At 37.2% G+C, this 72,089-nt stretch overlaps 3 protein-coding genes and 1 non-coding gene across 6 annotated transcripts in view; 1 reads left to right on the top strand and 3 right to left on the bottom strand.

The window, feature by feature from the left end:
- Positions 1-925, bottom strand: part of LOC104891352 (protection of telomeres protein 1b) — a 14,761-nt gene extending 13,836 nt beyond the window's left edge. For 2 of the 3 annotated variants that reach the window (XM_010677034.4, XM_057394205.1), the window contains exon 1: positions 674-923. In XM_010677034.4, coding sequence (XP_010675336.2) covers positions 674-797 — 124 coding nt within the window. In that variant the 5' untranslated portion in view covers positions 798-923. Of the gene's footprint in view, positions 1-673 lie in introns of all 3 variants that reach the window. The other variant, XM_010677035.3, reaches the window with a different exon arrangement.
- Positions 427-525, bottom strand: LOC125497228 (small nucleolar RNA snoR113). The gene has a single exon (XR_007273860.1). It is a non-coding gene; the product is annotated as a small nucleolar RNA snoR113 (small nucleolar RNA).
- A 34,513-nt stretch (positions 926-35,438) lies between the features above and the next one.
- Positions 35,439-49,859, bottom strand: LOC104891353 (pathogen-related protein). The gene is made up of 4 exons (XM_010677037.4): positions 49,576-49,859; positions 49,010-49,142; positions 39,509-39,807; positions 35,439-35,802 (listed from the first exon to the last, which is right to left on the bottom strand). Exons 1-4 carry the CDS (start codon positions 49,723-49,725, stop codon positions 35,647-35,649), a joined length of 738 nt encoding a protein of 245 aa, XP_010675339.2. The 5' UTR covers positions 49,726-49,859; the 3' UTR covers positions 35,439-35,646.
- Positions 49,860-61,538: 11,679 nt separating this feature from the next.
- LOC125496510 (uncharacterized) lies at positions 61,539-62,505 on the top strand. The gene is made up of 2 exons (XM_048641991.1): positions 61,539-61,969; positions 62,364-62,505. The coding sequence occupies exons 1-2, from the start codon at positions 61,539-61,541 to the stop codon at positions 62,503-62,505; spliced, it is 573 nt and encodes a 190-aa protein (XP_048497948.1).
- Positions 62,506-72,089: the final 9,584 nt, after the last annotated feature.

Below are 72,089 nucleotides of genomic sequence, written 5' to 3'. Positions count from 1 at the left end.
GATGCTAATTCTGCAAGACTAACCAAGTAACTCATGCTCAATAGCAATGACCAACCAAAGAACATCTCAATTTTAAGGGCAGCAATAAGCAGGACCTTATTTAGCATTGCCAACACTGTTGAAAACATGCAAAGCACCAAAAGTAATAAAATGTTAAAAAAAAAAAAACCCCAAGTTTGAGAACAGCTACCCAGGAAGAATAAGAATGTATAGTGTTTTAGTAAATTTCAAATTAAGCCAGCATCAATAATAATTGATATTACATAATAGGGCCTCTAGCAACAGAACCATTCCATGTATATTGTGCATGAAAATGAAGTGCATGTTAAAAGTAAATATAATAATAATCTTATTAAGAAATTTAAATAATTTTTGAAAAAATATGAAAGTAAAAAAAAAGAAAATGCCTGGCATAAATTGGAAAATTTGGCTCAGGGAAACCTGTACTCAGACGTATTCATCAATCTACTACCAAACCCATTTCAGGGGGCAGCCGTAAGTCCGGCCTTTTATTCATCATAGCCAAGTAATTTGGGTAATTTCAAACAAAAAATTTGAGCAACTAAAAAAAATGAAGTGACAACTAAAAACTAAGTAAGAACATTATATGGTTTCTTCAACTTGGAGATTCAAGTATATGATAAAGTAAGTGTGAAATATGGGATACTTATACCTGTGCCTTTGCTTCGTGTAGGAGCACCATACTCGACAATGATGCCGATAAGGTTAACTCTTTGATTTAAAGCAGTCATGGCATCAGCTAGTCTAAGAAATTTATAGTCATCTCTCTTCATCATTTTTGTGATTCTGATATCTGGGTTGTGTAAATTTTGGAGTTTTGTAGAGGGGAAGTTGACAAGTGAATTAGGGTTTATGTCACCAATGGCTAATGAGAAGGCCCAAGGGTTTTGCTACGCCTTTGGAGGAAACTCGGAACGGGCAAATTTTAGGGGTGAGCAACGGTTGAAAATCTTCAGTCGTATATAGGACAACTCAAACGGTTTTTTCACGATTTGGGTTGGTTTATGGTTTTAAAATTGCGGTTTGGATTATGATTTCAAACAATCGCGGTTTACGATATGGGCTGGGTTTTATTTTTGTAAACCAAAATCGTACTACGAACCGCAATTTTATATGTTTTTCTAAAAAAAATTAAACACTTAACAAGGTGGCATACAAGTATAAAACTGAAAAAAAGAAGTTTGAGGTAAAGAACTTTAACACTTCTAATAAATCATTATTTATGTTTAATTATGAAGTCAACTTCATATTTTTTGGACTCTTATTAACAATTTTTTTCTACTCTTAGATTACAAAATTAATGTCGCGGAGGAAAAAATGATTAAACCACACAAAACCGTTTCGTGCGGTTCGGTTTGGGTTCGTATGGCAAAAGTGCGATGCGGTTTCGGTTGGAAAAACGTCAAATCGTATATTGTGGTTTGGGTTGGGTTACATCTCAAATCGCACCAACCCAAACCGCGAATACCTTTGGTCGTATATTTTCACAGTATTTCCATTTTTTAAAATGCATACACTTTTTTAAGTTTTTTTTACACAAATTTTTATATGCGGCAAGTACATATAAAATCCCACACAAATTTCCACATCATTTTCATAGTCCTCCTTCGTTCGCTCCATATAACCCTACTTCTATTTTATCTCTCCTCTTCACCTTCCTTCTAGGGGACGTAGCCAACTGAGAGGACATGGGGACAGATTTCCCCTTTGTTTGGAAAAAGTAATTTTAAGTAATTTGGTAAAGATGCAAAGTGTTGTTTTTCTTTCTTTTTGATAGTTTTCAATTTCTCATTGATGAATGTAGAAATCAGTCATATAAGAGAAATAATTGATATGAGAGGGGCCTCCCTTTTTATGCAAAAATATCAGACATGGAGGAGATACACTAAGAAGAAATTCTAGCTAGAACTAGTTAAAGCCATGCAACGAAATCTGAGCCTCGGTGGAGACCTTGCTTTGCTAAACCATCAGCAACGAAATTTACGCTTCGCCCCATATGATGAATGGAAAAATTTAAACCTCTAGCAGGCGTTGAGCGGATGAAATTTAGGATAAAATTAAGGTTCCAAGGTCCACCATTAGGATTCGAACACCATGAGACTGCATTTTTTGAGTCTGATTCAATTACTATAGGGAGTGCTTTGAAGGTTGAGTTGTTGAGAGAGATCTGCACAGCCCTATGAATCGCTAAGACTTCAGCCGAATTAATCTCCATATGGGACGTTGGGCATGATACATAGAAATTTCCCATTCGAGTCCCTTAAAACTCCCCCAATTGCAGTTCTTCCCAAGATAGGATCAAATGAGGCATCAACATTCCATTTTATGGCTGGGATGATGGAGGAGACCAGGATAAATTTTGTTTTAAAGCACGATGAGGGGGGTTAAGAACTTGTTGGAGGCATTTTGGCCATCTTCTTACTTCATCTGGGCTGTACGGGAAGGAGTCATCCCAACATTTGATCCACTATGAGAGGCGGAGGAGGATCAATTCTTTGATATCTTCGACGGAGCTTGCGGAGTTATTGAAAGTTTGCTGATTTTCGTTCCTTCCATAGTGACCAGATTATTACAAAGAAACTTGCTTGCCACACTTTTTTAACAAAAGATGAATTCCCTAGGAAGTGTCATTGTGCAAAGGTTGATTCCATTGAAGAGGCTAGAATCCATGGGATCGACCAAAGGGCAGACCACCACTCCCATACTTGTTGCGAATATCGACAATGAAGGAGTAGATGAGAGCATGTTTCTGGATATTCCTTACAAAGGGGGAAAGGTTTTCATGATTTGGAATGATATGGAGTCTTGCCAGTTTATCTTTGGTATTGATTTTTTCTAGACATGAGAGCCATACAAACACCTCAATTCTGAACGGGACAAGGCCTCTCCAAATCTTGTGGGGGATCTTTTGCACAAACAAAGGGAAGTTTTTTGAAAGCTCCAAGTAGAAGGCCTTAACTGAAAATTGTCCGATTTTTTCTAGGCACCAAATCAATCTATCTTCAGAGAGAGGATCCATAACCACTTTCTTTAATAGAATATCCAATTCTTGCCATTCCAGAATATCGCGAGATCTTAGTTGTCGCTTCCAAACCACAACCCATTTCCAACTAGCGCCATCCCAGAAGCCCATATCTTCCACCGTTGCTGTTCAGCTGCTTGTAATTGAGAATAACCTGGGAAGACATATTTTCATAGCATTGTTAGTCAGCCAAGTATCAAACCAAAAAAGTGTTCTTTTGCCGTTACCAATGGACATTCTAGTGCACGATTTTATGAGCGACTTTGCTTCATGATGAGATAGAATGAAATTGCAAATTTCTTTCCATGGACCACCCTTTGAGATTTTAGAGAGATCACCAAGGCGATAGTGGACGGGTAGTTGTATTTGGTTTGAATGATTTGTCTCCAGAGGAAGTTTGGCTCCTCGAAAAAGCGCCAAAGCCACTTGAAGAGGAGCCCAAGGTTATGGAGGAGGAGGTTGCTAACATTTAGCCCCCCCCCCCTTTTTCTTTTAGCAGTTGGATGATGTCCCATCTTACTAGAGGGAGGGCTTTTTTTCAAGAGAACCGACCCATAAAAAGCGTCTTTGTAGTTTGACGATTTTTTCTACTATTCCCTTTGGAATTGGGAATAGGGACATGTAGTAGATTGGCAAACTGGCTAGAGAGGCTTTGATCAGTATTAACCTCCCACCTATTGAGAGCAATTTCTGTTTCCAGGAAGCCAGCTTTTTCTCCATTTTTTCAAGAATAGGATCCCAAACTTTGATCCTTGAAATATTGGCTCCAATTGGTAGACCCAAATAGATGAGAGGAAAGTTTCAAACTTTGCAAAACAAAGTTCTTGTAGCCTCCTGAATCCATCCTTCTGAAGTGTTAACTCCAAGAATTTTGGATTTGTGGAAGTTAATTTGGAGTCCCAATATGAGTTGAAAAAGAATTAGGGTTTTTTTTTTATTTCTACGAGATGCTGTAGGTTGGGTTGGCAAAAGAGAATGGTATCACCAGCATATTGGAGGTGTGTGAGATGAGGCCCATTCTTACAACCGGAACACCATTCCACATATGCAGATTTGTGGCTATTTTTATTAGTAGGTTGAGAGCTTCGACAACAAGCACAAACAAGAAAAGAGAAAGAGGGTCTCCTTGTCGAAGACCCCGATGAAGTTTAATGGAGATAGTGGGAGATCTGTTCACAAGGATGGAAGTTGCAGCGGAGGTTACACAGGATGAAATCCATAGTCTCCATTTCGGGGGGAAACACATTTGGTCTAGGATCCAGTCCAGAAAGGACCAAAGAGACACAATCGAAGGCCTTATGGAAATCCAGTTTAAGGATCACAACCTTGAAATTTACTTCTTTTACATGATTCAAGTAACTCTCTTGCAATAAGGGCGCCGTCAAGGATTTGCCTTCCTTCAATGAAGGCTGATTGTAAAGGCCCCATAATGTCATCCATGACTGATTTGAGCCTAAAGGCACTAGGGGAAAAAAAGGAAGGGCTGCGCTGGAAGGGCTGTGTATTCCTTATTACGCAGCCCTTCTTTATTGTAGGGCTGCGGTTTTAAATAAAACACAACCCTTCTTTACAGTATGGCTGCATTTTTAAAGAAAAGCGCAACCCTTTAGATAAAGGGTTGCACTTGTCTAAAAAACGCAGCCCTTCTAGCTGTAAGAAGGGCTTTGTTTTTTTAGACAAGCGCAGCCCTTTATGGGCTTTTTTTTTATTTTATTTGAAAAGAAGTGCGCATTGGGCTTAAAATGTTAAGCGGGCTAGGGTTTATTTCTCACTCCCTCCCTCCCTTCCTCATTCTCTCACGCACAATCTCATTCTCTCTCTCCTCTCTCACATTAGAACTGATTCTCTCTCTCCTCCCTCCTCCCTTCACTCATTCTATCTCTCTCACCAAAGCCACAACTTCAGATTCTTCAGAAGCTAAGGTAATAAACAATTGTGAAATGGATCCTTAGGAGGAAAGCTGAAAAGACGGTTCATAGACTACAAGGTGCTTTAGAATAAACAATTTGTTGGATCCTTCAACAAATTTTTGACTTACCCACAGCCTTCTTCCTCCTAGTCGCAACACTCGCTCGACGCAACAAATCCACCGACAGCTTCCTCCCTTGTTCGTTCGTTCAGATCTGTTTTTCGTTTTTTTAGTTTCTGTTTTTCGTTTTTTTGTTTTTGAGTTTCTGTTCGTTCTCGGTTCTTCGTTGTCGATTTTTGTTTTTTAGTTTCTGTTCTTCCTTTTTTTTTAGTTTCTGTTTTTCATTTTTTTAGTTTCTGTTTTTCGTTTTTTTGTTTTTTAGTTTCTGTTTTTACTAATTATTTGTTACTTATAATATTTACTGTTTACAATATATTCATCTGTTTTTGCGATAATATATATCTGATTGGATATCTGTCGTAGTTTTTGTTATTATATATAAATGTCAGTTTGTGATTTTGTTATAATTTTATTTGTTTGGAATTGATTTTAATTTGTGTCAATTTGACATAAAAAATGCAAAAAAATAATTTATTTTTTTGGGGTCCAAAAGGGTTGCGGTTTTGAGCTAAAACCACAGCCCTTCTAAGTTAAAAGGGCTGCGCTTTTTACAAAAAGGCAGCCCTTCACTTGAAGAAGGGCTGTGTTTTTAGTTCAAAAACGCAGCCCTTCATTACAGTAGGGTTGCGTTTTTTGTTTAAAATGCAGCCCTTCAAGGGCTGCTATGGAAAGGGCTGTTGTCAGAATACGCAGCCCTAAGGGCCTTTTTTAGCGCAGCCCTTCCTTATTTTTCCAATAGTTAGGAGAGAGTCTTAGTAATGATTTTATATGTTGCACCCACCATGCATGCTTATAGGTCTGTACTCATGAAAACCAGATGGGGAGTCTACTTTAGCAATGAGGGCAATGAAGGCCACATTGCTGCCTTTCGACAGATGTCCGGTTCTCCAAAATTCATTCATCATGACATAGAAGTTTTCCTTGATGATATCTGTTGTATTCACTATTTTGATGATGACAAATATTTATCTTTTTAGTTTCTTTTATTTCGTTTGTTACTAGATTTATTTATTTTATTTCTTGTTAGATTTATTTATTTTCTTTTATCGTATAATTTAGGTTTGTTATTTTATCTTAGGTTTATTTTATATCACAAATATCATGTTTAATAACTTATGGAGAATTGGTTAGGAGTTTAATCAAAAATTAAGTTATTAACTTTATTTGTGTTTTTGACCACTAATTAATATTATGGACTTTAATTTGTGAAAATATAAGAAACCACAATGTTATTGGAAGTTAGTATATGCGCAGAATTGGAACAGTTAATTGATCGAGAAACTTTGTGAGGCACTAACTTCCAGCACCTAAAAAGGAGGGCTGTTGAAGTAGTTCCTAGATTTTAGGAACTACAACAACCCACAACTGCCCACCTATTTCAAAGGCGTGTGATCGTGGCTAAAGATTTGGAACCGAAAACAACATAACTCCCAACGGATCTATAACGCCTACAAAGTGGATGAGTGAGACTAAATTTTAGCTTTCACTATGTACGTGGAGAAGATCATGGAGCAGTCAAATTGTCTACTTATAATTGTGTTGTAACGAACAAAAGATTTAAGCTTTCAGAATTTTATTGTAATATTTTCTGTGAAAGTATATTCGGTTTCATCTCCTCTTTCATTATTATTCACTGTATTAGAGATCGGGTTGTGTGAAATAAAATCTGTAATCATTTTGAGAAAAAAAGAGAAAGAAAAGAGAGAAAGAGAAAAGACTTCGAGTGAAGTCAAGAGAGAAAGTCACTTGTTCAGGGGGAACAAGGTGACAGGGAACAAGTTCCTAGAGGAATAGAGAAGGTCCAATATTAGGTTGTACAAAAGAGAGTCTTTTGGCCTAAGTATATTAAAGAGAATTGAGTCAAAATCCCTCTTGGTCAAGATTTTTCTTCCAATTGGGCCTAGGAAGTTTTCCTTGTAAAAAATTTCGTGTTCTTATTTCTTTTAAGTTTATGTACTTATCTCTTTCTTAGTTAAAGTTTGTTTTATTTCCGCAAAAAGTTAGAAAATCTCCCCAACTACAATTCACCCCCTCCCTCTTGTTGTACTCGACTAACAATATGTCATGAAGATTTGATAAATCTAAAATTGAACCCATCCGGGCCCGGTGATTTGGAGGGATTACAAGAGTTAACTGCTAGATCAATTTCTTCATGGGTGAAAGGTGCAATGAGGTTTGAGGCTTGCAGTGAAGAGATTTTTTGAAGTCAAGATTACTCATGGTGGGTCTTCGTTTGAAATCTTTTGTGAAGAGTTTTTTGTAGAAACGAACTGCCTCATTTTTTATTGTGTCTAGATCAGAAGATGGGATTCCGTTATGCAAAACAGTCATGATGCTATATTTTCTCTTCCTTATTGACGCAACAATGTGGAAAAATTTTGAGTTTTTGTCACCAAGTTTCAACCATTGGGCTCTAGAGTTTTGGGCCCAATAGTTCTCCTTTCTTCTTAACCATTCCCAGAGATCAACTTGGGCTATATTTCTAAGTTTGAGCTCGTCTTTTGTGAGGTTGCGTTCATCCGCCACTACATCCCAGTGTTGAATTTCCTTTTCAATTCTTGCAATGTTTGTATCTATGGAGCCAAAATCCCTCAAGTTCCATTTTTTTAATTCACCTTTCACAGCTTGAAGTTTGCTCATTAATGGGAGATCATAGGCTGCAAGCCAGGTGTTACTGATCGTTTCTAAGCAGCATTTATGAGATAGCCAACAGTCCAAGAATCGGAATGGTTTTGGACCCCAATCATTATAATTATTATTAGGTGAGATAAGAAGGGGTCGGTGGTCCGAGATAAGTCTGTTGAGGAGGGAGACTCTGAGGTCTGGAAGAAGTGAGATCCACTCTGATTGAACCAAAAGAGGATCCAGTTTGCTCTTTGAACCGTTGCTGAACCATGTGAAGAAACCATTACTTGCAGGGATTTCAAGTAGGCTAAGCTCCTGGATTAAGGCGTTAAAATACGAGGAATCCAGGGGATCAAAATGATGACTTCCTCGGTCTTGAGGAGCTAGGACTTCATTGAAGTCCCCTACCAATAAACAAGGGACCATGGAAGCTGTATAGAACGACAGAAGTTCTTGCCATATGAGTGCCCTATGAGCCACGGTACAAGGGTTATACACATTGATGAGAAGGCAGTTGAATTTTTTTGAAGTGAGGGTTCCTTTTAAGGCAATCCAGTGTCTCTCAACCCTAGATGAACCCAAAGAGAAACTTCTTTTCTTCCACATTGCTAGGAGTCCTCCTGAGTTCCAGGAGATGATTATCATTGGATTAGTGATGGTGATGAGAGGGGGGGAGAGGCTATTGGGTTTTGTCCCATTTCGCCTTTTGCAAAGAGAGAATGTTTGAAATTCTGTCTTCTAATCCAGAGATAGGGCCATCATAGTGAAGACCCAATTGAAGGCCCAAATTAATAATGTCTGATGCTTTTAGTGTGTTAGGATGAAAAGAATGATTGCTTGGTGAATTTGGGGGAAGTGGGAGGTTTTTGGGCTCCTGGTTTTGGGCTGCATTTTTCCCTCGCTGGCCTTTTTGGATTTTTTTGATCCTTCTCATGACGTGGTTGGCTTTAATAGGTGTTGGGATGTTAGCCTCAAACCCAGGGGGGGAAGGGGATCTCAGATAAAGATGAGGAGGGAGAGACTAAAGATGGGGGCTTAAATAATGGGCTAAAATGGTTGGAGGTTGGGATGGGCTGAGAGGGTTCATTTAAAGGGGAGGGATTTATGACTAGGGCAATAGTGGTCTTCATCCTGTACTGGAGAGAGTGGGAGGGGTTTGGGCTTTTGGTTTTGGGGTTTTTCCTTTTGGATTTTTGTGGGATTGGAAAGTTGTTTTCATTATTTGGTGGAGAGTAATGATTAGGAGTTCTCGATACATCATTGGGAGGCGGCTGAAGATTGGGGGATTCATTATTGGTGTCAGAGATGACATCATCATTAAAAGTGATATTGGGAGTGTGCGAGATTTTTCGGTGGCCGGTGGTTAATGAGTTGGAATGTGGAGGGTCACTTTTTGGTGAAGGAGCCAACTCGTCAGAGTTGATAGGATGTTCACGTACCTCAGTTGCAGTGACTAATTGTAATGGTGGATTATCCAAATCAAGAGGGGATTCATCATGGTGTTCTGATTGGGGGTTATGAATAAGATCATTACTTTTGTCAGACTCATCATCTACAAGGTTGAAACGGGATTGGTTAAGGAGTTTGGGATTTTTGGTGGATGGCATGTGATGATTGTTTGAATCTTCAAAAACAAAGACTGGGAATCTCTTTTCCCCAACATCTAAAAGAATCTGGTTATTAATCTTAAAGAAACAATCAGTAAAAATTTTCACCCTTGCATGATCAGACCTTGAATAGTCAACTGACAGGACTTGCCCATAAACACATCCTATTTTGTAAAAATTCTCATGACTCCAGGCTGATCGTGGAACTCCATAAATTGAAAGGATTGTTTCTCTCCATAAGGGTGCACTTGTCTCATCAATGTTTGTCAGTTTCATGAACCAAGTTTGGAGCCATTTGCATTCAATCATGGCAACTTTATCTTCTATCATGTCAAAAGAGATGAGATGTAACATACCTCTCATGGATTGGATCGTTAGGCAATTGACGCCCTCTTTGAGAATACAACTATGGATGTCTTCGGAGGAGCGAGAAGAGTATTCTACTCCCATAACACTTCTTGCTAGTAGTTCACTTTTTGTGTTATCCATGACTCCTTTTAGAACTGCAATTTGTTCTCCGTCTAACTCACCAAACTCGATTTGCTCTCGGGTAGACAAGGTGTCTTTTCCAAGAGCACTAGAGCTCCTTTTACGCTGATCACTCATGTTTTTTGATACGAATTTCTGTTGTGGCTCGATTGACAAAAAAGGCATTATTAGATCGGGTATAGAGTCTGGCTGAGGGTGGAGTACCTGGGGGGGATTATGGTTTTTGAAATTGTGATTAGTTGTGGGTACCTCCCTGTAGAAGCTAGCGAGAGTCTCGGAAGGCAGGTTTCAGTCTTGGCTTTGGTGGTTGATGGGGATGGGAGATAGGTTTCGAGTGGGTCTTGTGAGTTGAATGGGATTGGTAAGGTTGAGGTTTGTCATATTTTGTTGGAAATACTCTTAAAGTAAACTGGCCAAATCTCCTTCCATTTTCCGTTTTAATGGCAACCTGAAGGGATTGAGAGGAGGAGAATTTCACAAAGGCGAAATGGTGCTTGCTTTCTAGGTTTGGGTTATGTGGGATATGGATGTTAGAAATTTTTCCATAGGGGCGGAAGATGTTTGAGATTTCATGGGGTGAAATGGTTGATGGTAGGAAATTGATGAAGATGGTTCTGGAGGCTGAGGTTGAGGGTTGAAGGTTTGGGGGTTTCTTCCGGTTGACTATCGTCCATTGATCACCTTGGTTTCTCTCTCTAAAACCCTTTTCTCCCTCTCTCACTCTAGACACCATTTGTATTTAAAAATAAAATAAGGTTGATTTGATGCAGAGTGTTGTTTAATGTTCGATGATGAAATGGATGAAAGAAGATGATTTTCATCTCATGTGGAGAAACTCAAACTGGCAAGCAGAATTTACCACAAAATCGATAAATGGACATAAAAAAAATCGAACAAAATCGATTGCAAACAATTTCAGATTTCTAAAAGCAAATTTGCAAAGAACAACGGCAACAAACTCGCGAATTCAGACTGGAGATTGAGATAATCGACCACAAATTCAGCAAGAAAAACTTTAACCAAACTTCAATCAAACTCAGATTGAGTTGAAGAACGAATTTAGGACAAAAATTTTCAAATATTCGACTTACAAAGACAAAATTGCAGATTTCCAACTTTGATTTTTCTAGAATATTCGAATGACTGGACAACTACTACATGGAATCTAAAAGAATTAAACTAGAAAACACAAGATCGAGTGAATATGCTCTGTTTCCATGAAAGTGATGATGAAAAAAGAAAATGATTTTCATTTCATGTGGAGAGAGAAAGAGAGCTTTTACCTCTGTTACAAAATAAGGGTATTATTAGCTCACATGATTACAATTAAAGAATTACTAATTATATCTCTTAGAGCATGAGCAATGGGTGGGTTCACAACAAGAATCCGCCATTTTACCGTCCGCATTTACCATCCGTCTAAATTTACAGACGGTAAAGTTAAAATTACCGTCCGAATTAAACCAGACGCTAAATACCGTCCGATTACCAAAATTTACAGTCCGTTATGCTGCCCGATACTATTTACTGTCGGTTTTTACGTCCGCTCAAATATAAAAAAATAAAATAAAACAATTTACCGTCCGCCTAAGACCATTTACCGTCCAGAGGATGGACGATAATTTTGAGGGTAATGAAAAAGGACGGCGACCAACTTGTTTAACCAAAAAATAAAGACATTCTTCCATTCTATTTACCCTACAGTTTTATAATCCAAACCCCACTTCCCACTTATGTTTCATCCACACAATAACAAAATCATTCACTCTCTCTCTCTCGCTCTCTCATCTCCGATTCTCTCAGTCTCGTTCTCTCATCTCCCAATTCTCTCAGTCTCGCTCTCTCTCATCCCAATTCTCTCACTCTCTCTCTGTATGTTTCTCTCACTCTCTCTCTCATCGTCTTTTTGTCGTCGCCATCCATCCCCAACATCATAGGCTCCACGAAAACAGATGAAATAACGCCTTCGCCATAATTTAAGGTTAGATCTAGTATTTTTTTTTCATAATTTCTGTTTTTTGGGGGTAGTTTCTGTTTCGATGGTGGTTTTCTTCAAATTCGTTTTTTTAAATTGGTTTTTTTTTTCAAACTTTTTAAAATTCATTTTTTTTTAAATTTGATTTCTTAAAATTGGGTTTTTTTAGTTGGATTTACGTTGTTTTTAGGGTTTTGTGTCGGCGGCGGTTAGGATTTTTTGGTCGGCGGTGGTCAGGGTTTCTGGGTGGCGGCGGTTAGGGTTTTTGTTGGGGTTGTTCTGGGCTGGGTTTTTATTTCAAATGTTCTTTTTTATATTTTTCGATATTTTTTTGTTTTTATGGGGTTAGTATTGTGGTAGATCTGAGTTTTTTTTCCAGAACATCTTTGTCCTTTTTTAAAAAACATTTCGGTCTTCCGCTATAAAGTATCTGCATAGATTTCAGTTTGATTTTTTTTTTTTAAAAAAATTTGGTTTTGTGGTTTTTTAATTTCGTTTTTTTATTTGAATTTCGTTTTCTGACTTTTTTTTATTTTTTTTTCTATTTTGATTTTTCGTACTTATTTTTTGTCATTTTGATTTTTGATTATGAGTTTTGGGTTTGTGGGTTATGGGGTTCGGAATTGATTAATTTTTTGGTTAATCTTTAGTTAAGTTTCTGGTTAATCTAATTTAAATTTGGTTAATATTTGGTTAATTTTCTTGTTAATTTCATTTAATTTTGGTTAATCTCATTTAATTATGCTTGGGTTAGATTTTTGTGTTAATGTTTTGTGGTTTTAATTCTATGGTTAAATGTTTATTTTAATGTTGGGGTTAAATTAATTGTTGTTCAATCTTGGTGGTTGAAGATCAGATGTGTTCAAGGATTATTTGAAGAGATTGATTCCAGATATTAGTTGAATAGATGTATTTTTTTTGACAGGTGAATAGAACTATTTTTGAAATACTGTCTTCCATATGATCAAGAGATTGGTTTTGTTCCAGATTGTAGTTGATGTAATTTTTTTATTTAACATTTTAGTTCAAGTAATTTTGTTCTAGATATTATTGAGATTTCAATTGGGATGTAAAATATGTTGTATTTACCATTATAATTAATACGAAGTACTTCTATAAAGATTCATTTTTATGTTTCAATTCCAATGTTTCTTTTCATTTTTGTGTTCACTAAAATATTTACCAAAACCTTACAGCATTAAGAGAAAAAAATAATAAAGTAATATTTGAATTTTTATTTGATTTTACTGTGCAATTTCTGTCTGACTGTTTCCATTTAGCCTCTGAAATTTTCAGACGGCAATTTAGCGTCCGAAAGTTCAGACGCTAATTACCGTCCGAATTTTTAGACGCTAATTACCGTCTGAATTTTCGGACACTAATTACCGTCCGAAATTTTAGACGTTAAATTAAAAAATCGGACGCTAAATATTTACCGCCCGCCAAACGGACGGTAATTGGAGAATTAGCAACCAGGGGTTTTGCATCAGCCTTTTAGCGTCCGTCGTTGGCGGACGCTAACCTCTTTAATGTCTGATCCTGCATTTTTAGCGTCCGATTTTGGCGGACGGAAAAGAGTGATATTCTTGTTGTGGTTGGTCTTTGTTGGTCTTTGAGTTTTTTTTTTTCTTTCTCTCTCCTTTCCTCCTTCTTACACCTCACATCCCACTAAAACTCCCACCAACTCATCTTTTTTTTTCTCACAATGGTTTGGTTGGTCTTATTTGGTTTTTCTATTTCTCTCTCATACTTTTACCATACCTCATCATATAATCTCTCTCCTACCCAATGTTTATTATGAAATAGATGATTTGAATTATTAAAAACTAATTAGATTACGTTAAATTAGATTACGTCTAATCAAATTACATTATTAGCTTAGTATAAGTAATTGTAGATAGGAGAAAGTAATTAAAAAAATAAGTTGGGAAGAAGTGTGGTAAAATATATGAAATTTGGGCTCATTTATAGATAAAATTATTTTATCGTCGTTACCATAATTATTTTTAAATAATTATTAGCTGATTTTTTTATATTAACATTACAATTTTATTACATTGAAATGTTGTTAACAAAATAGGCACAAGAAGCCCATAAATCTGCACAAGTAATGTACGTGGCAGCCCCCTACTTGCTGTTCAGTGGGCCTTTGACGCGCGTCAGGGCCACTGACAGCAAGCGCTAGCCTTGGGCCCATCAATTTGTTGAGTTGTGTGTTTCACATCTCTCATCCGTCTCTCTTTCTCCTTTTTTCTTCCAAGCGTTGCGTTTAACCTGGGCCCACCAATATTTTCTCGCCAGTTGCTTTGCCACGTGGCTGTTTGTCATTCATCTTGTGCACGCCATTAGAGGTGCTATTGGTCTGGAATTCTAGACCAACCAGCTCCAAGGACCAAGTGCCCCAATGGTTAAACCAATTAAGACTAGTTTTACTATTTGCTAGACCAATTAAAACTAGAACATTGTAGATGCCCTTAAGTCCTAACAAGCTTAGCTTATACATGTAACATCTATAAGAGTATGTACAATGGGGCCCTCCAACTAGTTCTCCAACTAGCTCTCCAAGGAGAGAGAAAATGGAGAGCCACCTCTTACCCAGTAACGGGACTCTTGGTAGTGTCTTGGGTGTCTCTCCGTGGAGACACTTTGCAAAGTGGCTCTTGGGGGAGATACCTTTGGGGTTGAAGGAGAGATAGCTCTCCGTTGTTTAAGGCACAAATGCTATTGCAATTACTTAAGTTTTCTTTTCTTCTTACAACCATTTAATGATCTTTTATATAAAAATAAAAAAAACATGGTAATAATTACTATCCCAACAACTATAAATTTTCTTTATTTATAAAATGAGCCTAATATTGGATATATTTCATGCACAAAATCTAATATTTTTATTTAATTTATGAAATAAAATATTAGCATTCAAAATTAATATTTTTTTTAAAAAAATTCCACATTACATAAATTATGAAAAAGATATTTTTTTGTAATTATATTTAATTTACATGAATAACTTTATTTATATAACTTTAATCGTAGTATAAAATGAGGTTCATTTATTGATAAGGGGACCATAAAATAATGAAAATTTGAATAGAGAGCTCTTTAAAGAGTTCTATTGTTGTTGGGTGTTTTTAGACATGGTTCATGAGAGTAGCTTGAAGAAAGAGAGTGAAGAGCTAGTTGGAGAGCCATATACCATTGTACATGCTAACCTTGATTACAAACGTGGCAATTATTGACAATATAATATAATAATCTCATAGTGACTAACCTTGATCCTTTATCAACATTTTTTTTGATTTCTCTTTGGATTTTAAGTTTATAAACATTTTGGAATTTCGGGTGTAATACATTAAGTATTAACAATTTGTGTTGTAGTGTTTTTTTAAAAAATTTTATCCGAATGTCCAATGTCTGTACTTTGTCCCCCACTTTGAGAATCCTAGCTCCGCCACTGCAGTTCCTTCCACCTACTTTCTCTTCTACTGCAATTGCTTTTACATTCTTTTTTGCTTTCTCCTACCAAATTTTATTTGTAATTGTAATTCCAAGTTGATGGAGATGGGATCTTGCGGTAGCTTTAGGTTTTCGGAACGACATAAGGCTATTGGGAGGCTGAAGTTTCGAATTAACAGTTATATGTGTGCGCTTTCCCAGAAGCCTTTGCTAAATGATGGAGAAGATGATGTTGATGATGTGAATAACGTGGATGTTGTGGATGATGGTTTGTATAACGGGGAAACTACAAGGGTATGATGAACTCATGAAAGTAAGGTGTGTACCAGGAATCTAATGAAATTAACAGTTACAAAGAAAGAAGGGTTTGGGTTGTAAATTAGAATCTTATAGGAGTAATGTATTTGTTAGTAAAGAAGAGGAATTAGAGTTATGGTCAAGGCCCAAGGGTATTTGTTGGCTTTGTTTTTCGAGAACTACCGAAGCTATGGTGGATGATAGTTTTTTTTTTAAATTTTTTTTAAGGTGACTTTAATGGGATAAGTAAAGATAGTGAAGTAACAAAATTACCAACTTAAGATCTGGTGGTAACAAGATGTTTGTATTTGATTTTGCATTTCAAAATTGTTCTGTAATTTTCAAAATCTGTACGAGGTTCACGTTTTGAACAATTGTTGAATATTGATTAATTACTAATGGAGACGAGTTGGGAATACAAGAAGTAACCCTATTTATTTATACCAATAACTCCATTTAATCATATAAATAACCCCAATTTATTTATATATAAGTAACCCCAATTTGTTTATATAAGTAACCCCAATTTATTAATAAGAGCGACACCTTTTATTGTTACGCATAACCTTAAAATATTAGGAAAAATGGAAACTAATAAATTCACCTTTACCACTTCTGTCCAAAACAATCCCATCTTTTGAAAATCTGGAAACAATCCCACCTTTGACTCTCATCTTCTCAAAATAAGTGTTTTTACCTCTAACCTGTTTAACAAGCTATTTTTTTATTTTTTTATTTTTTGTCCTTTGATCTCTCTCTTACCACTCTCTCTTTCTAACTTACATCCTTCTTTCATGGCAGCCCCTCCATATCAATACCATAGGCACCACCATCACCCTCTTCCGCCTGAACCACCCTCTACCCCACCCCTGTCTATGAATTTGTTTGATTCAATGTTGTGTTCTTCATACTACTACATTGCAACAAGTATGAATACTTGGAGTAACCTCAACCCCAAAAACCGCCTCCACCCCACCATAACACCCACACCAAAAAACCACATCCAATCCTCCACCTTGAAACGCCTACCCCTAGCCCGAAATCCCTCTCCCACCCGCTTCCCGCTTAAAGGGTACTAACCACCCACCCTAACCACCTTTTCTCACTTCCATCTCACATCGACGAATCCACGCCCACCTTCTCTTAATCCCATCCCTGAACATCGTTGCTCTAGCAAATCACCAACCTGGAAACGAACCCAAGACGATGGAGGAAACAATTTTTAGGGTTTCGACTAGTGATGTGTTTTGGGTCGATGGTGTTTTTTTGGGTGGGGCTATTTTGCGGGTTTCCAGTGAGTTTTAGTGAGATTGGGCTTTGACAGAAAAGGGGTGGAGGTTGCTCCGGCTGGGAGGGGTTGCTCCGGCAAGGAGGGGGTGCTGTTGCTTTGGTATGGGATCGGGGAAGGGGCTAAGTTCAATGGGTTATTTTTTTGAATAACCAATTACAAATTGACATGTGGCAAGTAACCTTCATAAACAGGTTATCAACTTAATCATCTGGTTAAAAGCTTGTTTTGAGAAAATGGAGGGGTAAAAGGTGGGATTGTTTTGGGCAGAAGTGACAAAGGTCAGATTATTAGTTTCCATTTTTCCAAAATATTATGTAAGTAACCCCATTTACTTTTTGCAATGACCTCGTTTAGTTTTCGGAGTAACCTTGTTTAATCCTATGAGTAGCGTTTGTAATCATATGAGTGACCTTTTGTAATCGTATGAGTGACCTTTTGTAATCATATGAGTAACTTAGTTTAATATTACGAGTAACCTATTTTAATCATATGGGTAACCTAGTTTAACCTAATGAGTAGCCTCATTCATTTATACCAGTAACCTTATTTTTTCGTTCCAATATCCCCAATTGTTCACACAAGTATAGACAAATAATCGTGTCTCGCTATTTAAAGATCCAATAATAAAACATATATATCGTGCTCTTAATTGGTCCGACCCGAGGGGAGAGCTGTCTGAAAAGCCATCCCAAAACTATTTCGAAAAAGTGTTAAAGTCCTATTTTAAAGCTCAATTAATTATTCATGATAATTAATTGTATTTTGAGCCCAATCCTTTGAAAAACTCAATTAATTATTTAATAATAATTATTTTTTATTTAAATAAATAAATCTTTTAAAAGATATTTTAATAATCGGATTTTATCTCGTAAAATCAGATTTCCGAACTTAAGATAAAAGAACAATCTTTAAAACGCGTTATATAATCAAAATGTGTCAAAAGCAAGGCGGTGTGCCGAGCGCACCATTTTGCCAGATACTTTGCCACGTAACCACGTGCCTAGCGCACAAGATTACCACATAGACTTTTGTGTCATATAGAGTTATGGGCCAAGCGCACGTCTCTGTGCGAGACACATCTTTTTCTTTCTTATCTTTTTTAAAGCGTGTACCACGTGCACGCTTTCTATTGCGCATGTTGCGTCAGGCGCGCCAATCTGCACCCGACATGTGGATTTGTGCGTCACACGTTAGACTGGGCCTGGTGTAGCTGGCTCGTGAAGCACAATTCCATTTTTCCTATAAATACACCTGATTTTCGTACAGATTTCAGGATAAATTTTCACACTTAAACACTTCGAACTCTACGAATATATTTAGGGAACTCTCTACAAAACATCCTTACAAAAACTCATACTTTCAAACATATCTAACTTCCATTTTGTTCCTCTTCCCTTTGCCAAATGGCGTATGGATATTTTGGGACCTCTCCCTGTGGTCGCAAGACAGAAGAAGTTTGTATTGTGGTTGTTCACTACTTTACTAAATGGTTGGGTTGAAGCTGAGGCAGTGGAAGGCATAACTACGAACGACGTCAAGAGCTTTATTTGGAAAAATATCATAACCTGGTTCGGCATGCCGCAATCAATCGTCTTTGACAATGGTCCACAATTTGAAACGCCAAAGCTGAAAGATTAGTTAGTAGAAAGAGAGATCAAAGCTCACTTTGCTGCAATAGCCCACTCACAAGCCAATAGGCAAGTGGAATCCTTCAACAAGATCCGGTTAAATGGCATAAAAAGGAAGCTGGATAATGCCAAGGGACTGTGGGCTGAAGAACTACAACTGGTGTTATGGTTAATCAGAACCACGACCACAGGCAAGACACCTTTCATATTAGTCTATGGAACTGAAGTTGGCTTGCCCATTGAGATTGAAGAACTCACCCTGAGAGTCATGTTGTACACAGAAGAGGTCAATTGGGTCGCCTTCCGCATGGCCTTGGATCAAGTACTAAAGGTTAGGGGCAATGCACTATTGAGAATGCAATTGTACAAGCTGCGAATGGCTCGAGATTTTAACAAGAGAATCGCTAGCGACCACTGAAAGTAGGGGATTTGGTTCTAAGGAAGATGGAAGCCGTTGAACGGGCTAAGGAACTGGGAAAGTTGATACCAAATTGAGAGGGCCCTTAGCTGATTGTCCAAGAAGTAAGAAGTGGAACTTTTGGTCTCCAAGATATGGATGGACGACCAATACAACGCACTTGGAATTCAGACACTCTGAAGAAGTACCACGTCTAACCACAACATTTAGCAACAATACTAGTAGTCTGTATTCTCAACAATTGTCAAATCACAAAAAAAAAGAGAATTAGAAAAGTATACATTTATCTTGGAAGTTGGCTAAGTAAAATTCATATAATACAATTTCTACTTTCTCCTTATTCAGTATTGTTTCTTTATTTTACTAAAGTCATTCACTTTGGGGTATTTTTAACCACTAGTTAGCCTAGTGGTCTAAAAGTTAAATTAATTTAGATAAAATAGGAGAAAACAATAAACGACTAAAACCAAACTAAAAGAATGCTGACTCACCCTAATGATATGCCATGTTTATATGGCATTCTTGACACTTTTTCACTACTTACTAATGGGATTTGACACAAGTTTTGTAATGTTATTGATCTTTTTCTCTATTATGTTGTAATTTGCTCTTTTTAATCATTTGAGCTCATTTGTTGGAGAAAGTTCAAGTTAGAAAGTTAGCATGTCGAAGAAACTCTTTGAAGAGTTATCATAGTGAAGCAAGGAAGTAAGATGTGTGCTTCTTGAGTATTTTTGGTATGAGAAAGTCATTTTCAAGAAGAAAGAAGGAAGTTGTGTGGGCAGGCTCCGCGGTCGCGGAGCTAATGACCGCGGGAGCGACAGAATTTGGAGAAAAATTTAGGAAAACTGCCGTGAGCATCTCCGCGACCTCACCGCGGGCGCGGACCCCCCTCCGCGGTCGCGGAGCCCTGCAACGAGAAATTAGGCTTTTCGTCTTCCCCTATTTTTCTGATAAAAAGAACACTTTGTCTTGTGGGTTGGAAATGGTTTTTCATCTGTTTTAGAGAAGATTTTCAAATAAAAATTGTAATCCTTTATATTATGGAGAGCTAATCTTCCATCTTGGTGTATCAATCGAATCAACCATTTTAATCAACTTGTGAGTTCAATTCTTCCTTTTAAATTGCTTGAATGTTGATGATTCTTCATGTTCTTCATGTTTGATTGTTTTTGTGCTTAAGTTAACTTGATCAATTAACTTTTGCTTATTACAATCTCTACTATCTAGATAATTGTCTGCTTTGAGATTATCTAGGGTTTGTAGTTTATGCCCAATTATCGCACGCTCGTGGATGATTGAGTATAAGAAGAATCATCATATAATTTTGCATTCGACCGCTTGTGTGAATGCTAGATTACCCTATTGAAATCTCCCTAGTTGTTATCTAATTGCTTAATTAAACATAGAACGCTCGGGCTAGGTTGTTACGCCATTAAGGGTCAGATTAGAGCGCTCGCTTAGTCTTACCACTACGTTAGGGGAGATTGAATCTTATGATTCACAATAGGGCGTTCAAGTAACTTAGGTGTTGAATTGTTCAATGATCAAGGGTTGAATTGGTTGTGAAGATTGATTGCCAAGATCTCGTTTATTATTTGATTTTCCTTGTTTTTTGCTTTGTTTGTTTCATTTTCATTCCTCAAAACCCCCCATTGTTACCATAGCACACGTCTAGTCAAACCAGACCTACCTTCTCCGTGGATTCGAACCTTACTTCCTTATACTATGTTTGTGTAGGGTAGTATTGATTTATTTGCGCGTTAGCCGATATGACTTAGGCCTCGCCACCTAACAAGGGATAATCATTATTCGGACGCACATTGCTTTCTCAAGGAGACCGACCAAAATGTAATAAACCTAAAGAACGGTAGATTACATATCTGGTTAGCTAATTAGTGATAATCTGTAGTAGGGAAACATCATGGTCTCCTAAAGGAAGCCGACCAGAAATAAGGTGGTAAATGTATATTACTTCCAAAGGTAAGATCAACCAACTAGTAATGATCTTAGTAAAGGAACATTTTACTACAAGACGAACACTACTTCCTAAAGGAAGCTGATCAGGAAATGGTAACCTCATAAAACAACAACCATATAACACAAGGTTGGCAGGTGTATATATATCCAAGCTCGTTCAGAATGAGAGTCATACAGAGGTTCGACCTATATATGGTTGTCGTTATCCTTCTTGAAACACAACTCGTCCATAATGACAAGACGAGCTCATCTCCAAAGGGGGGGGGATAGCCAAGCCATAAAACTTCTCTAAAACACTCATTTAGGATGAGTCCCATTTGACTTGGACATTTGTTCAAAAAAATTAGATGGTCGTCTGGTAATCAAGATGAGTTCCATTTGTATTTGGGGTATCTGTACAAAATTACATATCAAGAATCTTAGAATGAGCCCATCATAACTTGGGCAAAATAGTTTGAAGTTCGATTATCGTCGAGATTCTTGGACGAGTCTTAATTGAATTTATGCTTATTTGTTTAAAGTTCAAAGATAGTTCAGATTCTTGGATGTGTCTCCATTAAACTTGTGCTTATTTGTTTAAAGTTCAAAGATAGTCCAGATTCTTGGACAAGTCTCAATTAAATAAACTTGGCCTTATTTAAAGTCCAGATTCTTGGACGAATCCAAAAACAAACATAGTTAGATAAACTAAGTTATATCAACGCAGTTGTGAAACAAGAAATTGATCATTAGTACTCGTCCAAAGCTTACAAACTAATCTAGGTAGAAGAAGATTGAATTACAGAGATGGCAATCAGCCAAGATACATTAAAAACTAAGCCTAAAACTAGGCACTCTATTCAGCAGGAGGTGTATCTTGGCTGACGGGATGGTCCTCGGGGATTTCCTGTCTGTTCTTGGGAGACTCTTGTTCATTCTCCACCTCTTCATCGTTTGAATCCGTGAAGGTAAGGGGGGATCCTCATCTCCCACTTTCGCCTTGTGAAGATTCTCCTAAAAGAGTAAGCAACGTTCAAAGCGAGGAAAGTCCTCAAGCTCAGCCAACATCTCAAAGGGGATTAGAGCCCAGCCCTTGCACGGTTCAATAACCTCGGCCAGGACCTCCTAGGCATCGTTTAAGGACTAAGCCACCTCTGCCTTCAGATGACCATTCTTCTCACTTCGCGTGAAGTTATTCCTTCTGAGATGAGCGGCGTCCAAGAGAACAATGTTCCTCTGCTCCTTCATCTCGGCCAAAACTGTGTCCATAGCCAGTTGCCATTTAGCCTTCTCATCAAGCAACTGGTTAATCTTGATGAGAAACTGCTTGTTTTTGGACTCCATTTTGGCCTTACGTTTTCCCCTGGCTTCCCGAGATTGACGATGAAGGGTCTCCAACATTTGACAGTCATGCATGGCCCTGTCCGCAACCGTTGTAGCTTGGTGGACGAGGTGCTTATTTTCTTTTCTAATCTCCCTCGCCCAATCTTCAATGATCATGTAGCGAGCAAGAAGCTCTAACCATGACAAACAAACACCGGTTAGTAAACGAGTGGAAAAATTTGAAAATACAACAAAACTAAATTGAAAACAGCCAACAACTTACCCCAGCTGCAAGTTGAGACATGTAGCCAACAGAGGGGTGTTCATAAGAAATCGAAACCGAAAAATCGTACCGAAATATCGAAAAAACGATCTAAATGGGTGGTTACCATGACGATGAAAAAAAGTTTCAACGGTACGGTTACCTAACCGATAAAATTCACGATTAAATGGTATGGTTACAGTTATGATTTTTGAGTGAACGGTTAATCGAAATATTATTTTTCTATATTGAATTGTTGTGAAACACTTTCAAATAATTACATTAATTCTAATATTTGTTCCAAATTTACAACAATTAGGTAAAGTATGTAATTACTTGGAAACTCTAATGCTAATATAAACACTATAATTAGGAAATAAAGTGAATTATTAGTATTAGTTTATATTTTTCAATAGATTTATTATTAATTCCGATTGGATTGGATTTCGGTTTTTATCCGAATAACTTTTAGGCCTGCATATATCAATTGTTGAAAGTTTTAAGGTGGTCATATTTGAAAGGAAATTTTTACATGATGGCCCTTAACTTTGGGAAATTCTACATGGTGGATAGAAAAGAATTGGGTTTTCTTAATTATGTGACAACAATGGAACTTTTTTTCGTTAATTCCCCGTTAATTAGGTTATTTGATTGATGTTTTTACTTATTTTCTCCTAAAGTCTCTTCAAATGAATATATTTCACCAGATATTTTTCCCACCAAACAGTAAACCTCCATACCTTCTAATGGTTTCCCATGTTGATCTTTGTCCATTTCTCCCTTCTTTTTTCTTTATATCATCTTCTTCATTGCTCAATGGAAGGAGGCTTCAACATTGCAATGATGGAGCATTCCAGCTGCCACTCACCAAAACTTACTGAGGTGAGTTTTTTAGATACAATTGTGAACCTTAGGAGGCCCTATTTTAAATAGGAAAAATTATCAGAAACTACCTTTTAATGACACTTTTTTTTAATAAAAAAACTACCTTATATCACGTTTATTTTACATAACTACCTTATAAGTGGAAAAACTTTAAAAAGCACTACCAAATGTACAATTTACTAACCATGGTTAACTATACTCTCCAATTGTCCCTCTAATATAAGATTATGAAAATACCCCTTAAATGACCCCAACCACCCTCTTTGTTTATTCCCTCACAGCAGCATTTTTTCATCCCTTCCACAATCCCTTCTAGACTCATTGAAATTTTTTTCACTTCGTCACTGCCAATTTTTTTTCCCACTTTCTTTCAATTACCCAACTAGGTACACGTGCATCAAATCGCATCTAAGTCATTGAGAGAAAGATCCATATATTGCAAGTTGGGTTAGAAATGGAATTGCAGAGTAGCAATTAGTGATTTTATCAAGCGAATTCCCAATATCACTTGTCTCCCCTCTGTTTTATGATGAACTAGAGATATCTATGTCTCCACTTGATCCAGATAATTAGGGTCTATCATTAATATCTAGACGATAAGGCACAGTTGTGCACAGGGTTAGCCATCTATGTTTACATTATAAGTAGGGGCTTAGGGTAATAACTATGGCGTTCATAGTCATGAATGCCATTGCTTTTTTCCGTCTGTTGAGATTGCTGAGGATGATGCTGAAATTCGTAGTATAAATTTACGGGAAGATTTCACTGAGGTGGCTAGAGAATTACCCTTACTACGTTGAGAGTCTCACCTTCAATAATTATAGTGAGGTAGCTTCGCAAAAGCTTTTGACTTGTTTTTTTCATACTATATATAGTAGGTTACTTAACCCCTATTGTAAGAACCAAAAGTTTCACTTCTTTGAATGTTTAAATGTGGGCAAAGGATGCTAGTGTTAGTTACCATTGAAATGATGGGTTGGGAGATTTTTTGCTAGGAAATATTATATAGGATATGTTTCCTTATGTATAGGTTTCTTTGTTGATATAGTTTCCTACTTTTTTGTACTATATATACATATTTGAGATGAATAGAAAGGCAAGCAATTAAACCTTAATCACTTCTTTACATGGTATCAGAGCCATAATTTTTTTTCTCTCCATTTTTTTTCTCATGGCCGGCGATAATCATGACAAACCGCAGGAAACTTCTATCTCCCGCATTGACAAACCCTTTCTTTCTCGGCACTGGTGATCGACCCGACGATTTCATCACTATGACTCGCCTCTAATCTAACAATTATGATGACTGGGCGTGCGACGTCCAACTTGCCTTCGAGGCTCGCCGGAAGTTCTGTTTCGTCGACGGCTCTTTGCGTGGTCCGCTTGCTCCCTTCACCAATGCCGCTGGATTACCGTTAATGCTATGGTTATTTCTTGGCTCCTCAACACGATTGACGTTGAGGTTAAAGGTACATTAAGCAAGTTTCGTGAGGCACATCCATTACAGAGTCATTTAAAAACTAGATTTGCTACCATTAACGGACCTAGGATCCATCAATTAAAATCCGCTATTACTAAGTGTGAACAAACCAAAAACATGAGTGTCTCTACTTATTATGAAAAATTGAATGTTTTGTGGCATGAACTTTTCAAGCATGAGCCTTTAATTTCATGCACATGTGCCTCTCCTTGCCCGATCAGTTCTCTACACGCTGAACGGCGTGAAAATCAACGTCTTCATGATTTTTTGATGGGTCTTTACTCTGAATTTTTTGGTCGTCTTCATACTCAACTTTTGTTCACTGATCCTTTGCCTTCCCTTGACCGTGCGTATCAACTCGTGGCTCAAGAAGAATGAGTGCGCACGGCCAGATCCACCACCGACGACAAACCCGTTGAGGTTCTCAAGCTCGTTGTGCGCGGCCTGCTTAGCTCTGCCGGTTCAACTGCCCTAACCGAGGCTCCACTAACCGCTCCACGTGCACCCACTGTCATAAGGTGGGGCACGATATTGCTCGCTGTTGGTCCCTCCATATCTGTGCTCACTGTAAAAAGCCTGGCCATGAAATATCGAAGTGTTATGAATTAGTTGGGTATCCCGAGGGCTTGGACGCCAAGCCTCGCTCATCAAAGGCCCCAGCTGGCCGTTGCCGCGAGTCTGTGGCAGCTCACGTCACTGCCGTGGTCGGGGCTGCTGCCTCACTGACTCCATCTGCTTTACCATCCTCTAGTGCTCTCTTTACTCCCAAACAATCGAAGGCAATTGCCGGTATTTTAATTTGGTTCCACCAAGGTTTTGGATGACAGGTTAAGTGGTGAATTTTCTTCTTCTTCCTGGATCATTGATAGTGGTGCTACTCATCATGTTACGGGTGAGAGTTCTTTCATGTTTGATATGGTTTCTATTCCTCTATGTTCGGTTGGTCTTCCTAATGGAAGTAAAGCAGTGGCCACGCAAAAGGGTTCGGTTAGGTTGTCTCCTTCTATTACTCTTAATAACGTTATTTTAGTTCCTCAGTTTAGTTGTAGTTTACTTTCTGTTGCACAACTGTCTACTGTTTTGAAGTGTTTTGTTCAATTTAACTCTTCTATGTGTGCTATACAAAACCCTATGAGGGTGCTGATTGGAACGGGTCGTAGAGAGGATGGACGTTACTACTTCAATGGTGGTGTTGATGTTCCTTTGGTTTCAGTTAATGGCGTATCTACTGACTTTGAGTTGTGGCATCGTCGTATGGGCCATCCCTTCCTTTGTGCGGTCATAAGGGCAGTTTGAATAATGCATTTGAAATTTGTTTTATGCTAAACATTCTAGAGATAGGTTTCCTTTGAGTGACAATAAAGCTAGTAGGATCTTTGAGAAGGTTCATTATATTTTGTGGGGTCCCTACAAACATGTTTCTTCTTATGGGGCCCGTTATTTCTTGACTATTGTTGATGACTTTTCTAGGGTTGTTTGGGTTTATTTAATGGTAGATAAGACTGAGGTTTTTCCCATGTTTATGAACTTTGTTGCTATGGTTGATAGGCAATTTTCTCAAACGATTAAGGTCATTCAAAGTGACAATGGCACTGAATTTAATTATTTGCTTGATTTCTTTTCTTCATCTGGCATCATTTTTCAAACTTCTTGTGTTGCTACTCCACAACAAAATGGGCGGGTAGCACGGAAACACCAACATATTCTTAATGTTGGGCGTGCTTTACGGTTTCAAGCTCATCTTCCTATTTATTTTTGAGGGGAAAGTATACTTGTTGCAGCTCACTTAATCAACCGTACTTCTTCTCCTATTCTTCACAATAAATCTCCCTTTGACATTCTTTTTGGTTTCTCTCCTTCTTATGATGCTATTCGCACATTTGGTTGTCTTTGTTTTGCCATAATCATAAAACTAAAGGGGATAAATTTGCTAGTAGAAGTCGGAAGTGTGTATTTGTTGGTTACCCTTTTGGTAAGAAAGGTTGGCGGTTGTTTGATCTTGACACCAAGGAATTTTTTATTTCCCGGGATGTCAAATTTTTTGAGGATATGTACCCTTTCTTATCTCCTGATGATGTCAATATTGATCCTTCTAGTTTGGTCCCTTGTGGCGTTCCCATTCATCTGGATTTTGATGATGATTATATGCTATCTCCTGCTCCCACAAATTCGCCCTCCACAAAATTGCCCAATCCGCCTAATTCCCTCTCTTAGCCTGCCTCTTTTTTACCCACTCAAACAGTTCCTGACTTGACCTCTCAGCCCCAACCAACTTCTACATCTCATCCTACTTCAATCTCTTCCTCCTAGCCCACAGATCATGAACTCCCCCAGCCCAATCTGCTCTCCTCTTCTCCCCCCCGGACTCCCCACTCTCCTAACCCATTACTCACTCTCCTATTTCCCCAATTCTTAGGCCCTGTGTCTCCCAGCTTGGCCTAGTGGACCTGCCCAGTCCCTCTCCTGGCGCGCGCTCCACTACTCTTGCCTCCAGCCCATCTTCTTTGGGCCTCCTCTCTTCCTCTCCTCTTTCTTCTTCTGATGTGTTTGACCCTTCCCATGATTCTACTGTTTTGGGACGTGGTCTGCGGACCAAGATTCCCTTTGTCATTTTAAAGGATTATGTCAATGATGTTGTTTAGGATTGTCCATCTTCCTCTACTCCTGCTCCGTTTTCTTCCTCAGGTACTCCTTACCCTCTAGCTCACTATATAAATTGTTCAAATTTTTCTGCATATTATTTGAAGTTTGTTGCAGCTCTTGTTTCTACTACTGAGCTTCTGTCCTTTAAGGAAGCTATGCGGAGTGAAAACAGTCTATGGAGGCTGAAATTCAGGCGTTGGAGGATAATGGTACTTGGTCTTTGGAAGCATTGCCTCCCGGGAAACGGGCTCTAGGTAGTCTATGGGTGTATCGCACCAAGTATTTGACAAATGGTGATGTTGAGCCGCTTAAGTCTCGCTTGGTTGTTTTAGGCAATCATCAGGAAGCTGGTATTGATTACACGGAAACATTCGCTCCTGTTGCTAAAATGACCACCATGTGCACTTTTCTTGCTATAACTACTTCTAAAAATTGGGAGCTTCATTAGATGGATGTTTATAATGCCTTTCTTCATGGTGATATAGGTGAAGAAGTTTATATGAAACTCCCTCCGGGTTTTGCATGCTCTAACCCTAATCTTGTCTGTCGTCTCCGCAAATCTTTATATGGTTTGAAGCAAGCTCCTCAATGTTGGTTTGCCAAATTGGTTACTGCCTTGAAGGATTATGGTTTTCTTCAATCTTACTTGGACTACTCTCTCTTCACTTATAACTCATCACTCTGTTCAAATTAATGTCTTGGTGTATGTTGATGATCTTATTATTTCAGGTAATGATCCGTTGCGCTTTCTACATTCAAGGCTTATTTGAGTGATTGTTTTAAAATGAAAGATTTGGGGGTCTTGAAGTACTTTCTTGGCATTGAGGTGGCTGTGAGTTCCTCTGGTATTTTTCTCTATCAAAGAAAATACACTCTTGATATTATTTTCGAGGGTTGTTTGTTGGGTTCTAAGCCTTCTGGCTTTCCTATAGAGCAGAATCATCGTCTTGCTCTAGCTTCTGGTCCTTTATTATCTGATGCTGCTGCTTATCGTCGTCTTGTGGGTCGTTTGATTTATTTGGCTGTTACTCGTCCTGATTTGGCCTATTCGGTACATGTGCTTTCTCAATTCATGCAGGAACCTCAGCAAGAGCACTGAGAGGCTGCCTTGCGTGTTTTTCGATATTTGAAAGGTACTCTTGAGAAGGGTATTCTTTAGTTCCGACAGTGACCTTTCCCTTGAGGGCTGGTGTGATTCTAATTGGGCAACATGCCCTATTACTCGGCATTCCTTATCCGGCTGACTCATTTTTCTGGGTCAATCCCCCATCTCTTGGAAGACCAAAAAGCAGCATACCGTTTCTCGATCTTCTGCTGAGGCGGAATATCGATCCAAGGCCTCTATTACTTGTGAGTTAAAATGGTGAAGGCTTTGTTGTTAAGCTTAGGTGTCCATCATCCTAAGGCTATTCCTCTCTTTTGTGATAGCTAGTCTGCTCTTCATATTGCCAAAAATTCGGTTTTCCATGAATGTACGAAGCACATTGAGGTTGATTGTCACTTTGTTTGTGACGCTATTCGCGATGGTCTCATTCATCCCTCTTATGTCTCTACCAGGACACAACTTGTTGATATTTTCACCAAGGCTCTTGGGCGCTCTCAGTTTGATTTGTTATTGTCCAAGTTGGGGATTTTCGATCTCTCCCATGTCCAACTTGAAGGGGGGTGTTAGGAAATATTGTATAGGATATGTTTCCTTATGTATAGGGTTCTTTGTTGATATAGTTTCCTACTTTGCTACACTATATATACATGTTTGAGATGAATAGAAAGGCAAAAAATTAAACCATAATAACTTCTTTATATTTTTGTTTAGGGGTTATAGGTCTATATGAACTACTAATGTAATCAGAAGACAAAAGGATGATGACGAGAGATATGCTGTTGCAGTGAGAATTTGACAGTGAGGAAGTGAAAAAAATTTCATCGATAGAGTCTAGAAGGCAACGGGATATGGTATAATGGTAATGTCACTACTCTGCAGTTCAATGGTTGAAGGGATGAAAAATTGCTACGGTGAGAATAAACAAAGATGGTGGTTAGAGTCATTTAATGGGGTATTTTTGTAATCTTAAATTAGAGGGATAAGTGGAGGAAATAGTTAACCATTGTTAGTAAATTCTACATTTGGTAGTGCTTTTTAAAAAATTTCCACTTATAAGGTAATTTTGTAAAATAAACGTGATATAAGATAGTTTTTTTTTTTTAAAAAAAAGTATCTTTAAAAGATAGTTTCTAAAACAACTTTTAAATATTTTTAGAGGATGAACTTTTCTCTCTCCCGCGTATTCTAGCGCCAAGCTGGTAGCCATGGGCAGACCTCGAGGGTCGAAAAATTCAAAGGTTACGAACAATGGAAAAGGAAAGAGGAGTGGTCCTTCAACGATGGATGCACGGAAAACAAGATCGATGGATGAACTTACTGGAGTTCCAATGCTGGAGGTTCGTACGGTGGAATCTTCCGAGGAAGAAGGTGAGATTTTAACTCCTAAATCATCTTTGAATGCTCTTAAAAAACAATCGGCAGAAAAACAATTATTCTCGGAATGGTTGAATGTTCTTAATAGTGATGTAAAATCGAATGGAAAGAATGGTGATACTGGAGTAACTGGAGGAAATGGAGGGATTAATAATGGTGAAATGGCGGGAAATCTTGAAACAAGAACTGATAAAGAAAATCTTGAAAACATACCTGTGATTGAATTAGATGATATACATGATGAAATTTAATTTTGGCAATTCTCTATTGTGTGTTATGTTTTGGGAGCCAATCCACCCAAAAATGTTATGGAAGGTTTTCTGCGACGCATTTGGGGGAGATTGAATATTGATAGAATTGCTAGTATGGGGAATGGGATATATTTGATTCGCATGCTTAATCAAGAAGATCAGGAGAAAATAATGGCGGATGAGTGTAAGTTTTTTGATGGCAAACCTTTAATTGTTCAATATTGGAAACCTGAAGGTGATTGGAGTAGGAAGACTGTGGATAAGGTGCCAATATGGATTGAATTGGGGGGTCTTGACATGAAGTACTGGGGTGAGAAGAGCCTAAGTAAGATAGTGGGTGTGATTGGTAGATATATGAGAATGGATCAGATGACTAAGGAGAAGGAAGATTTGAGGTTTGCAAGGGTATTAGTGGAAGTTATGATAGATTAAGCGTTTCCTGAATGCATTCAATTCAAGAATGAACATGGATGTGTTATAACACAGATGGTGTATTATCAATGGAAACCTATAAGGTGTTTGAATTGTAAGGGCTATGGGCATGGTGTGGAGGCCTGTGTCAAGAATAAAAAAGGCAAGCAGCAATGGGTGGTGAAGAAACATGGGAATAATGAGGGTGGTGCTAAGGGAAAAGAGCAACATGTTGAGGTTTCTGATAAGGGAAACTAAAGAAGTAGCACACAAGCCATCTCTGGTAACTAGTCCCAAGGCTGGAGGGATAGTGAGCAGGGGATCCAAACAACAACATGTTGAGGTTTCAGATACTCCAGTAATGAACAGGTATGATGTCTTAAATAAGGCCACAACAGAAGAGTGGTTTTATGAATTGGGGCAGCAACAAAGTAAGGAGGTGCAGGGGTTAAAGTCCCCTGAAGGTCATGGATAATATTCTAGTGTGGAATACTAGGGGCCTAAATAGAGGCAGTAAACAACATGAAATGCAGAGATTTATTCAGAAGAATCATGTTGCTCTATTTGGGCTCTTAGAGACAAAGGTTAGGATTCCTAAAATGGGGATACTTTATCAAAACCTTTGTCCTGGGTGGTGTTTTAGTACTAATAGTAGTATAGTGGATAGAGGCAGAATTGTGATTGGTTGGCTTCCTAGTGAATGCAATGTGGATATAGTTTTGATGACAGCTCAACTTATACATTGCAAGGTGGAACCAGTTGGGAAGGGAGTGGTCTTCTATTGTAGTTTTGTATATGGATACAATGATAAAAGTGAAAGACAGGTATTATGGAGGGATTTAGAGGCAGTTAAAACTTCTCAACCTTGGGTGGTGATGGGAGACTTTAATGTTGTCTTGAACCTTGATGAGCGAGTTGGATCTCTTGTTAGGATGAGTGAAGTCCAAGAGTTTAGAACTTGCACTTTGAAGTGTGGACTAAGTGATATTAAATAAGCAGGCAGATTCTTCACTTGGAATAATAAGCAGGAGGGTTGCCAGAGGATTTATTCCAAAATTGATAGAGTTATGTCTAATATTGAGTGGGTGGATCAATATGAGAATGTTATGGTGACTTATTTACCTGAAGGTGAATATGATCACTGTCCTGGTTTGGTGTGTATGCATAAGGAGATGAAGGGTAGGAAGCCTTTCAGATTCTTCAATATGTGGGTTGAAGGACCTGGGTATATGGAGATGGTGAAGGATGTTTGGCAAAGGAATGTTAGTGGCTGCGAAATGTTTCAAGTTATTCAGAAACTTAAAATGTTGAAAACAAGGTTGAAGAAGTTCAATCAAGAGGGATATTCTGATGTTCAGGTACAGGCTCACAAAGCTTACACTCATATGTTGACAATGCAAGACAAAGCTCATGAGTGTATTAGAGATAGCACTCATATAGCTGCTGAGAGGCAGGCTGTTGCAGAGTATAAAAAGGCACAGGAGATCTACTTGTGTTTTTTGAGACAGAAAGTTAAGGAGAGATGGATAGACAAGGGTGATGAGAACACTAAAGTCTTTCATCAATCTATTAGAGCAAGAAGAACATGTAACAAAATTTATGCCATTCAAAAGAATACAGGAGAATGGGTTCATGAAGAAGAGCAGATTAAGGATGCTTTTGTTCAGTTTTGTACAGATTTACTAGGAACTCATATGGAAGATAGATGTGGGATCAAATAGGAGATAATTAATGAGGGCATGGTGCTAAATGAGGAGCAGAAAAGGACCCTTTGTAGGCCAGTCACAGGCTCACAGCTGAAGATGTCAAGAGAGTTTTGATGGAAATCCCTAATGAGAAGGCCCCTGGTAATGATGGTTATAGTAGTTTCTTCTTTAAACATAGTTGGGAAGTTGTGGGTCAGGATATTACTGCTGCTGTATTGGATTTTTTCCACACAGGAAAGTTGCTGAAGGAAGTTAATGTTACATCCATAACATTAATTCCTAAAGTTAAAAATGCTTCTCATGTTAGCAACTTGAGGCCCATTTCTTGCTGCTCCGTCATATATAAATGTATCACCAAGATTATATGTGATAAATTGAGGATTGTACTTCCTGGGTTGGTGTCTCAAACACAAGGTGCTTTTGTCTCTAATAGGAGTATATTGCACAACATTTTATTATGCCAGGACATAGTGAAAATGTACAAGGAGAGACAAAAATAGAAATGTTGCCTTATGAAGATAGATCTTCAAAAGGCTTATGTACTATAAGCTGGGAATTTCTAGAGGAACTCTTAGCAGCTCTTCAATTCCCCAGAAGATTCATTGATTGGATTATGGTGTGTGTGAAGAGTCCTACATTTACATTGATGATAAATGGAAGCACAACTGGATTTTTTAAATCCAAGAGGGGTATAAGATAGGGGGACCCAATGTCCCCTCTCTTATTTGTTCTAGGGATGGAATATTTTTCTAGAATAAAGAAGTGTATTGGGAGGCAGCAGGAGTTCCAATTCCATCCCAGATGTTCTAGCTTGGCTATTAACCATCTGTGCTTTGCTGATGAAGTGGTGTTGTGCTGTAAAGGGGAGTTCAAGTCGGTGTATATGTTGCTTCAGGGTGTTAAACTATTTGCTGCTACATCAGGGCTGCAAGCTAACCCTCATAAGTCTGAATTTTATTGTTGTGGCTTATCTGCTCTTGAGAACAGAAGAATCCAAGACTGCTCAGGATTTCAACAGGGGTCATTGCCTTAAGTACCTAGGTATACCAATCAATAGCAAAAAAATCTCTGCAGCAAATTGTGAGAAACTAGTTGATAAAATGGTGATGAAAATTCGAGTATGGAGTACAAGGAACATTTCATTTGCTAGGAGACAACAATTGGCAAATGCTGTGTTATTGAGCATAAGTGTGTATTGGTCACAAATTTTTATTCTTCCCAAAGCTGTGGTTAAACAAATTAACTCCATATGTAGATCATTTTTGTGGACTGGCTGCAGTAATTCTCCTAAACCTGGGTATGTGAGCTGGGAAGAGGTCTGTAAGCCTAAACCTCATGGTGGGCTGGGTTTTAGAGCTCTAGGCCCTCGAAATTTGGCTATGATTGGGAAGTTGGTTTGGGATATTGCAAGGAAGGCTGATAACCTGTGTGTTAAATGGATTCATGATAGATACATCAGAACAAATGAGTGGAGTACCTTTGTAGCTCCACAAGGGGCCAGCTGGGTGGTCAAGACAATCTGTAAAATCAAGGAGAAACTGATGAGATCTTGTGGTGTTACCTGGATGTTGAATCAGAAATATAGTATAACTACTATATATCAGAAGCTGGTGGGCCTTGGGGTTAAGGAACACTGGTGTCAAGTAGTCTGGAGTCACCAGAATGTGCCAAAACATAGATTTGTGGGCTGGTTGGCCATGAAAGACAGGTTACAGACTCGAGCAAGACTAGCTCATATTGGTGTGTGTGAGAATAACAGTTGTTTGTTATGTGCTAGTGATGTGGAAGATGGAAAACATCTATTTTTTGATTGCTGTTATAGCAAACAATGCATTAACCAGATTATGCTCTAGCTAGGCATCAATGTTGTTACTAATAATTTGCAGCAAATACTGGAATGGGTGAACAGAAGGTACAAAGGTGGAAAATTCAGGAAGAAAGTGGTGATTGCTAGCTTTATGGCTGTTGTTTACAAAATTTGGCAGGAGAGGAATAATGTTCTTTGGAACCAGTATGTGCATACTATAGATATGGTTGTAAATGACATCAAATGTATTGTAAAACAAAGAATTAAATCTAGATTGCCTAGTAGAATAGGAGAAGTTGATAGGCAATGGGTGTATAGCTTATAAAGATTCTGATCCTATAGCTTGTGTTGTAAATGTGATTTGTGGTGATATATAAGTTTTACTTACTTAACAAAAAAAAAAAATAGTTTCTAACAGTTTTTCCTTTTAAATACAAATTTTGCAGGTTATTCTCATGGGTCAATAATGAAGGTTGTGTTAGATCTGTTGCTGGAGGGGATGAATATAAAGAAATATGGCCCATATTAGATGAATTTGTCAAGTATTTCAAGCGTATTATGAATGAAGCAAAGACAAAAAGGCGAAGAAAGGAAATGAAAGCTCCATAAGGCAACAAAGTACGAATGACAAACAAAATTTTCATAATTATTTCCAATAATATTCTATAATCATGAAATCAACTAAATTTGAGATCTTCCTACTTTTCGAATTTTATATTATGGCATGAAAAGACTCAAAATGAAAAGTGGTCACCTCCTATAAGCTTTTCATGGCGTTGTTTCGGGGTTCAATATGGTAAGATGCAACACCACTCAACTGAAATGCATGTTAGCTTACTCATGATTGGTTTCAATTCTGTAATCACATTCACATTTATGGTTGGTTAGGACAGATCATTAGATTGTCCTATATAGTCTTTTCTTGTTGTAAGAAATGCGATTAACAATCATAATGTAATAATTATCGGAAAAAACAATCATAATGTAATTTTCTCATTCTAGATTCATTTCTCTCAAAGTAATTCTTCTCTCTTCAACATTTATTGTTTATTAGACTTGTTTAACTTTTATTTTCACATTAACCTGTCAAATACCACTCTTTTTTTATACCAATCTCTTAATATTCAAACCCAGATAACAATAAATTTAACAGCAAAAACCTCAAAATGTCACGTTTTATGCACTTTGTTGTTCCACAATTCACACTCTTTTTTTTGCCCATTGTGTTTGGTTTACGCATGAACAAAAATGTAATAAAAATATATATTTGAATCATCATTATTTATAATTTTTATTTATTATCAATATTAATGGCCAAAATTCTGCATTGATTTGGGTGAAAATCAAAATATGTATATCTAAAAGAAACATAAGTAAGACAAACAGTAATACTTTCTGATGTTCCAAATAAAAAGATGAAAATACACAAGTTACCAGATAGACTTTGAAGAAATAGCAAAACATAAACATCACTAGGCAAAACAAAAGGTGTATAACATACTTTTGAGTATTACTAAAAAAACCTAATCTTGAGACACAAAGCAAGCCTTATTATGAAGAAAATAGTAGCAGAAATGCAGAATTAATGTCCCAAAGGACAACCAGAGCCATAAGAAATTGAGTCATCAACATTTCTGTGATCAAGACCAATTGCTGCTTGTCCTTTCAAAAGCCCTCCAAATAATTCTCCTGGGTCATAATAGATTTCCACATCCTCCACGCGTAGAGATTCATCTACCTGCATATGGTATAAGTTCAAAGTCCAAACCCAAAAGAATAGTTAAATATTTAACTGCAAACTTATAGCCTGAAAATAATTAAAATTCAATCAAATAAATTCTAATAAAATATCTCAATTAAGGTCGATAAAACTTGTTGATGTGGCTTACAAATGTATTCCTAAATGTGTCACCACTGAAATATACTTCCTCCGCTCCCAAAAAAAAAAAAAATATAACATTGTCTTTCTAGCTAAAGTCAAATTGTACAAATTTTGACTGCGGATTTCCATCATTACATAAATAATAACATGGTCATGTGAAATACTGTTAAATTCATTTAAATAAGTAGTTTTAAAATATAATATTTTCGATAATTTATTAATACGTAACTAAAGATATCTATAATCAAAGTTGTGTATTGGAGACCGTGAAAACTCAAATATTGCGTTTTTTGTGAAGCGGAGGAAGTATATGCCTAAAAATGGTAGAGTTTATTAAAAAGGTTGCACATTGTGAAGGTCAAGGATCATGTAAGATAATTATTTGTTTGTTATCGCATAAACTAAAAGTTATCATTGCATGCAGGGTCGTGAACTGGGAACATGTATTAATTATTGATATCAGGGGCGGAGCTAGACTTAACGAGTCCCCTTGCAATATCTAAAAATTGGGTCTTCGATCATAATTTTTTATATAAATATATATATAAACTATTTTATTAACCCAAAATATATAAGTTCATCGTTTCAACTTCTCTTGAAAAGGGGCTATTTAATTTTGTAAAAATAAAAATAGTAATTTAGCAATAAATTGTGTGATGAGAATTTAATGAAACTTTGAACTGCTTTGGATAATTGTGTAATTTTGAGAAAATTTTGGGAAATGGATGAACATCATGAATGACTGAAAATGTGGAAGAAGCTTCGTACATATCGAAGTAAGGAGGAAAGATGCCTCGGTTGTCGTGTGAATTAAAAGAATGAAAATAATAAATTGGGCCCTTAAAAAATAGGTTAATGAGATTAGAACCTATGACCTGATGCATATGAGGCCTTTTCATTACCACTAGTCCATTTTAATTTATTTTGTATAATAAATCAATAATATAATAAAAAATACTATTTGAGGCCTTTTTTTTTGGAGGCCCGGTGCGGTCACCCACCCCGCACATGCCTAGAACGGCCCCTGATTGACATAGTCCCTAAAATTATAAATTTTGCGCATAGTTATATATAAAATATAAATATTAATTATCTATACAATTACCATATAATACTAATATTTACATAAAATAGTACTTAAAACATGAATACAAAAATAATGTGACTATAATCAACAATAAAAATCAATATTTAGAGCTCTCTTAAATAGTAGCTCATATGGAATAAGTCTCTCCGCACATCCTTGTAGACAAGCCTAATTGTATGAATATAAATAAAATGGTTTTTTCACCAAATATCTTCGAGTTTTCACGAAATTCACCGGATATCCTCACACTTTTGAAAATACACCCGTTACCCCTCAGTTTCAACACAATACACCAAAATGCCCTTAATGACTAAAGGCTATGGGGTGTGACCAACCGGTCCGGGCCGGAAATTGGACCGGTCTCCAGTTCGTCGAATATTAGGATTCCGATCCAAATCCGAAAAATTCCAGTCCAGACCGATTGGACCAAAATTTCTATTATTTTAGTAAAAAAAAATTTATATGTTAAAAAAAATTTAAATGGTAGAAAGTGAAAAACTCAAAAACCTACTATTTATTCTTTTAGAATTATTGTTATTAAAATTATTAATTTTTAATGTATATAATTTATAAATATATTTAAACATAAATAAAATAAAAAATTTTGGAAAAAAAAAATTCCGGTCCAAGAGGTCCAGATCCGGTCCGGTCCTGTACCGGTGATCACCCCTACTAACGGCGGTTAACGATTAGTCGTTAATCGTCATTTGGTTACTTTCAACTCTAATTAACCCCTAACCCATAACCCTAACCCTAACCCCAATAACCAGTCCATCACCCCCTCCCCCGCCCTCTCCACCACCCCAACACCTCCGCCCTCCCCTAACACAGCAACATTCCCTCCCTCCCCACCACCCCAGCAGTACCCCTACCCTCCCCACCACTCCAACATCACCCCCTCCCCCACACAACCTTTTTTTCATGGCATCCCAACAAGCCCCCTCCCCTACGCTCGCCCCCCCCCCTCGATGTTGGAGCATCCCCCCTCCCCCACCCCACGCAACACCCAACCGCCTTCAATTTTCGTGAATTAGGTTGCACGGTTAATTTCTCTCTCTAAAAAAACAGAGGAAAGTGAAGAAAAAAGGGCAGCCGGGGGGGGGGATAGGGAGGGGTGGGTTATTCTGAATCAAAGGGGGCGAAGGTGGGGGAGGGGTGGAGGACCTGTTGGGATGCCGTGAAAAAAGGGATGCATGAGGGTGGGGGTGGTGGGTTTCAGTGGGTGGGGGAGAGGGTGCTGCTGGGTGGGGAAGGTGGGGGTGCTGCTGGGGTGGTGGGGAGGGCGGGGGGCTACTGCTGGGGTGGGGGAGGGCGAGGGGCTGCTAGGGTGGTGGGGAGGCTGGGGGAGGGTTAGGGTTAGAAGTTAGGATTTAGTTTGGTTAACTAGGGCTAATTAGGATTTAATTAAGGTTAAGACTTATTACGACGATTTACGCTATTAGTTATTAAGGACATTTGGGTGTGTTATGTTGAAAGTGAGGGGTACCAGATGTATTTTCAAAAGTGTGAGGGTACTCGGTAAATCTCGTGAAATTTAGGGGGTATTTGTTGAAAAAATCGTAAATAAAAAGAAGAATGATGAGTTCTACTTTGTAATTCTTAATTACTAGCCTCAAATGCACGTGATGCGTGCGAAAGCATATTAACATCAATACTAATATTAAAAAGCACTAGAGACACTAATATTATTTTATTGTAGTTCAATTTGATCATCCATAGCTTTTTTTCAATGTGATAAATGAACATGTAACAGAATGTACTATAGGTTGATGTTATTGGATTTTATATGTTAATCTATTTAATATATGTAATTTATTGCATAATATTACATTGAAAATTGAATGATATAAGCCTATTTCTTTAATATATTTTAATTACAAACATATTCTTAAACAATATACCTAATAATCATGACATCTTTCTACATAAAAATAAAATGATGAGATAATGGATTATACCAAATGACACAAACGATTACTACGAACCTTTAAATAAATAAAATGGTAAATCGACATATACGAAAATTATAAAAGGCAAAAAATAAAAAAAAATGAGACTGCCCTCTAATTTTTCTTGGTAGATTTATCGATGTATATTCTTTGAAATTGTAATTGCAATGGAAAGTTTAAGTAGAAAGAAACTTTATAAGTTCTTACTTTGTAATTGTTTAGAATTGCTTTGGTTATATCACTTTAATTTGCAATCGAAAATATATATTAAGCATTTCTTTTTTTGAAAGGTGCTATGCATACATTACAACTTATTATAAGTTAGGCAATCTTAAGTTTTCTTATTATTTATTGTACATAATTGTAGTTCAAGAAGGAATTGGATATTTAAAATAAGCACTTTTTAATAAATTAAGGATAGGGACACCATACCTCACCTCTTGGCTTATATAATAGAGATATGAAAAAAAAATGTAACATATGACCAACAGAATAAATAAATAAATAATTTGATAGGAGTACATACTTTGAGAGTGCCAAGACCATAAAACTCAACCATCTCAGTTGTAGGAGTATGACCTTTAAAAGGGCCTTCAAAGAAACCCCAATGCCTAAACTTGAAAGCAATATTTGGTGGTCCACAATAAACACATATCACTTCCCATGCAAATCCACGAGGGAAAGCCGATCGAAAAACTTCATGAGATGACTCAAAACTCTCTTCATCAGCTTTGTAGTATTGGAAGTTCTCAGGTAGGGAAGTCTTTAGCAATGCATTATAACTCCCAACCTTAAGAGCTTCTTCTCCTGATAAACCTTCCCTACCTAAAAAAACATATATTATTGTCTAAAATCTAAATATATATATCCATTTCTAAACTATAAAATAATTGCAAATTTCTTACACAAGTAATTAATTGGAGAGGTTTTTCGCTTAGTTAAAGATATGATAAACCATATTACCTAATAATTTTAACTATTTGCTATATAAAGATACTTTCTTCAATCGACTTTAATTAGATGGTAGAGATATGGTTATATTCATTTGAACTTTCAAGCCCATATATTAGCAAAAGTTCAAGAAACTAAGAGTATGCATTGTCAATACACCATGGATAATTGCATTTGTTTTACATTGGCAAAAACATCTAATTAATTATCATATTCATTATCATCACTATTACCATTAAATAATACCAACAGTCAAGCAGAATCAAACAATCAAGCGTTATATGTCACCAGCAAGACACAATAAAAAGATAATAAAGAAAATTAATATATTACTCATTTGACTCTTTAAATTCAACTTGAATGTCCTTAATAAAATATATAATTCGTAAATGTTAAGTTCTTATTATTCACTCCTCTTGTACGAGCGCTTAATTGTCCATCAATATATATCATCACAACTCCGGAAGAGGTAGCCTAGCTAACACCTATTACTCTCAGCAATACAGACTATAAATGTGCTTCCAAACGCTTGGTCAACAGAATGCAACCCCTGTTTTCGTACATCATCTCAAATATCCAAAATGCCTTTGTCCCCAGAGGGCACATATGGATGATATTGTGCTCATCGTCCATGAAGTGACTTACATCATCAACAAACAACGATGTGGCTAGCACCACCTTGTGGCCCTCATGAATAAAGTCTATGACCGCATTAATATCTCCTCATATTAAAAACATTTGCGGCTTATGGTTTTCTGGCACACTCAATCATCCTAATCAATCAATGTATTTCAACGGTTTCATATCGATTACTCATCAACGGAGATTCAACTGAGCCACTTTTACCACGTTGCGAGTTGCGACAAGGGGATCTGTTATCGCCATATCTATATTTGTTATGTATGGATATTCTCTTTCGTATAACTATTATAGCAATGTATATACGATTGTTAGAAGGTACAAAAGTCAATCGAGACATCCCGAGCATTTCACATCTATTTTTTTAGACAATGCACTTTTTTTCTTCAAAATGTTAACCGGAGCCTGACAGTCCTTACGGGATCTTCTTAACTGCTTTTGTGTTATTTCTAGTCAAGTTATCAGTCCGCAAAAATCTTTCATCAAGTGTTGTCCCAATATACCAATGCACATGCAAAATGAGTATAAACACATTCTCAATATGGATTCTCATCCCTCTCTCGGCAAATACTTAGGTGCTCCAATTGACATGCAGCAGCCTAAAACCCGATATTCACCTTCTTATTGGACTGTATCTCTGATCAAATCTCCGCCTGAATCGTCGTCATCTCTCCCGGCCCCACAAGCTTATTCTCGTCAAATTGATCTTAATTGTGTCCATCTCTCGTATTCTCTATGTTTTTCAGATCCCCAATACCATAAGTGACAAGATTGATGCCATGATAGCCCGATTCTTATAGGCCAACAACAATTTACCAGTCATCGCCTAGCGCAGAAAAAAGGTCCTACAACTATTAAAAAGGATAGGAGGGCTCTACATTTGCAATGTTGGTTTCTTAATCAATACTTACTTATGAAAAAGGCCTGGCACATACATCAGAATCCGCAGCTAATGCTCTCATGAGTGTTGCAGAAATCCTGGTCTCCACTCCTTTCCCCCCTTTCGTGTCGGCCCACCATACAATCCAGACGCTGCTGGGGTTCGAAAGGTCTATGGATTGCAGCTCAAACCCTATCAGAACACTACGATTGGAAGGTCGAGGATGGTAAGGCGATCACAATGTTCAATCTCCGCTGGATGAATGGCACCACGCCCTTATTCTGGGACCATGTTCTACTTTATGTTGTCGTCCGTCTTAAAGTGGGAGACTTACTTGTACCAGTAAAGTTGAATCGAACACCTTACATATACGACAAATTTTCGTTCTTGTTAACGTGCAACAAATTTTGGGACCATGTTCTACTTTATATTGTCGTCCGTCTTAAAGTGGGAGACTTACTTGTACCAGTAAAGTTGAATCAAACACCTTACATATACGACAAATTTTCGAACCTGTGAACGTGCAACAACTTCGGGCTCGAGCATACTCTCATACTATGCAAGCAGACATGGATTACTAGCATTCATACTCATCTGGTGAGTACACAACCAAAACAGGTTACTACAACAGACTACACAAGTTAACATGCGTTACTAGCATTCATACACATCTAGTGAGTACACAACAAAAACAAGTTACTACAGGATAAGCGTTTTTTCGCCTATTATGGCTTGTGGGGATTGAGCATCGAAAAATGAAAACTGTTTATCTGTAATTTATGGCACATAGTCTTGTTGTGTAGGGAAACCTTCCTCATGACCATGGTATTGACACCATTGACCGTTCTCTAGTCTGCCACACTTCACTAGAAGATTTACATCATCTTTTTCGTCTTTTTCCCTTAGCTTCTAACAATTGGTTCACTAGCCAACTGGGTCTTCATTCAAACATCAATCTCCATGACACAGTACGGGAATGGATAATTGATATGCTTATGGTCGGGAGGGCACGTAGGCTGCCTATCTTCATCGCTACACTATAGGGAATATGGTGCACAAGGAAATACAGAATACTATAGTGTTCCAACATATTCTGGCCACGCTCAAAACTGTCCGTCTAGCAGTTGGTATCAGGATGGATCAATAGACCATCTTCCAAAAACAATAGCAGCTTACTCTAAACTATCACGTTAACCCACCTTCCCCACCATGGTTTCTCATGGCTCACCCGGTCAACATAAATGCCTTTCCCGACATTCACATCCAGATCGATTGTGCATGGAACAAACATAGTCAGATGGGCATCATTACTTGGACTATCTGCACTTTAAACTACCAACTGATTACGCAACACAACAGTTCACTCTACACAATATCAACTATAGCAATGCAAAACTCATGCCTGCTACTTTGCACTAGCATTGGCATAAGAATCCGGACACCAATGCATCTCCTTTGCCACTAATTCCGAGCTACTTGTCCACTTCTGATCCTTATACATCAACATAGTCCAGATATTCTGTAAGTTGGCTCATCAGCGACATCCACGCCCTAGCCACCCGACTCTACTAGTGTTGAGTCAAGAAAGTTCCTCAGATGCAGGTTCAACAAGCACATGAACTAGGCGTTGTCTTCAGACCACACCCCTCTCCCCATATCTCTCTTTTGGTTTAATTTTTTTGAACGTTCCACCAATGTATATATATATTTTTCACCATATACCCCCGACAAATTTTTTTATTCACCATATACCCTCGATGTTTTCAAAATTCATCGTATACCCCTTAATTTCTTAATAATTCACCATATTCCCTTAATGATTAACGATTATCAACTTTTTTATATCATTAACCCCTAATTCCGTTACCAAATCCTAATTAACCCCTATTGAGTTGCTAGCCTTAAAATTTAATTGAACACCATTGAAACACCATAAATGACCCCTTTTAGCTCATTTCTTCCATAAATTTTTTCCTTCTTTTTTGGACTGATGTGTTATTTCAATGCTAATTTGTTAGGGTAAATGACTGAAATAGGGATTAAATAAGATTTAGTAAGAGAATTAAGGGTTAATGATAAAAAAAAATTGATAATAGTTAATCAGTAAGGGCAAATGGCGAATTATCAAGAAATTGAGGGGTATACGGTGAATTTTGAAAATATCAAGGCAGGTATATGGTGAATAAATATATATATATATATATATATATATATATTATATATATAATATATATATATATATTATATATATATATATATATATATATATATAATATAATATATATATATATATATATATAATATATATATATATATATATATATAATAGGAGCATAAATCTATAAAATGAGCAAAAAGGTCAGTTTTCATCTTAAGATTAGTTTTCAGTGAATCCTACCTCTCTCTCTATGTATGTGTTTTCACATTTTGAATTATTCACTTGTCCTTTCGTCCCCCATGTTCCTCTAAAGCCCACGGGGTTTTTGTAACCTGTTCAACTCCGGGTGGTCATAGGAGAGAAATGATAAACCTCTTTTTGTTAGATGTTTACAAACATCTAATAGGGGTAAAATTGTCAATGTTTATGGAAAAAAGTTGTCAGACAAACAAAAAAGTGATCTCGAAAATTGGACACTGTCAAGTTAAACAAAAAGTGATCTCGAAAATTCCGATGCTAATATATATAGTGTTCATGCTACTACAACTAGTGTTCGTGTAACTATAACTAGTGTTTATGCAACTAAAAATAGTGTTTGTGTATAAATAGATAGTGTTCGTATTTTTCTTTTACATATCTAAATAAGAGATAGAGAAGAGTAAAATAAAAATATGATGAAATTATATCAAAATGGATGTCTATTTGTAGAGAATAAAAATATATGAATATTGGTATATTTTTTGATTTTTATAAAAATATATTTTTTGAGATATAAAAGTTTAAAAATTGCAAAAAGTAATTTATTTTGGACAAACAATATCGTGACCTGTGTGGTACTTATATGCTGCCACATAGATGTTAGATGTTTGGCAAATATATAGAAAAAAGAGGTTTATTATCCCTAGTTATAAGAATTGTATATCGCAACAATTAATAATGCCAGTTCTGGAGAGGCGGAGCTGAAAAATTGAGGGAAAAGACTCATTTGGGGAGTGAAAAAGCACCATAAGGGTACCAAAACAAAATGAAATATTGACACATTTGATGAACAATATAAGGTCGGTTCAATATTACTGTTAATTTTTAGTTTATGGTTTTATGTTCTGATAATTGATGCAAAATTTGCAGAGAATAAGGTACATTACTTAGATGAGTTGAGAACTAGGAATCTAGCATTAGAGTTGGTGACGTGGACATCAATAGATCCTCTGACTGGTTGGCACTTGGCAGGGAAATGGACATCCCACATGATCACCTCACATGATCCAATTCTAAATTCTAATTAGTTTTATTGATGGAGCAAGACCACTAACAAATGACAATAGCAACATCCCCGTATGTGGAGCACGTGCGTGGTCATTTATTTAGACTGCAAATTAAAACAGTAGTTCAGACTTCACACTCTAAACCAAAAATTTATGCACTCCCTTTATTTCAAAATAGATGATTCAATTTGCAACCTTAACACTATTTATAAGTAAAAAATTCTTTTATATTCTTTTCAATAATAGTATTTTTGATCTATTACCAAGGATGTCTTGGCCTAATGGTTAAGATTAAGGTACTATGAACGATAGGTCACAGGTTCGAATCACCCCGCCCCTTCTTTGTACTTTGTACCGCCTTCATGGCTCATATAGAAAATATACAGTCATGTAATTTTTGTTTGATTCTTCTCAGCTATGAAAATCGAACTTTTATACTTGTATTAATATATTAATAATACAAAACTTACATAATCCAATGTAGAAATAGGGAGAGGTGGTAGCTCAGTGGAATATCATCCTAAATTTTAGGGCATTGTCCAGAGTTCGAATCTTCATCCCAATAATATATTGGGCATATACTTTCGGACTATTTAACTAGCTTAGTACAGGTTGATTTTTGAATATATTATTTTTCTAAATAATAAAAAAATAATCAAATGTAAAAAGAAAAAATATAAGTTTTTTTTTCATTGAATAATGCATAAGTGGTTTTAATTCCCAAAATATGCCCAAAAAAAAAATCCCCGCGTACCGTCCACGTAGGACGGCACGCGAGAAATTTTTTATTTTTTTGCCTACGTAAACCGCTATCCCAAGTAGCAGTTTATAAACCGCTACCCTGAGTAGCGGTTTACTTGGGAAAAATGTTGCAAGCACATATCAAACTCTCGAGTTGGGGATTTCAGTGAACCGCTACTTGGAGTAGCGGTTTTCATTTATGAACCGCTACTTGAAGTAGCGGTTTATATCACTCAGCACCAAGGTTTTACCTAAGTAGAAAAAAAAAATTTCAGTAAACCGCTACTTCAAGTAGCGGTTTTACTTAAGTAGAAAAAAAAATTCTCGCGTGCCATTCTACGTGGACGGTATGCAAGTAATTTTTTTTGGACATATTTTGGGAATTAAAACTCGCTTTTGCATTATTCAAGGAAAAAATTCAAAAAATATAAATATATTTTTAGGAGGGAGTAATAAATATGTTAATAGTTATGAACATTTGCTGATTTATACAGAAATATGCCGGTGCTTCAGGAAGTAAACTTTGCAAATTGCGGCAAGAGGATGTAGGAAGTTGAACTTTGATCTAACTAGCTATGAATTTCATCTGCCCTCCCAATACTGTTTGAACTCTTACATCTGTATTGAATTCAACTTTAATACCTTTTACCTTTCTTTTTAATAGTTATATTTTACTTTTTCATGTTTGTTAATCTAAATGTTGGAACATTAATATTTTTAATTTCGCATTTGTAGAAATTATAAAACTTTGATATTGCAAAAGTACATATAGAGACGAATCAAAAAAGATTACATGACTATAATTTTTCTTACTTATTAATCACAAATGATATTCAAGCATAAATTTGTAAATAGTGTCAAAACTCAAAATGTAACCATTAAAAAGAAACAGTTTATATCTTTTGTGTTCTTACTTTCTGTTTACATCCCTTCCATTAAAATATTATTGCTCTATTTCTCATTTGGTAAACATTAATTCCTTTCTATTTGGATAAAACTTGGTTGACCCTTTAGGTAATTACCTGCTACTACTAAAATTTATCATAAAGTCCCCTAAAAAAAGTGGAATGTATCATAGAGTGGAATTTAACTCAACATTAACGATTACTACATTATCTTTATTATTTTAGTTGACCCGTTTTCCTTGAACACACATGCTAATGCACTATTTTAAACTTTTATATCTTTAATTATCAATAAGTAAAAATTACAAAAAGTTGATATTATGAAAATATACATTGAAACGAATCTAACAAGATCCCACATGACTACTTTTTCTTAAGTATAAATCACAAAAGATACTCAAAGTTACACATGTGAATAGTGTCAAAACTCAAAATGGATCATCTAAAAAAATTGAGAAAGTCTATTTTAATAATTTATTAGAAGTAGGTAATCTACCCATTAGATAGATGTAAGCCCTGTTTATTTGGACTAAACTAGGCTGAACTAAACTGAATTGCACTAAACTGAATGAAAACTGTGAGAGGAAACTATTGAACTAAACTACGCAGAATTGAACTGCACTAAACTAAATTAAAATGCGCTGAACTAAATTGAAATAAAAATAGGTAAGAAAAAAAAACGGTTTCGTAGTTATATTATTTCTATCCTACTTTACTCCATTTGTTGGATCCACTTAATTTCACGCTCTCTCACCAACACATTGTATCTCCTATTTAAATTAGAATAGACTCACTTTCACACGGATCTTTCATACACTGGTTTCGGTCGCTACATTTGGAAGATTCATATTGAAAACCAGGACTAGTTATGAATAACTAATCTAAAAATAAAACTCAACACATTAAGAGCCAAAACATTATAACTAGTAAAATTATAAGAGCCCGAAACGATTAAAAAGTAAAATATCTTCCTTTGGACTAAAGAACCTAAATTTGCCTTACAAGATTATTTGTTTCAAAATCAATAAGTTTTTGTAAATATTTGTAAGAAAATATCGAAAATTTTCTTTCTCCTTACCATATATTTCAGATTATCTACTCTACTGTTTTTTTTATGGCACTCCTCTAATTTCAGATGTAGTTCCAAAACGAAGTTACAACCTTTTAGCAAAATGTTTGATATGACAAACTCAAGGCGCACTACATCTTGCGGATACCCCGATACCCGCCACCCTTTTAAGTTTTACTAAGAGGCTATAAGTTGTCCATATTTGATTATTTGTTTTACGAATAAAAAAGTCATATAATATAAAAAGATTCAATAAATTTAAAATTAATCATATTTATAAGTATATCAATTTGCTGACTACAAAAAAGTCTTTTATACCTTTTTATATGCACATAAAGTGTTTTACTTCCTACATTCCACGGCCACAAATTGCAATACTCTATTCTCAATTCTGTACACTATTTATATATTTCACCATTATAACCATTTTTTCTCTATATATAAAGCAGTTTTTATTATATAAAATATTTTAGGATTATGTGAATACCTCAATTCAAGGTATCACTTCTATAATATTTTCAAATTAACATTAATAAAAGAAGTGTGACCATCAAACTCGTCAAAGTGATAAGTAAAGAAATGTTAATAAGTTAATATAATATAGGGGAAAAAACAAAGGGGTAATAGTTCCATTCCTTTAAATCAAAGGATCGCATGATTACAATTAATTAATCAAATTTGTTTTTTGTGTCCAATGAAAAAATTTATATAATGTAGAAAATAATGGTAAAAGAAGATCAAAATCGAAATTAAGTCAAATGAAATGTTAATTTTATCATTCATTTTAGTTTGTAGAGGGGATTAAATGACAATGATATCCAGATTTGATTTCATACTTAAGCATCTACATGAAAAGCTTATTTGTATATTCTTTCAAAATTTAGACGTTGTATTCAATATTATCAAGATTGAGATCGTACTTTGAATTATAGGGGTTATTGCTAGGATCAAATCAGCAGTATCAGATTATACGATTGTAAGATCCTACAAAATTGTATCAAATAGTGCGACGATGAGGCTACAATATGGTAAAACATTCATGTTAAAAATTTACACATATTAGTAATGACTTTTTCATTCGCAAATGGTGATAGTTGTTTAATATTCTAGGAAACACGCAACCAATATCTAATAAGAGAAAGATAATATGTGAAGTTATTAATTTGTGCATTTTTTATGTAAGGATCAAACTATAAATATTAATTAAGATCCTATCATTTGGTTTTTTGTACTTGGGTAGATTGGGAAGATCCCACAACATTAAGATTCCACGTAATCGAGATTCTTGAGATCTTTCGAGATCATAGAATATAGGATCGTAAGACGATTCGGATCGTGATTTTAATAACACTGCTTGTATCCCCCAGAAAAAGTCAAAGCCATTATGTATAGATTTTTGTAACAAAGAAACATAAGTACCATTGACAAAGAGCTTAAACTTATCAGGATTGATGGTGCGGAAATCCTGCAAACGAGGTTTATGAGAGAGCTCCATCTCCCATGACTTGATTGCATTTTGAACTGTCTCTTCTAATGAACCTTTTGGCCATTCCTGTCTCCCACATAAATAGACATAGACATGATTAACAAAAATCAGTAACAACTTAGTTTGGAAAAGCAAAAGAGAGTTAAAGTATGATGATAGTCCAAACTCTAAATTAATTGATTAAAGTGCTAAAACAACAAGGAAGATTATAGATGCAGCACCCAAGACGGGATATAGAAAGCTAAAAGTGAAAATCTTAAGCATTAGTAATACAGATTGAATCAAGATTTTGTCATAAGTTTCAAAGCCAATATAATTTTGAGAAATACTTTACTGTATATATTAATAATGTTTAGTCTTTAAGACTGCATAAATCAAAACCGAAACATATATATAGTAACCAATCTTTTTTCTGCCTTTTTCAAGGAATATACTATTATCTCTAGTCTTTAGGACAGCATATATCAAAACCGAAACATATAAATATATAATAACTCACCTTTTTTCTGCCTTCTTCAAAGAGTTTGTTGACGGCATCATACTCAGGTGGAGCACCATGCCGCCAAACTATATTATCGTTCTTTGCATCCTCGTGCAGAAAAGATCTATACTTGTCTATCTTCACTGGATTCACGTCTCCCGAGGACATTTTTATGGAGTTTGTTGTGGTGGAATATTGTGTGCTTGTGTACCCACTGAGGACGAGGTTTCTCAATCTCAATATCTATTTGATTTATAGACACAGCGTGTTTGGCCCGGCTCTTAGTTTTATAATGTAATCCTATCAAATGATTAACCTACCTTGAACTTCTACCATTAAGGCTCCGTTTGGTTGGATGTAAAACATTTTCAATGTAAAATGATTTTCATGGAAAACAATTTACAATGGAAAACAAAATTATAAAATTAGTTTTCCATTGTTTGGTTGCATGTAAAAAAATGATGGAAAACAAGGAAAATGAAAGAGGTAGTAAAAGGAATGTACAAAGAGGAGTGGTGGAAAATGTTTTCCTCCCAATTTTGGGGGAAAATGTTTTCAATGGGGTGGAAAATGGTTTTCCATCCCAAGTTTTACATTTTAATATTTTACACCAAACCAAACAATGTAAAATAGGAAAATAGTTTTCAAGGAAAACGTTTTACACTCTACCAAACGGACCCTAAATAAAGGTTCAAAAAGCAATGTAAATGTACGTTTTGATTTGTAGGTCTTGCAAATTGACCCTCATTTTTTAGACTTTCTTTGTACGCGAAAGTCACAAATAATTTTCAGTACAATTAAAAAGAAAGAAAAAGCATGAGGGTCAATGATCATAAGTTTGATTTTTTAGTCGAAATTCAAGAATAAGGTGGGTATTTTGATAGTTGGTTTTATAAAGTGTTTTTCTTTTTTTTAAAAAAATATAAAAGATGTTTTTATACAAAAATTGTAACAACTAAGAGGTTACTTAAGACAAAAATTTCCTTAATAGTATAGTTGCACATTTATCTTTAAAATGATTTTTATTATACTATTCTCTAATAATTTTTAGAGCATTTTGTATAAAACAAATTAAAATAGGGTTAATTGGCTAGAACAGCACATACTTGGGCTCAAGTGCAAGGAACAGCACAACCTTAAGCGGGTGCAAAGCATAGCACCAACTTAAACACGTGGTGCAGAAAATAGCATAAATGGCACCGGAGCACGGAGATTCCACCGGAGCTAGGGAATCTCCATTATTTTAAGGGTTAATTGGCAAGGAACAGCACAACCTTTGGCTCAAGTGCAAGGAACAACACAACCCTTATTTTAATAAACACATCATTTGCTTAACCTTCACTACACTAAATCTACCTTAAACCACACTACATCACCGCCACCCTCTTCCCTAGCCCACAACACTACAACACCACCACCTCCCTCAACACCATCATCTTCCTTCACCACACCAAACACCACCTCTACTCCAACAATGTCATCCTCTGCCCCAAACACTGCAGCACCACCACACCAAACACCATCTCCACCACAACCTCGCATTACTCCCAGTCCATAAGAGCAGGCGCTCCGTACTAATTCACCACAAAACAGAAGAGTTCCATAAAGTTTGAGCGACCATGGCGCGACCTCGAAGCAGGCGCTCATCAAACCAACTCTTTTACAAACAGGACGTGGGGTGGTCTTTGGTGAATCAATAGTGAATATTGAGCTAGGAGAAACTGAGATCAGCCTCCACAATTATTACACGTCAATTATTAATGATGATAGATGTAAATCCAGCGACTTGATTTCAATATTTGCGCTGATGCAATTTGTTGATGATATGAAGATCTGTGTTGCGTCGAATAGGGAAGAAAATCGCAAAATGAGGAAGTAGCACAGCAGCAAAGAAGAGTAAAGAGGAAATCAATTTTTTTTTTGAGATTGAAGTTGAAAGTTGGCTAGAACAGCACAACCTTTGGATCAAGTGCAAGGAACAACACAACCTTAAACGGAGATTCCCTAGTTCCGGTGGAATCTCCGTGCTCCGGTGCCATTTATGCTATTTTCTGCACCACGTGTTTAAGTTGGTGCTATGCTTTGCACCCGTTTAAGGTTGTGTTGTTCCTTGCACTTGAGCCCAAGATTGTGCTGTTCTAGCCAATTAACTCATTAAAATAAGGTTTTTTGTGAGAAATATCTGATAAAAACATTTTGACAAGAAAGGCCAACTAAATATGTTTTAGTTGCAACTAACCACTAATAAGTCAACATTATGATGTTGACATATCTTTGCCTAATGTTCATATTCCTTTTTTTTCGTTATTGGTTCACTAATTTCTCCCTATCATTTCTTTATAAGACCCTCCGCCCTATATTATTTAGAACTAGGTTTTGACCCGTTCAAAATGCACGAAGTTTTTTTATTTATAAATTTTATGAGTTTATGATGTTTAATTTCTCCCAAGATCATAAGATGAATATTAAATCGTGATTTAAACTTTTTATAATCATAGCGTTTATTAGGAATATTTTAAAACTGACTTATAACCCGTGTGTTCAATGACTGATGTAGTTAATATTATCGTGCGACGTTGACTACTGAAAAAGTCTTTGCTCTACCCATTGCTTCACATTGAGGATCAAATAAAATCACAATTCGCTCCATTATTGAGATTCAATCATGCAACCACTTCTTTTCCCACTTTCAGCCTTCCCTACTTTCACAGTCCTTCACCCATTCTTTTGTTGTCTTGAGATCTCGTGATCTTTATCAAAAATAAAATTTCAAACCCTAATACTGGTAACTCTTGATATGGCTAACTGAATCCATGCAAATTACAAACCAAAAATGGAGATTTAAAACATAGCTAGAATTGTTATATTTAATTGAACCTTTCTCCTGAAGTTGGGTAATATTATATTTAAATAAAATGGGAATTTATTCGAAAAATTGCTACATTCGATCAGTTGAATCTTATGTTATTAAAGAAAAAATTTCCCGTTCAATACCAGATTTATTCAAAAAAAGTTATCCAAAAAGTTTGACCACAGACTCATCGAACACACCTGATATTTTCGAAAATTTAGAAAAAATGAATTTGATTGTGTTTTTATTCATTGACGTTGGATGTTTGAGATTCAGATGTTATGATCTACATAAGTTTTTTATATGAAGATGATGATTCACTTTCTAGATGTTCAAATTGAGATGGAAAAAGACAGAATTTGTATGGCAGTGAGGACTGAGAGTTTTAAGTAAGGGTTTGTTACAGTTTGGAACTTTATTAGCAAACTTTGATTTTGATAAGATTATATATCCGGCTTCTAGATCGAAGTAAGATTCTATACACCTCTCTTAGAATTTAAAGCTTGTAATTATGGACAATAAATTTCACATAAGTTCTATATGTAATTTTAATCTTTAACCTTACATAGAGATGCCATACATTTACCAGTTAAGATAGCATATTTCTAGCGGATTTTAAATATTAAGATGTGATATTTTGTACAATGAAAGGGGTTCCATTGTTATTATACTAAACTTTAAGACATCTTATGCTTGTTGTTACAATTAGGCTACCTTCTTTTAAGTTTTACAAACCTCATGAGCCAAGTAAAAGTTAACTTTTGTTGAGACTTTGTTATATTTCCTTATCTATTTATATATTGGCTAATCCATTTTTTAGTTGATAGTTTAATATTAGGTGTTAGTATATAAGATGTTTAGACTTTTGTGCAAGTATTAGTACATAAGATGTTTATTCTTTTGTGCAAGCTAAGTGTTAGTACATCATATGTTTATTCTTTTATGCAAGCTAAGTGTTAATACATAAGATGTTTATTTTTTGTGTTATACATGAGGTGCTAATATAAATTATTATTGATTTTATTATGGATCGTGTTTTATATTGCTAATCACATTGTAATTCACTAATAATTATCATCGTTTTATGGGATACATCGTAGTCTTTGTAATATGATGGCCCACGATTTTATAGTTTGCAATGAACTTATAATTTTGATGGTATGAATATGTGGTCAATGATCTTATAATTTGAACTTTTAAAAAAAACACCTATAATACAACTTATTGTATGATTAATACGTCCCTTGGTAAACTTTAAGTTTAATATTATAATCTGTTAAGACTTTTGTTTTTGGGTTTAAGAAGAGAGTACAACATGTTCATTTAAAATAGTTGTAATACCTTAAGTAGTACCTAAAATATCAGCTTCTTGTTATAAATTTATTTTTCAATTAGTGCCAAAATATATGATTACTAACTAGAATACCGAATTTAAGGGATATGAATTTTTATTTAGTTTCCAAAATACCGTAATTAAGGGATATGATTATTTTAATTAGTGCCTAAAATACCGAATTTAGGAGATATATTTTTTTGGCAGATTTATGATGCATAAGTAATTACTAATTAATAGCAATCGATTCCTAAAATTTAGTTGATTTACATTACATAATAAAAAACTTTCTTAAATAGGTTTTCAATTATATGCCTAAAAAAAGTAATGTATAACAGAAATATTTAAAGACAAATACACGTGGCAAAAAATTGTAAAAGATATTACAAAGGATTGACACATCAGCAATTCAATTTGCTCTTGACACATAAGCAAATCCTTATTGCTTTATAGTATTATATAGAATATAGATAAATCTACATATTAACCCTCGCTCCTCCATTAAAGCAAATATATGGAAATTTGAGCTTGAAATTCGAAAATCAACCAAGTTCATTACTATTTGTCCCTGATTCAGAACTCGAATTTGCTTTTGAAAAATTATTCCCTCCCCCCTTTGTTTTCAATTGCAATGATTTTAAGGTTTCTTTGTAGGAAAAAAGTTTAAGGTTTGGTTTTTGTTTCCAAAACACCAGGGTCTTCGGTTGAAAGTAAAAGACAAGTCCTAGTTTCGCAAGTTGTTTGAAGGGGGGAATTGGTGAGCACACAACAAAAAAAGGAATAAGAAAATGGTGGAAATAAAGATCAATCAACAACTGAAATGTTTACTTTTTTGCCGAAAAATCATGTCATCGTCTTTAGTTGCAATAGATACATTTTTTTTTCCGATAATTGCAATAGGTACATATTTAATTGGTCTTTTCCAAAAAAATTTTTTTTGTTAGGTTTTCTATAAACAGAAGACCGATTAAATTTGATCTTGTTTTAACAAAGAATATATATTAATTTTTCGAGTGCGTCTTGGGTATAACTTGCTACATTATAACTTAGTGTAATAACATCTCACTTGTGCGAACTAATATTAGTGCTTCATGTCATTATAAAACTGTTTCATGTCATTATCGGTTTATTATTTTGGAGTTGTCTCATGTCATTTATTTAATTTATTTCATATCATTTATAACTCTTTTAGGTCATCATTACACTAGTGGAAAAAAGTCATCGAATTCAGTCAAAATCGACTTATAGATCCAACTTCGAACCAGATCAATTGGGTCGGGCAAGTAATCCAGTTTTCAACAAACAACTGGATAAATGGAGCAATAAGTATGGGAATGATTTTAAAAAAAAACGCACATTCTAACAACAACAACACATTTCACAATTGCAGCAACATTTCACAACAACAACATTTCAATAAGGATTTTTTGTCAGAAAGTATCTTATAATATTGGTTTTTGTGAAAAAGTACATTATATAAAAAATGTTGTTAAAAAGTACCTTTTAACATGATTTTTGTTGCAACTTAACACCTTTGGCCGGATTTTGGGAGTTGACTTGAAACTCTGGCGTTGACTCCTATACGTGCTTGGCACGTGATCATTAAATGAGCCAAAAACCCCGCCCAAAATCCCTAACAAAACCCGATAAACCCCAAACTCAATTTTCCCTAAAATTCCAACTTCTCTCTTCTTCTTCTCTCTCTTTCTCTTCTACTATTGAACTGTATCATCATTGAATGAGGGTATTCAATTAAAAGCAACTTTGCAAGCATTGATTTGAAAGAAAATTAAGTGGCGGGTAGGGTAATTGAACGTTAATTAGGGTTAACAAGTAAGTTTTTTTTGCTAAAAAAAGTATGTAACTTTCTTTCCTTTTTCATCCTCTTTCTCTTTCTTACGTTCTTCTTTTTATCCTTTTCAATGGGTAAAGATGGTGGTGGTCCTGTAAAGCAGAAAGTTCAAGATAAAAAGGATGGGTTTGAAGTACTTCAAAGGCCAATATACATTTTTTTTAATTTTTAACTTTGGTATTTGCAATTTAAAATTAAAAGCTCAATGGTAGATTCTTAGGTTTATGTTTGTTTATCTTGATTTAGGTTTAATGGTAGAGTAAACATATAGTATCCTTGGCATAAATTAATGGCGCATATGAATATTAATTTGTACTATGATGGAAGATTTGTCACAAATTTAAAGAAGAAAAAAAACAAGTTATGAACCTGGGCCTTGGAATTATTATGGAATTAGTTTGCACAGTAGAGTAGAGGACGTGTGTTACTTTAAATTTGTGGATTGGATTAGGAATGGATTAAAATTAAAAGATGTTAGAAAGATTTGGTTTAGGAGGAAATAAGGGATCATGGTGATATCCCTGAGTTTCTTAGTGCTCCTAAGTCACATGAAGCATACCATTTGTATGTGACTCATTGGGAAGAAGGGTTGGGTAATGCTGATGAGGGGGAGGGTAGTACTGATGAGGAGGGGATAATACTGATGAAAGTAAGGGTAAGGGAGATGTTGGGCAGGGTAATTATGGTGGATTTAAAGGGAAGTGAAAAGGACCTTCATAGTCAACATGGGATCGACAAAAAGATATGCAAGTGGTCACCACACCCAAAGTTGCTAACCTATACATTAAAAAGCCCCAACTACAAAAGCAGCGAGTAAGGAGAAAATAATAGGGACCCAACCTTTACCTCTTTGCAGCTCAAAACAAATAAGAAAACATTAGCCATACACTAGATATAAGATAACCACTAAGTCAGGTAGATGGAAAAAATATTATCCACAAGGTTCGGAAGGTGAGGGTGAGTTAGGAGGTTCAATTGGTGAGGGTTAGCAAGTGGGTGCAAGTGAGGAAGTGGGTGCAAGTTGGCTAGTGGGTGAGGGTCAGCTAGTGGGTGAGGATGAAGATTCAAGTGAGGGTGGTTTAGGGGATTCTGATGAGGAAGATAGTGATGTGGTCACTAGTGGAAAAAGGTTGAATTGCGTCGGACCCGAGACCCCAATTTGCGTCGGACTTATGTCCGACGGCATAAGTCTTGATGCAGATGAACTATCAATGATCTGCGTCGGATGCTGAAACGACGCAGATCTTCAGCTATTTGCGTCTCACGTTGTATACGGTATGACGCAGATGGCTCTCCCCAGCCCAACACAAAGCTTCACAGGAACACAGGGTAATGTGCGTCGCACATTGCCTAGGGTGCTACGCAGATGAGTGATTTGCGTCACACCATGGGCTACGTGCGACGCAAATTGCTATTTTTTTTTTTAAAAAATAATTTTATGAAATAGGCTATACTGCATTCAAAATTCCATAATTTCAGTAGAAGAAGAAGAAGCGAACAAAAAGGCAACAAAAAATGATTCTCGAATCAGTAGAAGAAGCAAACACAAAAGAGTAAACCAACAAAATTCCGTAATTTCACAATTTACAACTCGAACACAAAACAGTAAACCAACAAAATTCCAGTATTGTAGTATGTATTGCTAACAAAATGAAAAACTTAAATTTACAGTATGTATTGCAAACAATATGAAAAACCAATAGCATGAATCACTCGCATCTGTCGCCGGTACTGTTGCTGCTCTGTGTGGCTGCTACCGGTATCGTTGCTATTCTCATCCGCCTCTACTATTGTTATGTTGTTGCTTGCGTTGTATCAATCTTCCTCCTCACCTGCTGCTTGTGTTTTAGTAAACATGAAGATTTTAGCTTTCAGATCTAAATTGAAAAAACAAAATTTCAGATCTGAAAATTAAAACCGAAAATCAAATCTAAAAAATGAAAAAAAAAACCCTAAACAAATCAGATCGAAAAAGGAAAATAAATCAAACCTGTGTAGTCGCAAATTGCGAGTTCAGTGGCGATGGCGATTTCTTCAATGGCGATTTCTTCAATTATCAATTATGTTCTCGCCAAAAAACTTCGTGTTCTACACGAATTTATCGACAATGGAAGAATTATCGAGGCCCATTCATCGTTGGAACTTAATTCGAAAATTAGAGTTTGATCCATTGAAAGTATTGCTTAATGATGGAGATGGAATTTAGGGATTTGTCCGGATTTGAGAGGATTGAAAAACCCATGAAGTAGAAAGAAAAAAGAGGGGATTGAGAGAGGGGGGGGGAGAGGGGAGATGAGTGACGACGTGCGTGGAGAGCTTTTTTAGGGTTGGCTTTGAAATAAAAAGGGAATTAGGCCTTGTGGGAGATTTAAGGTGCAATATGCGTCGCACGTTGAGTAAGGTACGTTGCAAATTGTGTCCCCCTCAATGTGCGTGTATATACGTGGCCCAATTGATTTGCGTCGGATGGGCCAAGGGGTCTGACGCATATCAGCCTTTTGCGACGCACCTTAAAGACGTGCGATGCAGATAGTGTGATTTTTTTTTCAAGGATGGGCCAGGGGATCCGATGCAAATTGGGCTTTTGCAACACACCTCAGGCACGTGCGACGCATATAGCTCGTATCTGGTGCTTATGTACCCATGTTGTGCGTCACACCCCTCTTTACGTGCGATGCAAATTACGTTTTTGCGTCATTTTCCCTTTCGTGCGACGCAAACGAGGCGACGCAAATCGTCCTTTTTCTACTAGTGGGTGTTAAGTGAGGGTGTCTTTGAAGATGACAGTGATTATGACATATTTGTTGAATATGTTGATGAAGGTATAAGTGGGAGGGTCACAAGGAGCTTAGGTGGTGTTGAAGGTAGTTTGTTAGGAAGGCAGAAAGTTGAGGACGATGATTTGAACATCCAATTGTTAGATGAAGAGGAGTTGAATGATGATGATGATGATGATGATGATGATGATGAGGTGGCTAGCTTAGGTGGATTTGATGAGGAGTAGGGGGCACACTACTCTGTGTCCAACCATGTTGTTGATTTCAAGGGGAAAATCAACTTGACTTTGGGACTAAAATTTCCTTCCAACGACTGTTTTAGGAAGGCACTAAGGTACTATGCCATTGACAGTGGCTACAACTACTATTTTCTGCATAACAACAGGAAGAGAGTGAGTGTGTACTGTGTAAATAGGTGTGACTGCGAGTGGAAGAACAATAAAAGGGTAAAGTACACATGTGAAGGGAAGAAGTGTAATTTTAAGGTTCATTGCAAGCAAGTAAAGGGTGAGGCTACATTCCAAATCAAGAGCATTAGGTTAGAGCATACATGTGGTAGACAACATGAGAATAACAAAGTAACCTCACAGTACTTAGCTGAGAGGTTCTTATATGAGTGGAGGGACACACCATCTTGAAAGTTGGTTGATTTTATGAAAAGAGCAAGAAGGGTGACTTGTGTGCAGCTTGGGTATTACAAGTTTTATTATTCTAGGCAAATAACAATGAGAATGATTCATGGGGATGCAAGTGAGCGATATGGGAAGGTTTGGGACTATGCTGAGGCCATCAAGCAGCATAACCCTGGTTCTGCAGCAGTAGTTAAGGTTACAGGCACTAGTGGAAGAAAGCTCATCCGATGTGGTCAAAACAAGCTTACTGATCCAGTTTTGGTCCGCATCGGGTAGGCGCGTAGCAGATCCAAAATATTTACTGATGCGGTTTGCTGTAAAAATTGGATCAGTTTCACAACTTACTGATTTGGTTTTTGGTGAAAACCGGATCCGTAAGTTGTGAAATTGATCTGGTTTTTATAAACAACCGCATCAGTTTTCTCTTTTTTTTTTTAAAAAAAAATGTAGTTCCCAATCCCAGCTAGCCAACAAACATTTAGCACAAAAAACAAATGAACCGACCAAAAATAACATAAACCTGATGTATAAGATGGAGTTTACAACAACACAAATAATGAACATGTTACAATATTTATATCATTGTCGATAAAAAAAATACAAATGAACCAGTTAAAAAATTACAAATAAAACTAGAACCGAATTAATAACACAAATAAATACAAAAATCAAGCAAAAAAAATAAACGAAAATCTAAGAGAAAATAACAAAAAAAACAAAAATAATTTACAATTAAAACTAATAACAGAACAAAAACAAAAATAAGTTACAAATAAAATTAGTAACAGAATAAAAAAGAAAATAAATTACAAATAAAATTAATATCATAATAAAAAGGAAAATAAATTACAAAAAAAAACTAATAACAGAATAAAAACGAAATTGAATGAAAATACTAGAAACCGAGTATATAATGGCGCTTGCCATTGGTCTAGGCATGATTTCTTCCTTCACGTTTCCTTCGATTTTCTTTAATGGCGCTTCTTCCTTCAATTTTCTTTAATGGCGCTTCGTTCTTCGAGTTTCTTTAATGGCTTGGCTTCGATTGTAGATTTGATTGAAGTTTTCGACATATTAGAGAGGGAAGAAGTGTGATTGAGGCGCTTCTGATTGTGGATTTCAGCATGATGAGAGAGAAAAGTATTAGAGTTAGGGTGATGAGGGGTTAGAGTGGTGGCATGAAGGGATGTCTGGGTGTCAAGGTTAGGAGGCTGCATCTGATGAGAGAGGAGAGTGTTGGTTAGGAGGAGAGAAGAGTGAGGATGGGAGTGAGGAGCCTTATAAGTTATAGCTACAAAGCATCCAACTGGGCTGAATTGAGCATTTCGGCATGCTGGGCTGAAGAAATTCTGTGTGTTGGGCCAAAGATTGGAAACGTGGGTTTTTTTGAGCGAAAAAATAAATGCGGTCCTCTGAACCGAATCAGATTTAAAAAAAACGCATCGGTTTATGAAATCTGATCTGGTCCACAAAAAGACCGCATCAGATTGTCTTCCCAGCTTTCCCTTCCATTTTTTTTATGTTAATTTTCGGATGCAGTTTTACAATAACCGAATCTGTTACTAAGTGACAGTTAAGGTTTTTTTCACAAGTGGGGGGTGAAAATGATACCCCTTGGTTTAGATAGTGTACATCTGCCTGCATCCTTTTAAGGAAGGCTTTATGGAAGGTTGCAGGCCCATAATAGGGGTGGATGGTTGGCGCCTTAGAGGCCCATACCCAGGTATTTGTCTAACTATAGTAGCCAAGGATGGGAACAACAATCTTTTTCCAATGGCATGGGCCATTGTGGAAGTGGAAAATGGAGAAACTTGGTCCTAAATTTTGGAGCTTCTTGTGAATGATATTGAGAGTGTAGCACATACTGGGACATGGGTTAGAAAGGGACCACGTTCTGACATCACTTACATGTCTGACAGACAAAAGGTACTTCTTTTCACTTTACATTACTTTCTTAATTTACATCACTTACATTGCTTTCTTAATTCATTTTGTTAATTCATTTTGCTTAAACTAATGATAAGGGGTGGTGGATGGTTTCAAAAAAGTAGTCCCAAATGCAGATGTGAGGTTTTGCTGTAGACACATTTGGGCCAACTTCAAAAGGTCTTTTCTTGGAGAGTTATAAAGACAGTCATTTTGGAAAGCAGCTAGAGCATCTATAAAGGTTAGTGCATGCTTTAATGGGCTTTATTTCATTCCAGTCTAATTGGATTATTGATATAGGTTAGTGATCATTGTCTTTTTTCAATTTCAGTGGCATTTTGACTATGAGATGGCCTCCATTAAGTTGTTGTCAACTGATGCACATAAATACCTAGCTGATATTCAGCTTGCCATTGGTCTAGGCATGATTTCATAACTAGGTCTAAGTCTGGTATGGTTCTTAATAATGCTTGTGAGAGTTTTAATACTGTTATTAGGGATGCTAGGACAAAACCTATCTTATCCATGATGGAATGGGTGAGGAGGTATATATGTAATGAAAAGGTGTAGTGCGAAAAGAAGTGGACTAAAGAACTTTAAGGGAGTGATTATGCCTTCAGTTCTGAAAATGCTTGATAAGGCTAGTGAGCCAGTGAGGAACTATGATGTTGCTCAGGCAGATGTATGGGAGTTTGAGATGGACCATTTGTCAAATGGGGAGTTATATGTTGTGAATTTAGAGACAAAAACATGTGGTTGCTTTACATGGGACTTGTTGGGGATCCCCTGTTATCATGCTTTGGCATGTATTGTGAGGCAAAGGCTTAATGTTGAGGTTTATGTGCATCAGGCTTACCATGTGTCCACATACTCTAGGACATATGCCCCTGCATTTTACCCCATGCCTGGACAAAATCAATGGCCTAAGACTAACTTCCAACCACCTTTACCCCCACCTTTTAGAAAAATGCCAGGAAGACCTAAGCTTAAAAAGAGAATAAAAGAGCCAGGTGAAGGTGAAGGCCAAGAGAGGGGAAAGTTGTTAGTTGTGAGCACAAAAAAGAAAGGAAAAATTGACAAGAGGTCTGAACTTTGGGTGATATTTTTTAAAAGGTCTAAACTATTGATTAACTTGTGTAGGTCCCAACTTAGGGGGTCTTAACTTTTAGCGGGCCTCGACGACTTAAAACTGAAGATTTTTTTTATATCTCACCTAGTTCCTACATCCCTCCCTCAATTAACCCTTTTGATGTGACCCAAGTTTTACAAGTGATGACCTATTAAGCCAGTTTTAAGTCACTAAGGCCCGCTAAAAGTTAAAACCCCCTAAAGTTGGGACTTACACAGGTTAATCAATAGTTCTGACCTTTTAAAAATTATCACCCAAAGTTCAGACCTCTATTGTCAATTTTTCCTAAAAGAAAAATGCATGTAGTAATTGTGGTGGTTTGGGTCATTACAAGAACAAGTGTAAGAATCCACCCAAACCACCAGAAGCTCCAAAAGGCAATACTGGAAGACCAAGGAAAGATCCATCTGCTCCACCTGCCAAGAAGCAAAGAACAACTCCAAATTAGCAGCAACACCAAGCAATAACAGAGCCAGTGCATCCACATCAACCACATCAGGTTGATTTGTGTTCTCAAGCTAGCAGTTCAGCTGGTCCTTCTTGCATTTTCATAGCTGCAAGTACAAATGAAGCATGATGTAGCTGCTATTTTAAGTCTATTAATGTAATGAACAAAAACATGCTTATTTGGTCGTACATTAGGCTATGTTGCTAATTTGGTAAAACAGTTTGTAATGGAATAGGAGTTATTGTTTGCAAATGCCATAATCAGTTAGTATTTGTCAATTATTGTGAATGGATGTTCAATTTACTCAAACAAGCAGTAGATACTCAAACGTAAAGTTAACTTATCATAGAATATATATAAAATATTCCAACATTAGTACGTCAATTACTTAAATCAAACTACATTCATCTCCCATCCCATTACATTACTATTAACATATCCTAACCTACTAACTTAGAAACAATAAAGTTAACAACAATTGCAACAACACATGCTATGATAACAACCACCCCCAAGTTTTTTTGTGGAGCTTCCACATTCCTCTTAACCTTCTCCATTTTCTTCTTTTCCTTCACCAATATCAGCAAGCCTGTTTTTTTCATGTTCAACAAACACAAATTTTGCCTTGAAGACATTAAGTTTAGTTGCCAACCTATGTTTCTCACCAAGAAGTACATTGGTCACTTCTTTTTGCCAATTACCTGGCTCTTCATCAATCCACTCAAAATAATTGAACCCCTTATGCCCTATTTCGAAATTGTGGAGCTTACCAGCCCAAAACTTCCTTCCTGGGTTGTCATGAGTCCAAGCAGTCTTCTTTGCATCTCTAATCCCACAATTGCACCTTCGTTCATGCTCAGAGGAAGAAGACATGATGAATTCCCATGTTCTTATTATTATTTCATAACTCTTTTGTACCTTGCCGTTATTAACTAATATCATTTATAAGATAAATAATATCATTTTTGTTGACTTTTATATCATTTTCACGAAAACCTATTCTATCTCACCTTCACTCTCACTCTGGCTCCCTCCACTCCTACTCTGCCTTGCTCCCTTCACTCTGATGCCCAAATCTATCAGCAACATCCCTTTCAACCAGGCACCACTATAACCACCTCACCAAGTTAAGTTATCTCACCCCAATCATTAACAACACTTCAATCTTCTTGCGTTTTCACTTTGCAAACCTTCAAAATCGACGGTTTCAAAGGTAAAGAAGAGCTTCAAAGGCGACAGAACCACAAAGAGGAGAGTAAAAAGAAATACAACTAACACCGTTGCACCGCCATTTTATTAGAGGTTTTTAGTGTGTCATTAAAGCACCAAAAATCACCTTTTCAAACAATATTTATAACACATAACAAGCAATTATTAAGAACGTAGTAAAGGCAAGTCAAGGGTCAATCCACAGGGAAATTGAGATTAACTAAAATCTAACAACTTAAATTGCCTAATTAAAGGAGTTCTTGGAGGTTTTAGAATTTTGTAACAACTAACAACTAACTAAGATCAAACAAACTAGCAAATAAAATATGAGATTAAAGTATCAATAAGAAAATACTAGAGTTAAGGCTAGTAGTATGAATCCAAATGGAACAGTGATCATTATTGCAATTGTGATTTAAAGGCGACAATTATGCAAGGGTTTAGTTTTCCTCTAAGATACTCGAGTCTTCTCTCGGATGGTCCTCAAGAATAATCGCTTAATCAATCCACTAAATCCTCTCTCGAATGGTCTTTAGTCAATTGATTTAAGAGATCCAATAAGTACGGAAAACCTTTAATGAAAGGATCCCCTTAATTTCTACCCAATGTCTTGTCCTAGAAATTATAAGTTGATTCATAGGGATGATAAATGAGTTAAAAATTCGATTGAGAATATTTGCAATGAAAATACCAAATCATAAATGTGACCAATATATACCTTAATGTCTCAAAACACTAAGATCAATGCATAATCATTATTAAATCATCATAATTACATTAACAATCAACGAGAACCTCAAATCATGCTTTCATCCTAACCCTAGATAGGAGACTACTCATTAATCATGGAATCTAAACATAAAAATATGAAATTTATAACTAATCTAGGGCTAAACATGATTAACGAATGATTAATAGAAAAGAAATAAGCAATTACGAAGCTATATGAAAGTGATCTATAACTATGGAAGAAGAGAGAATAACAATAACAAAGATGAATAAAAACTGAAAACTTGCAGTTAAATTGATACAAGGTAACTTGAATATATAGAATTCAACAAACTTTAATCTATAAATCCAAAATCTAAGACAAGTCAATTTGTTTTTCTCTCCAATATGAACTCTAATAAGCTCTCCCAAAACTAGAATAAAGCAGAGTTCGAAAATAAAACATCTTTTTTTATTATGCCTTACGAGATTTTCCGGAAAATAAATGGTGCATACACACCATAGTTAATGGTGCGGGCGCACCAGCCAAACTGATCTCAATGCAGATTCATCCGTCAAAAGGTGCATGTGCACTTTTTGAGTGGTGCGGGCCCACCTCATAGGCTTGTGCGAGCGCACCTCATAGGCTTGTGCGGGCGCACCTCATACTCTTGTATGGGCGCACCAACCAAACTAACACCAATGCTCTTAAATATGCCGGAAGGTGCAGGCGCACCAAAGAAGATGGTGGATGCGCACCTATGAGAACGATGCGGGCACACCTCAACAGCTTTCTAACTCTTCCTCTTTTCTTCTGGTTTTTTGTGCGTATGGTGCGGATGCACCATATCTTCAATGAAGCCCTCAAACGCTCGCTTCATGTCGTTTCTTCCCACTTGTAACCTCAGAAATGGTCACACCTACATTCCTAACACGGCAAAGCATGGTGAAAGCAAATGTACTAAAATCCGATCAAAGCTGATATAAAATTTAACAAAATGTCAATATGATCAAGAATAATAAAGTGAATGAAATAAAAGAGTAAATGGAGAATAAAGAAGGAAGAAAGGGGGGAAGAGGATCAAAATAAACTTGAGAGAGTCCGTAAAGTGTGTTATAAACGCACTTATCGTCGTTGCATCGTTGTTGTCCTTCGACAACCTTGCTGCAACGAAGTACTTGACATATCTTTTTATTTTTTTCTATTCAGTTCTTTGATTCAAGATTAGAATATTCTTGGTTCCTCGCAATTTATTGCTCTTCATCAATTTCTTTATCATCATCGATGCATTAAGAGAGAAAAAAATGAACATACGCTATAATCACAATACAATATATGGCAAAATGTAGAAGAGAATCAACAAATTTAGCGTTGTTTTTTGACTCAACATTGCTTTAATGAGTAATCTCTCCTCTCTGAAAATCAAATTCTAGGGTTTTGATGAAGAAATCACTCTATTTTTCAGTAATATCAAAGAAACAATTGAAATTCCTTTCTCTTTCTCTTCTCAAAATCGTGAAATCAAAGTTAAATTATTGTTCGATTCATCTCAGTCGAAATTGATTTTCTCTTTCCATCTGTGACCGACAGTGAACTTCAATCTTTGGTGCTTATCAATTATGGAAATTTTATAAAACTTGAATTTTAATTTTGCTTGTGTGAAATGCATGTTATACCATAAATTACAGTGTAATAATTACACCTAAGAATTTTCATAATTTTATAATTATAATTAAGAACAATAGGTTATTAAGAAAACCATTGTATCCAAATAAACTTAGAGATTAGTGAGATACTAAATTTTAATGACAAGGCTCTCAATAAAATGCAGTTAGCCGAATGGAAGACACTGAAATAAGGATTGCGTAACTTGAGAATGTTACCCGACCACTCTTTCCTGTTTCGCGTGTGCCATGTTTATATTTAGGACTACACTATTGGAGCTTTAAAAAGTCAATAACTTATTGATGACATTATTCAGAACCCTCCTTTCATGCTTTTCAAGTACTTTCTCCGTTCCATAATATAGTGTTTGTTTCTCTCATTTTGAGGTCAAATTTTATATTCTTTGACCAAATATTTTCATTAATATATAAAAAAAACATATTCGTGTAGGATTTTGTTAGGTTTATCTCAATGTGTACTTTCATAATATCAACTTTTATATTTTTTATTAATAAGGAATTGAAATACTGAAGGTCAAAGTTATATATTTAAGACCGTGCAAAAAGCAAACACGCACTATATTATGGAATTGGGAAGTACTTTATAAGTGTATTTATCATAAATGAAATCAACTTCTGATTATCTCGCACTTTCCACCGCAATAACAAGGCATTCGATTGTATCACAATTTCTTAGTTTAAATCAATTAAGAAACTATGTTGAGAGAACTTCAATAATATAGCTAGCTTTCTATTTGGGCTTATTTCTAGGATACAAGCCAATTAAGGGAGGATAAAGGTCCGGCAAGCCATTTAGCTTAGAGGCCCACCTCTATGGTTCCTCCCAGCTGTCAGTGTATTCCAGCTGGTTTACAGCTAGGAATCCCAAAGTACTATAAATACCAACCCCCTCATCAATGAGCACGCAGATATTGAATTCTTACCTAACAAACCAGAACATCTCTCTCTAGACTTTATCTCTCTAGCTTAATCACTGACTTGAGCGTTGGAGAGGCGATCCTGGAATCATCTCTGGGGCGGTCTAACCTTACCTTTTGCAGGATCTCGGCATACGGACTAGTGACTCAGGACATTCAGATCTGACCCGGTGTTCCCTTCGCAAAATATTAGCATCCTTAATTTCTTAGCAGAAACAGTTTAGCGCCGTCTGTAGGGATCGTACAAGAAGTTACTTTGCCACCACTCAGCGAGATTTACCTCGTTAGCTACTCAGCTCCAACCATCAATTCCTAATCGTCAGTCAGCAATGGCACCGACTAAGAACACGCGCGGCAAGCAAGCCTCGGCCAGGCGCCCAGGCCTAAGAGGGGCCACTCGTCCCCGCACAACAGGGAGTCCGAGCAGGCCCCACCCTAGCTCGGCGATCCCCCACCATCCAGACCCTGGACCCTTGCCAGGAGCGCTCTCAAGAGGGGCGTTGGTGGCCTTTCTCAGCAAATACAGAATGTTGACCCTCAACCATTGTTCACGGCGGATATCGCCCTCATTACAGCTCAGCTCCAAGAAACTTTGCAGAAGAGCATCATGGATATGATGGCTGCCCTCCAGCAAAGACAGAAGCAGCTTGACCTTCCCAATCGGCCCGAGCCTAAGGAATGCGCCCTGATGCTCTCCTAGAGGGAAGGGCATAGCTCTCGCTTCCATCGGAATTCGCCTAGCCGGCCACGATCCGATGCGAGGGAGCCGAGCCACCGGGACAAAGAGAGGTCGGCCCATTAGGGGTCGGACCGCCAGCGTGAGGAGACCCACATCTCCAAATCCCCGAGAGGAGGAGCGGTTCGGAAGCCCGAAGATGCTCGACACTTTCTTAACCAGAAGCGCCTCAACCAGAGTTACGATACCCGAAAGCTCCTGGATAAAAAGGCACACTAACGGGAAGGGCAGGGCGAGTCAGCCCATTCCCAGCCTCCAAGACTGACCGGGGGCGGGTTTAAATTCTTGATCCCGTTCAGCCTAGAGGTCCTGGGATCCCTACCCCTGGGAAGATCAAAACCCCGTTGATTGAACCGTTCGCGGGCCTAACCGACCCGGACGACCATATGGCTAGTTACAAAGCGCAAATGAGCGTTCAGACTAGTTGCGAGGCCACTTGGTGTCGCTTTTTTCCAACTACCCTCAAGGGTCTTGCCCTCAATTAGTTTCAAGAACTCCCCGCGGGAATCATCACGAACTTCTCCATATTGGACCACCTGTTCATCCATCATTTCGTGGCGGGGAAGAGGCAAAGGAAAACCAGCCTTCACCTCATGGGGGTGAAGCAAGAGAAAAATGAGACCCTGGCCGACTACATCAAGAGATTCAATGAAGAGTCTCTAAAAGTCACCGACCTGCAAGATGCGGTGGCTTTTGCCGCTCTCATGTCGGGGCTCCAGCCGGGTCGGCTCAAATGGTCCTTGGTCGAAAACAAAGTGAAAACGTTCTCGGAGGCCATGACCAGGGCTCAGAGATTTATCCAAGCGACAGACATCTGTTGCCAATCGGATGACCGGGGCAGGACGAGGAAAGATGATGGGGTTCAATAGAATCAGCCGAAGCACCAAAAGACGGGAGGTCGAGGGGATCGGTTCACCGACCATGACAATCACCCTCGGTTTAGCAAGAATCGGAGGGAGATTTACCTGGACATCAAGGACAAAACTTGGTTTCCCAAGCCGGTACTTATCAGAACTTCGTCCTCCCGGAGGGACAAAAGTTTATGGTGCGAATACCACAAAGAATGTGGGCAGACCACCAAGGACTGCAGAGAGCTCAAAAAATCCCTGGACGGCCTGGCCGATCAGGGTAAATTGAACCGCTATCTAAAGCACACGAGCGAAGAAAAAGGAAAGCAAGAAGTAGGCCAGTCGAACAGCGGGGACACCGAGGGATTCATCGTGTCATCGCCGGCGGCTTCGCATCGGGCGGCCTAATCGGCCGAGCCCGCAAAGCCCATCTCCAGAGTCTCAAGCACCAAGTGCTTGACGTCCAACTGCCTCGAGCCAACTGTCGTTTCATGACCTTCGGTGAGCCGAGTCGAACGTTGCATACACCACATGACGATCCGTTGGTTATCGAGCTCAAAGTGGCCAACACAAGGGTGAAGAGGGTGTTAGTGGATAGTGGGTCATCTGCTGATATCATCACCTCGAATGCCTCAAAAAGCTAAAGTACAGCGAGCGGGATGTCACACCCCTGGATCAGCCTCTCATAGGCTTCGGGGGCAACTCCGTCCATCCGGTCGGATCAATAAAACTGCCCACTCGGATGGGTGAAAAAGGTAAGGGGAGAAGCCTACCGATCGACTTCTTGGTGGTAGACATCCCTCTACCATACAATATAATAATGGGGAGACCCAAGCTCAACAAGACTAAGGCCGCCATATCTACCTACCAGCTCCTCATGCAGTTCGAAACTGACGACGGAAGGGTAGGAAAGATACAAGGGGACCAGCAAATAGCAAGAGAGTTCTATGTGAATAGCCTAAAAAATAACGACGTCCAAAAGGACTCGAAAAAAAGAAATCGAGAAGAGGGTCAGCCCTCAACCAGCCTCGGGGTGTACATAACAGAGAACCCCAAATGTGTCTTCGGGGTCAAAGGAGGAAAGTGCCTCGGATTCCTAGTTGATGAAAGGGGAATCGAAGCCAACCCGGACAAGATCAAAGCGGTACTAGAGATGAAATCCCCTCGGAACGTGCGAGAAGTGCAACGCCTGACCGGCTGTTTAGCGACGCTAAGGCGCTTTCTCTATAGGTTGACGGATAAAAGCTTGTCATTCTTCAAAGCTTTGAAAATTTGCTTGGGATGACGAGGCCTAGTAAGCCTTCACCTCCCTCAAAAATCACCTATTAACCTTACCAAAACTCATCTCCCCCTTGCTGGAGGAGCTCCTATTCATATACTTGGCCGTCTCGGACTATGCCCTCAGTGCAGTCCTAGTGGCCGAGCGAGAAGGAAAGCAACACCCTTATTACTTCATCAGCCACGCCTACGGGGGGGCAGAAGCCAAATACAGTGATGTCGAGAAAATGGTCTTCGCCATGGTCATGGTGAGTCGGAAGCTCAAACCTTAATTTCAAGCGCACCCCATCAAGGTCCTAACCAGACAGCCGCTTCGTAAGGTCATTCAAAGCAGAAATCGTTCCAGCCGAATGACGGATTGGGCGGATCAGTTGGCTGACTTCGGACTAGAATTAGAGCTAAGAAGAGCAATCAAAGCCCAGGCTTTGGCCGACTTTATCACGGAATATGCAACCCGGCCCCGGGTCGGCCCACAAGAAGAGTGGGAGTTGCAGGTCGATGGGTCTTCCCCGAAAAACGGATGCGAAGCCGGGCTAGTCCTCAAACCCCCTGTCGGGGACAAAATAAAGTACGCCGTTAAATTCGAATTTCTCGGATCTAACAACGAGGCCGAATATGAAGCTCTCATCTTGGGGCTGCAGCTTTGCATCCTGGCCGGAGCGACATCTATCATGGTAAAATCCGACTCACAACTGATTGTACTTGGCCAAAGCTCGAAATGTCATTAGCAATCTATCCAAGTTCCGGATTGCTCATATACCTCGGTCGGAAAACCAGCAAGCCGACACCTTGGCTCGGATGGCTAGCTCTGCCGAGGGGTTGGCCCCCAGAACTATAACATGAGAGGTACTCAAGGAGCCAAGCATAAATGCCAAGGAACAGCTCGCCCTCAACCGCACCTCGGCATGGATGCATGACATTATCAAGTACATGGGAGACGAACTCTTGCCCGATGACCTTAAAGAGGCTGAGCAGATCAAGCATAGGTCGGGCTGGTTCCTATGGCACGAGGGTCAACTCTACAAAAAATCTTTCACTCACCCCCTCCTCAAGTGTGTAACCCCCGGGGACTGTGGAAGTCATTAAGGGGGAAGAACAATAGCCGGAAAGGCCTTGAGGGCCGGGTACTACTGGCCCACGCTGAAATCAGACGCCTCAGACCTGGTCTGGTGGTGCCCCTCCTACCAGATCCGATCGGACATACCAAGGGCTCCGGCTACTCCCCTTACCGCAATCCAGGCTGTGCTCCCTTTTGACAAGTGGGGCATGGACCTGCTCGGACCCTTTCCTCCGGCATCAGGCCAAAGAAAATTCTTGATAGTGGCCATTGACGACTTCACCAAATGGACAGAAGTCGAACCGCTAGTCTCCATAATCGACAAGCAAGTCCAGATGTTTATATGGAGGAACATCATTACTAGGTTCGGGATACCAAATTGCTCTAGAATTACTACCATGCACATGGGGTTCACATAACATATGAGGTAATTCAGGAGAACTCATGTAAAAATTGGGAGGATTTTGATATGATGCATCAAAATTATAAACATGAGAATTCCAAAAATTATTACTATGTTGCCTAGCAAAATAATTATCCCCATCATCAAAATAGCATGACTCCATGATACAAAAAAAAAATAATAAAAAAATAAAAGTATTCACAAAAAGGAAAAAAATATATATACAATTTAGTCTCACCAACAATAAAAACTAAATAAAACAATACCGTCTCCCCGGCAACGGCGCCAAAGTTTGATAGGTTGTCGTACACCCGTCAAAAATAAAACCTGCAAAACCTTCTAACAATGTAGTAGGATAAGTAGGGTCGAATCCACAGAGAGATGGACGTTTTATCTAGTTTATAATGTATAGAGAAACTAAACAAGATCACAAATATTTAAATTAAAGTTCTAAACTAATCAAACTACGAAAATCAAACTAAAAAGGATCTAGGGTAATGGTTCACCATGTTTATAACTATAATCTATCAAAATACCATCAATAGTTCAATCAATCAGATATCTAGAGCACGGGTTAATCCTTGGTCAGGCATTAACGCTCTCAAATCAACATATGCTAGTACGGTCGCTCAACATAATCAGATTTGCTAATTGTAGGTAAGCCTCTAAAGAGTACTATCTCTAAATCTATGACTCGATATTAACAATATTTAATCAGACAAGTGATCAGATTGCAAGATTA

Source organism: Beta vulgaris, chromosome 4 (assembly GCF_026745355.1).
Source record: "Beta vulgaris subsp. vulgaris cultivar EL10 chromosome 4, EL10.2, whole genome shotgun sequence".
In the NCBI taxonomy this organism is placed as follows: domain Eukaryota; kingdom Viridiplantae; phylum Streptophyta; class Magnoliopsida; order Caryophyllales; family Amaranthaceae; genus Beta; species Beta vulgaris.
The sequence above is the reverse complement of the archived record's forward strand: the minus strand, read 5'-3'. Positions and strand labels throughout refer to the sequence as shown.

Coding starts and splice junctions, on each gene's coding strand:
- LOC104891353 (XM_010677037.4), bottom strand. CDS start 49,725: ATGTCCTCGGGAGACGTGAATCCAGTGAAGATAGACAAGTATAGATCT. Junction 49,143..49,575: donor TTGAAGAAGGCAGAAAAAAG/GTGAGTTATTAT, acceptor TGTGGGAGACAG/GAATGGCCAAAAGGTTCATT. Junction 39,808..49,009: donor GTTTAAGCTCTTTGTCAATG/GTACTTATGTTT, acceptor ATGTTTTTTTAG/GTAGGGAAGGTTTATCAGGA.
- LOC125496510 (XM_048641991.1), top strand. CDS start 61,539: ATGCCTTCAGTTCTGAAAATGCTTGATAAGGCTAGTGAGCCAGTGAGG. Junction 61,970..62,363: donor GGCCAAGAGAGGGGAAAGTT/GTTAGTTGTGAG, acceptor AAATGCATGTAG/TAATTGTGGTGGTTTGGGTC.